The sequence below is a fragment of the Leptodactylus fuscus genome, chromosome 4 (assembly GCF_031893055.1).
Source record: "Leptodactylus fuscus isolate aLepFus1 chromosome 4, aLepFus1.hap2, whole genome shotgun sequence".
Taxonomy (NCBI): domain Eukaryota; kingdom Metazoa; phylum Chordata; class Amphibia; order Anura; family Leptodactylidae; genus Leptodactylus; species Leptodactylus fuscus.
The window spans coordinates 94883364-94955452 of NC_134268.1; the positions used below are offsets into that span (position 1 = coordinate 94883364).

The window sequence follows — 72089 nt, forward strand, 5'->3', positions numbered from 1 at the left end:
GTTGTCATATGCCTATTGGGGCCTGTGTTTGAAAGGTTACTGTGAAAATTGATGTTGGTTTGAAATTTTATACACCTTTTCACCAATTTTGGGTGTTTTTAAAAAGAAAAGTTAACTCTTGATTTAAAACAACATTTGTGTATACATCTACTATGTGTACCAGATCAATGCAACTGCTGTTCTTTAGTTATATGATCCTTCAGTTATATGTTACTGTTGAGGCATGTGTAGGCATATCAGCTTAATGTATTTCAGACATAGCAAATGATTTATATCCCTAGGAAAAAAAATGCAAATCTAGTCTCCTGGATGGAATTAGGAGAACAGAGTGCACTCTGTACACCACCCTATAGAGGGCAGCATCCTTAACATCATGAACGACTCAGTTATAAAGTCTTTTAATCATAATGTAGATTTAATTGCTAAATCAGTATTTCTGTCCCAAAAGGAACAGATTCCCAACTATGGACAGCGCTGTTTCGGCCTATTGGGCCATCCTCAGCATAGTGTAGGGATACTGATTTAGCATGGTGAGAGACTATAGACCAGGGTATGGGGGCACTAAGTCTCCGTACTGCCTATGTAGGCGAACACTCTCCCTAATGTGGACGAGTGCCTCCATACCCTGGTCTATAGTCTCTCACCATGCTAAATCAGTATCCCTACACTATGCTGAGGATGGCCCAATAGGCCGAAACAGCGCTGTCCATAGTTGGGAATCTGTTCCTTTTGGGACAGAAATACTGATTTAGCAATTAAATCCACATTATGATTAAAAGACTTTATAACTGAGTCGTTCATGATGTTAAGGATGCTGCCCTCTATAGGGTGGTGTACAGAGTGCACTCTGTTCTCCTAATTCCATCCAGGAGACTAGATTTGCATATTTTTTACCCATAATCCCTAGCGGAGCAGGAATGACTTGTAAGTCTCCGTACTGCCTATGTAGGCGAACACTCTCCCTAATGTGGACGAGTGCCCCCATACCCTAGGAAAAAAAAAATCAACTTCAGTGAACACAGGAATCAAAGCTTCCCTTATGTCCCACTAGCAGAACAATAATGGGGTATTTCTACCACTGTATGCCGGTAGGACAGAACAAAATTTTTAGCCTGTAAACAGTTAAATTGTTAGACCCTCTCCCTCCTTAGTATAAGGAATGAAGCACATCCTTCCCCATATTTTGTTATTCTTTTTTGTCCTTTTCTTACTTATCCTCTCCTTCCTCCTGTCTGTTCCTTGGTAGATGTCTTCCTGCATCCGCTCTTCCGTGTATTCTGCTGGTTGCGGGCTCATCTTGAATTCCAGTAGCAGTTGCAACAGCAAAGTTTACCTCTTTTCTTGAAAGAAATTCTGGAGCCAGCCTTTGTACAGAAATGCGTATTGGAGGAGGTTCCAGTTGGTCATCAAGGGTCTGGCGCCTATTCTCCAGTGTTTCTGGTACCAAAACCTTCAGGGGACTGGAGAATGATCATCGACCTAAGATATCTCTACCGATACATTGTCAATAAAATGTTTCGCATGGAGACAGTAAGATCTGTCATATCTATTGGGAGATTACATGGCCACACTTAACCCCATAGACGCCTGCCTACAAGTCCCAATTTTTACTCCACACTGGATATTATTATATAATATTTTGAGGATTGCAGTGGACACTTAAGGTATCTTTATTTTGCCTCTCTCTCATTCTGGAATATCATTAGCACCCTTCATCTTCACCAAGATGATATCCTCAGTTCCTGCAGCCCTAAGAGACCAGGGGATATCCATTGCCCCATATCTCGATGATTGGCTAATAAAAGCCTCCTCCAGTGCAGGCCTTCAACAGCATCTTCTGACCACCATAAATTTCCTACAACATTTAGGTTTTATTCATAAATTGGGAGAAATCTTAGATAATTCCAGCAACCCAGAAACAATTTCTCGGGTTCATCATAGATTCCAGCCTGATGAGAATTTTTTTTCCACCCTCCACCCAGGAGAGAATCATAGCAACCCCAAGATTCCTAACATGTCCCCATCCAGTTACCATCAGGATGGGCATGACGGTGTTGAGATTAATGTCAGAAGCCGCAGATGTTGTTCCATTGGCTCTTTGACATCTTCTTCCCCTCGAGAAGGAGGCATTACTGACTAGGAATCATGGTAATGCCTCCCTCTGGAAAGTCTTCCTTGTCTCTAGAAGCCCATCTATCCCTCAAGTGGTGGATATATCTGAAAGATGGGAAGTCCGCGATCCAACGCCGTTGGACCCTGTTGACCATGGACACATCACTCTTGGGTTGGGGAGCCCATCTGGATGAATTTCCTGTTCAGGGCTCCTGGAGTACTTACGGCAAGATGATGTTGTACAACTGGAGAGAACTCTGAGATGTACTGTTGGCAATGCTGCACTTATCCAACCAGCTCAAGGGGAAAGCAGACAGAATATACTATACATAAACAAACAGGGAAGAATTTGATCCTATCCCCTTCTCAGAGAAATGAGGATGATCTTGAGGTGGGCAGAGAAGAATGTAACTCATCTCTCTGCTGTACATATCAAAGTGTCACTGAATGTAATAGCAGACCAATTGAGTCGAGGTCTCTCTGTTCCAAGGGAATGGTCTCTGAATCCAAAAATCTTCAAGGTCATTACTCAGAAGTGGGATTATCCAGAAGTAGATCTCATGGCGACCAGACAATGATAAGGTGAAGAAGTTCTGCTCTCTTTACCAGGAGGACAATCCCTTGGCTGTGGATGTCCTGTTTCTCCCATGGAAATTCAGGCTGCCATTAATATTCCCTCCAGTTTCTATAGTACCAAAAGTATTGATGAAAATCCGACAGGACCCAGCCACGGTAGCTACTATCATACCATTCTGAATGAAAAAAGCTTGGTTTTTCAAACTCATACGAATGGTCACAGGATTTTCTGGAAGCTTCCCCTAATTCAGAACCTGGTGTCTCAGGGCTCCCAGATCTGAAAGCATTCAATCTGACAGTCTGGAAGTTGACCAGTCCCTACTACGATCTAAAGGACTTTCTGGAAATGTCCTGAACACACTCTCTCTTTCCATAGTCCACGAATTGGAACTATGCCAGGATACATTCCATTTTCATTGCCTGGGCTACAGAAAAAGGGTTTGATCACTCCAATCCTTCCATTTCATATATTTTGGATTTTGTTCAGGACGACCTGGACAAAGGCTGTAGATCTTAAACCCTGAAAATATAGACTGCGGCTTTGCCAGCTTGTTTAGGAAAACAATTTCTCAACAGCCTCTAGTAAAAAGGTTTCTTAGAGGATCTTCAAGGCTAAGACCTTCTTTCATCCTATTCGTCAATGGAATTTGTCTATGGTTTTAAAGGGGTTGTGTGACTCCACTCCCTTTTGAGCCTTTGAGGAGACTAATCTTAAATTTCTCACATTTGAGACGGTTTTTCTGTTAGTTGTAACTTCCACCAAAAAAATTAAGAGAACTACAAGCACTATCTTCTGTGGATTCTTATATATCTGTCCACCCAGAAAGAGTTCAAATAAGATTCATTTTCATACGTGTTCAGTTTGATTCCTTGCTTAGAGTTTTTTGTTGCCCTGTCTGAACTTTGCTCTATTACCTATCCTCTGTAATTGAATTTCCACCACACCCATCTCCTGCACCTTGTTTCCCTCTGTCCATCAAACTAATTTTAGCCTTGCCTGTGGGATTGATAGCCTGTCTACCAATACACTTATGCTCTGTTCACTACTGCTTTTGAATTCTGTCCAGGGAGAGTCCGCATGGAGACTCCCCGAATGGAATACAAACGCAATTGCAAGCACTGTGCTGTAAAAGCACACGGACCCCATAGACTATAATGGGGTTCGTGTGCTTGCTGCGCACTGCCAGCTCGAATCATGTCCGCATGATTCGTGCGGGCAGTGGACTATTCAGAGAAGGCACCATCACCAAATTATCATCTGTCGCCCAGCGCAGGTCTGGCAAGTAGGTAGGGACAGGGGCTGGGTCAAGTTTAGGACTCACTGTCTCTATCTACCTTCTATTTTTCCGGCAGCAGCAGTAAAGAATTGCACAGCTAGCAATTTCCTTACAGAATAGCCAGCCCAAATACCCTTCTGCCATTGCTTCCCTCCGGATCAGCATGGATCCTATTCAGAGCATTGCAACCAAGTTGAAGGGTTTGGCAAGTCTGGTAGTTGAGCTAGCTTAACAGGTTCAGACCCTTACTAAGGCTGCTACATCATCCCCGGCTGTTTCTTCAGAACAAGAAAAATTTGAGACTTTCCGGTGTGTACTTCTGGATTAATCCACATGCATCCCAGGCCTAAATGGTGGAAATAGTTATATCTCTCCTACAGGGGATTCACAAGCTTGGGCCCTTAAACTCCCTCCTGGGGCTGAGGAGTGGTCTGACTTTGAAAAATTTTTAAATTCTCTAGCCTTCATTTATGCTGACCCAGACCACATTGCACTTGCAGAATCTCAACTCCTCACCATGCAACAGGGAAAATGCTCTGGTGAGGAGTTTTGCTCAGAGTTCTGTAAGTGCAGTGTAACTGCAGATTGGTGTGAGTCAGCTCTAAAGGCTCACTTTAAACAAAGCCTTTGTGATGGCGTTAAGAAGATCTGAGTTGGGTACTCAGATCCCCCTACTCTTGAACAGGCCATGACTTTGGCTTTTCGTATTGAATCCGGGAAAATTTTAAAGAGAGAGTAGGGCCTGTTGCCTCCAAGTTTTCTATCTTTTCCTCTCTCTCCTGAAAAACTCAATCTTTCTTTCATCACTCCTGGTGAGGAACCCATGCAACTGGGAGCTGTAGACGCCAAGACTCAACAAGAGCATCATCTCAGGAATAACCTGTGCCTGTACTGTGGTACTTCAGGTCATATCATCCGAGACTGCTCGATCAGAAAAACTTCAGTACCTGAGTGGTAGTCGGAAAAAACACTCAGGCAAACAGGTATTTGGCAGAAATAACAATAAGATGTTATCTGTGTCTCTGTCTTCTGGGCACAGATCTGTTTTTGGACAGGCCCAGTTGATTCTGGGTCTTTGGAAAACTTTGTCAAATTTTCGTTTGTCTCAGCTTTAGACATTGAGCTTTTGCCACTTGATACTCCTCTGTCTGTTACAGGGGCGGATTATGCTCCACTAGCCAGGGGTAAGGTGCAATGCAAGACCCTCTTAATCACTTTGCAAGTGGGCTCTGCACATTCAAAGGTCATAAGCTTTTTTGTTATGGAGCATCTGTCTTCCGAGATTATTTTGGGGGTCCCCTGGTTGAACACCCATAACCCTATTTTTGATTGGGGTAAAAGGGAGTTGGTAAAATGGGGATATCAGTGCTCATCCCACTGTATTGCTTTGCACACCTTAGATTGTGTCAGGGAGGAGATGGTCTTAGCTACTAAAGGTTGTGAACTCCCCTCTAGTTTTAAAATTCAAAAATATCGTAAATGCCAGGTGAATAAAAAACTTTTGCTGGTCCTCAAGCACCTGTTGTTCAGGGAGATCTAGAATTCAAGGTAGAGAAAGTTCTGATTCCTTCTAAAACTGGTTTGTCTGGTGATGGTCTGGTCTTAAAAGGGGAGTACTGTAATGTCTCTGCCTGTTCGGTCTCTGCGCCACCCTCTGCTATTGCGCTATAGTGCAGGAGGCGTGTTCAGTTTGAGTCCTTGCTTAGAGTTTTTTCTGTTGCTCTGTCTGAACATTGCTCTATTACCTATCTTTTCCACCACACCTATCTCCTGCACCTTGTTTCACCCTGTCCATCAAATGGTTAATTTTAGCCTTGCCTGTGTGATTGACAGCCTGTCTGCCACTCAAGTCTGGGGCAGGTTCTGGGATTCCTATATACAGGTTTGTTGGCTATTATGACTCTGTCCTGTGACTTTGTCCCTGCTAAGCTCCTCTTTCTACTATTATTGTATTCTGACCTCTGCTTACCCTTGACTATTCTCTTGGATTTCGATTCTGTACTGCGCTGCTCGACTGTTATCAACCCTTTGGTTTGCTGACTCTGCTTTTGCATTGTATTGTTCTGTTCTTTGTTTCACTTATTCAGAGAAGTAACCGTCGCCAACTTGCCATCGTCGCCTAGGGCAGGTCTGGCAAGTAGGTAGGGACATGGGCTGGGTCAAGTTTAGGATTCATCATCTCTGTTTCCCTTCTTCCATTGTTCCAGCAGCAGCACTAGGGAATTGCGCAACTAGCAATTCCCTTACACATGCTTCATAGGGGATGCTTATTGAGCTCTGAACTTACAGCTTCACAAGTAGACATGTTAACAGGGAAAAATAGTAATTACAGAGAGCCTTGAATAACTTGATAAATGTATTTAGTGGGTCAGCAGAATTAAACTGATACCAAATTTGGTTTTAATTTTTTTTTTTTTTATACCAATTTTGCAAAATAAAATCCTTTTCTGTAATATTGTTTTTTTCCCCAAGATCCATAACTTAATTATTTTAAAGTCAACAGAAATGCATAAGAGCTTATTTTTTGGAGGAAGGCCTGATGTTTATATTGATGCCATTTTGGGTGACATAATTCGCTTTGGTCACTTTTTATAATTTTTTTTTGTACCAATGGTCCCAAATTCTGACAACTGACACTGATGCCTGACTCTGACTGCTGACATGTGACCTGGTTATCTATTACTGAAATTTGGTACTAACACCTGACACTTATACTTGACTCTGATATGTGAACTGAATAAATATAAACACTTCATAGACATGCAATGACAATGTGGATTTTATTCACCAACAGATAGCAAATAGGTAAAGCGAGTGATGCTTCGGTCACTTGCTGACCTTCATCAGACTCTGCAGATAGAGAAATGGAGGGTAGTAGCAGAACAGTAATCCGCTAGAACACTGGATGCTGTGGAAGAGGTGTCCGGTAATCCGGTGCTGTTGCCAAGTAAAAAGCTGATTCTGATGCCTAACACTGACTCATGCTTTATTCTTCATAGATTTTTTTTTTTTTTTTTAAATGTACAAAAATTTTTTTCCAAAAATACATGACATACACTCACCGGCCACTTTATTAGGTACACCATGCTAGTAACGGGTTGGACCCCCTTTTGCCTTCAGAACTGCCTCAATTCTTCATGGCATAGATTCAACAAGGTGCTGGAAGCATTCCTCAGAGATTTTGGTCCATATTGACATGATGGCATCACACAGTTGCTGCAGATTTGTCGGCTGCACATCCATGATGCGAATCTCCCGTTCCACTACATCCCAAAGATGCTCTATTGGATTGAGATCTGGTGACTGTGGAGGCCATTGGAGTACAGTGAACTCATTGTCATGTTCAAGAAACCAGTCTGAGATTATTCCAGCTTTATGACATGGCACATTATCCTGCTGAAAGTAGCCATCAGATGTTGGGTACATTGTGGTCATAAAGGGATGGACATGGTCAGCAACAACACTCAGGTAGGCTTTGGCGTTGCAACGATGCTCAATTGGTACCAAGGGGCCCAAAGAGTGCCAAGAAAATATTCCCCACACCATGACACCACCACCACCAGCCTGAACCGTTGATACAAGGCAGGATGGATCCATGCTTTCATGTTGTTGACGCCAAATTCTGACCCTACCATCCGAATGTCGCAGCAGAAATCGAGACTCATCAGACCAGGCAACGTTTTTCCAATCTTCAATTGTCCAATTTCGATGAGCTTGTGCAAATTGTATCTTCAGTTTACTGTTCTTAGCTGAAAGGAGTGGCACCCGGTGTGGTCTTCTGCTGCTGTAGCCCATCTGCCTGAAAGTTCGACGTACTGTGCGTTCAGAGATGCTCTTCTGGCTACCTTGGTTGTAACGGGTGGCTATTTGAGTCACTGTTGCCTTTCTATCAGCTTGAACCAGTCTGGCCATTCTCCTCTGACCTCTGGCATCAACAACGCATTTCCGCCCACAGAACTGCCGCTCACTGGATGTTTTTTCTTTTTCGGACCATTCTCTGTAAACCCTAGAGATGGTTGTGCGTGAAAATCCCAGTACATCAATAGTTTCTGAAATACTCAGACCAGCCCTTCTGGCACCAACAACCATGCCACGTTCAAAGGCACTCAAATCACCTTTCTTCCCCATACTGATGCTCAGTTTGAACTGCAGGAGATTGTCTTGACCATGTCTACATGCCTAAATGCACTGAGTTGCCGCCATGTGATTGGCTGATTAGAAATTAAGTGTTAACAAGCAGTTGGACAGGTGTACCTAATAAAGTGACCGGTGAGTGTATATAGCAATATTTGACTCACATGGATGTGGAGAAACGCCAGGGCTGACGCGTTTCGGTACCGTATGCACCTTAGTCGTATGCCATTTGAGATTGCTGGTTTTCCTTGGAAGAAATTCCTTTTAACCCTTGATCAAATTGCTCCTGGCCGTGGAGTTTAATCCGTGCAATCTATCCAAAGTGTGGGATATTATATATACATGGACATAGCATTTTTGTTTTTACTATGCATATATCTTTCTGTGCTAATCTTTGAAATAGTGGGCTGTGTTTCCCTTTCCCCCTACCCTACATGTGCATGTAACACTGACTCATGACATCTGACATTCACATGTGACTGACAGATGAATATGAAACCTGACTGATTGCTGACATGTGAGCCTGACATCTCATACTAATGTCTTACTCTGACACTAATACCTGACTCATATATGATGATGACATCTAACTATTATACTAGACCATGAAATGTAACTGTCAGGATACGGAGTCGCCGCGGTCTCCTTGCTGCGCGGCGCCTCCCCGGGAGACGTGTTAAGAGTTCTATTGGTTGTGCTTAGGTGATTAAGGGTTAAATCATTTCCTTGCTCTCAGTACTCCATGCCATTAGCCATCATTGATGTTGTGGGTGTTTTCTCTGCTGCTATTTAAACCCCACCCAGGCATGGATCCTTGCCAGCCATTCACTTAGTGTTTCCTGGTCTCCTGCTCTGTCAGATATCCTGTCTGTGTGTCTTTCAGTCTGTGTTTTGGTTATTGTATACCCGGCTTGTATTTGACTATTCTTTGTCTTCTGATTCGGTACTTTATTCTTATCTCCTGGCTTGACCTCTTGCTCGTCCGACCCCGCCTTCTCTTCTGTGTTTTTGCTGGGACTTGTGGTCCTCCCTTGTTCCATGCTGTTTTGTCTTTTGTTTTACATTGCATGTTACACTGTGCTTTCTGCTTAGGTGTGACCCTCGTGACTCCAGTCCCTAGCACTTTCAGGGCCTCCTCTTCCCTGACCCTAGCCGCCTGGACAGTAGCGTAGGAGTCGTGGCAGGCACACTTCAATTAGGAAGTGCATTGGTCTGCCTCATCTCAGATCTACAGCATAGTTCTAGCCTCAGGGCCTACGACCCCTTTTGTCATTAGTTGCAGAGTGTTGCTTTCCCAGCTGTGTCACTTTGCACTGCCTGACCCTTACTCCAATCCTTACAGTAACTTTGACATTTGATACCTGACACTGTAATATCTTACTCTGACTCTGATGCTAACATCTATTTTTGACAACTGACTCTGAAAGTAAGGTTGACATGTTGTGTTAATACATGATACTTGTATCAATTCATTGTACATAAGTAATTTAGCCAGGAACAAGGACTGACCTCCTTTATTAATTATTGCATGTTTGCTAATTAAAATGCCATTTTTCCTTATTTTGTTGTCTTTGTTTTTCCTAATTTTATTCTTGGATGTCAGTTTAGTATAGAAAACCCATATTCATCTCTATTTATCTCTCTTTTTCTCCCTTTTATCCGAGAGTAGTATATTTATTGACATAAAGAAACCCTATCTTAGATAGAAGTGTCTGATAGCTGTAAGAGGGCATAAAAGTACTGCTTTCTAAAAAGATTCAGAGACTAGTTTTGGGTAGTGTATCTCATAGTGAGAGATTATTGGCTGCTAGACATGTCTCTATGATGGCACATCATTGGACTCATTGCTTACCTTCTAGTCAATCCTGATCTAGTTATTAGTGTTGGGAGAAATGGATATGTGAATGTACCCTTAGCGAACTGGCTCCAGGTGGCCAAGACAGGCCATTAGCAGAGAGTACAATTTTCCGACAGGCTCAAGCAACTCTTACAGTTTCCTTGTCCCCTATCCAGACAGAGATGGCACCTTTATAATATGTGTCTGTCTAGTCTTAGACTATTTCCAAGCATGTAGCAGAAGGTAATTTGATGTCAAGGTGCCCATTACATGTCCTGCCATTGACAGACAGTCATCGTCACTTGTGGTCTGGAACTGTATTATCTTTAGCAATGAATACAGGTTATGCTTTGGATCTCATGACAGTAAGGTGTGAGCATTGTTCCTCATGGTGATCACTTCAATCTTGCCTTTGCTGTGGAGCGACACACTGCCCCAATTGTTGGTGTGATGATCTACGGCGCCATTGCATATGACAGTCAGTTATCCCTTGTATTGATATGAGGGACACTCATATTCATCCGGGCCCAATCAGCAGCAGGAAGCCGCTATAGAATGCCAATACCCTGCATCAGTATCCCATCGTGGCCAGACCATGGCAAAAATGCAGGTAGCAGAAAATGAGGAGGATTTTCTCATTTTCCGCCATGTGAACATACCCTAAATAGTTATCATATTTAATTTAATCATTTATTATTTTTTAACTTTTATGTTTAGTTCCCCAAGGTTTCTCTAATACTAATACACTCATACACAAAGTTTACACAGTAGAGAAGCCATATTCATGTTCACTTTGTCGGAAATGCTTTGTAAATGAAGCAAGTCTTAATACATCCCGAAGTTATCCCAAAGTTAAGGATCTGACTTGCTGACTTCCCTTACCTACATTGTTCCAACATGCCAGAGGCTGTTCACCTCGGAGACCTGCTGCATTGCAACATATTGTAAAATACATAGACTTCTAGTACAGGCTGCCTGGAAAATCTATGCGGAATCCACAATGTGTACAACAAGACTTATGTCCCCAAGAATGCTGTGTTTTATCTAGGCATGGTGACCCCAATATCATTGATAGTATAGATGAGAGTAGTGTTGTGCCCAGAACAGTTTCTGTGGTTCCTTTCTACTTTATGACACAATGCATTCACACGAAACTCCAGGCACTCGACACCTCTCCTCATCTGGATAACCGGAGATTTGAAAGAAGGTTAAGGATTGCAGTACTTGGGTCTCCAAAAAGACAATTATATCTCAATCCAAGGTTAATTATATCATATGGTGCTCTAATTAATAAAACCGAAAATAATTAATATAATAATGAACATAGTATTCTGACATGAAAATAACATGATCACAGTTAAGAGAAAATACTGTGTGTGATGCCCATTGGTTAGATCCTATTCCTAGGAGAATGGTACTTGGCTGATTTACTTAATCCTATTCATTTCTGAGTTAGAGCCTTAGCTTAAGATATTAATAAGCTGCCTGCTGGGAGACAGAACCAGATTAACCTCTTTGTGTTCATGATTCATTGATATATTTTGCTCACATTTTTAGATTCACATTTACGTAATAGGAGGAAATAAAAAATACAATTTCCTTGGAAATTTACATTTATAATTTAATATAGTTAACAATGAATTCCACCAAAAATATATTAAAAATGTTGTAGTTATCCAAGTAATACTGATACCAAATATTATAAAAAAAATTACCAAATATATGCTATAGCAATATTGACTTAAGAAAATAAATTCTCATAGATTTCACTGAAGACAGTCACTCACAAATGTGTCCACCTCTGTACTAACATTAATGAGCAATGTATACAGCGGAGTTGGGACCAACAATTGTTAAGAATTTTCTTTGTGTAATATTAGAAATATTCTATCTTCCATAATTTCCATGTGTTAAACAGGACCTTTCATGACCTCCCCCAATCTCATCTTAGTGTACCGTCACTCGGACAAGGCGTTCAGTGCCAGGAAAAGGCTTCTCATAGCCATAATACACATAAATAAATGAATTTATTCACGTCCTCACACCTATTACCCCATCTGACCTGGACACATTCCAAGCTTCCACCTTCTGACCTGGATACATTCCAAGCTTCCACCTTCCACAATACTCCACCGACAAACTGAAGAAGGTCTGTATATGACCGAAACGTCTTTTGTCGGATGTAAATAAAAACTCCCCCAATCTCAGTTCTTAGCATCTTTTAATAGTTGCTGCTCCAAGTGGAATTTCTCTCTAGCCCCCACCGGCCCTAACCAATCAGTGCAGTTGATTTTAGCGTCCAATACTTGGGGTCTCTACTGTCAGGTGGGCAGTGTCATGCAGGAGAAGGCAAGGGGGTATGATTCAGAGTTCTATTCAGAGGTGGACAGTGTCAGAGCTCAGAATCAAACCTCTTACCTGCTCCTACCTAACACTAACCATGTGACAGTAAAAAATATGCAAATCTATTCTCCAGGATGTAATTAAGAGTACAGAGCCTCTGTATGCAGCCCTTTTAACATCATGCATGGCTCAGTTAATAAGCCTACTGACATGATGAGGGGTTTATTGCCAAACTAGTATTTCTATTCCAAAAGGAACAGATTCCCAGTTATGGACAGCACTGTTTCGGTCTTTTGGACCTCCTCAGCATAGCGCAGGGATACTAGTTTGGCAGAGTGAAAGTCTATAGACGAGGGTCAGGGGATAATCATTGTGTGCCTACATAGGCATACGGAGACTTACAAGTCATTCCTGCTCTGCTAGGGATTGTGGATAAAAAATATGCAAATCTATTCTCCAGGATGTAATTAGGAGAACAGTGCCTCTGTATGCTGCCCTCTAGGGGCAGCCCCCTTAACATCATGCATGACTCAGTTAATAAGCCTACTGACATGATGCGGTGTGTATTGCCAAACTAGTATTTCTATTCCAAAAAGTCCTCCTGCAGACTCCTTCCAGACGGGAGGCAAGCGCTAATGTGAACCAGCCCTTACTCGTCTTGCAGAACCAGCATTGATTGGCTGAATGCTATACACTGTATAGCATTCGGCCAATCAACGCTGATTCTGCAGCAGGCTTGTCTTTGCTAGTCGGGAGAGCTGGCAGCTTGCGGTTAAGAGGGAGCTTACTTTTTCTCATAGGAATGCATTGACCAGCGTTGACTGGCCGAATGCTATACAGTGTACAGCATTCGGCCAATCAACGCTGGTTCTGCCGGAATCTCAAATATTTCACTACTCGCTCATCTCTATAAATTACTACATAAGGGTGGATTCACACTACGTAACGTGTATCACAGCCGTACAAGCCGGCGCTACAGCAGGGCTGCCGAACACTTCCCATTCATTTCTATGGGAGACGGCATGCGAGCGCTCCCCATAGAAATGAATGGGCTGCTTCTTTCACTGCGAGCAGTCCCATTGAAGTGAATGGGAAGTGCCGGCGTGTACGGCAAGCTCTGCTCATGCCGAGCCGTACATAGAAATGAATGGAGCTGCTTTATACGCCGCTTATTCTGAACGTGTTTTACGTTCAGAATAAGCTTCAGTATACGTAGTGTGAATGCACCCTAAGGCTGTCATTGGAAAAAACTTGGGATTTTCTTTGACAGTAAGTTTACCTTTAGTGACCAATGCCAAGGAGCTGCTGCCAAGGCAAATAAAATTATGGAATGCATCAAAAAAGATTTTTGATCTAGATTCTCATGACAAGGACATAGTTATGCCTCTATACAAATCACTGGTGCGGCCACATATAGACTGTTGTGCGCAATTTTGGGTCCCAGGGCACAAGTAGGACATAAAATGAACCAGAGAGAGTACAGAGAAGGGTGACTGAGATGCTTAGGGGAATGAGTGGATTGGAATAGAGAGACAGATTAATAAACTTGGGGTTATTCACTATGGAAAAAAGATGGCTATGGGGAGATCCAATAACAATGGACAAATACATGAAGGAACAGCACAAAGAACTTTCTAATGATCGTTTTATACCTAGGCCTGTAACAGTGACAAAGGAACTTTCTGGGTGCCTAGTGGAGAGAACATTTCAGCAGCAACATGGTGAAATATTCTTTACTGTAAGAGCAGTGAGGCTACTGTGCTACTAGATGTCTTTTTTGAAGAGAAATATATTATAGGTTACAGGTTTTAGGGTTTTGGTAAAGACAAGCTGATCCGGGAATTTATACCGATTGATGGATTTGGAGAAGTCGTCCCTGAGCTTCATGGGTTTATTTTTGCCTTCCTTTGGGTCAATACTGTAGGGTTATGTGTTGGACTTAATGGACTTGTGTCTTCATCCAACCTTATCAACTATGTTACTATTTATAATGTAAACTGCTCAAACACAAGGACCCAATGTTTATGTGAAGAATTGTTTGTACCCTATTATATTTTTCTAGATTTGACCCATAAAGTTCAGACACAGTCTGTAAGGGACTGGGGATTCAGTTCTCTCTTACTGCTATACAGGGTTATCAAAAATGTTTCGTTTTTTAGATGCATTTGAGTCTGCCATTTGGTGTACACGCTGAGGATGAAGGGTTGTTACGGATGTCATATTTTCTCATCCATCACACACAACGCCCCTTGTAAAAAGAAAAAAAATAGGGGTACTGTATACTTTTTTTAAAATTCTGAATCATAATGTCTAGATTGAGGACATAAGGACACTATTTTGGCCTCCATTTGGTGAATGTTGCTGTATCCATTGAGTATACAGTATACATTGTGCACTTCCGACACATTGTGCACTTACTTTTATCTCTTTTGTACTTACTGCTCAAGGAAAAACCTAGTCTGGCTCTTGTATGACATTTGTATGAACATGCTCAAACATACATCGGTGTACTTCATGCACACAAACATATAATAATCACAAAATAGACCATTAATGAATAAATAAATATTTTATACACATATTCACATTCAGCTTGAATTTCAGCAATTGGTGTTATTTATATTATTATTTTTTCTTTACAAATCACAAAATAGGTAAAAGCAGATAGAACATACTACAATTGTGACAACTGGCAGACTGTAAGACATCACATACAAAACTTTTATTACCACTGGACCTGTCACATACTGCATATAACAGTTTCAAGATTAGCTCCAAACACTTCACACAAGAACAGGTTAACTATCACACTAGTGTATACCAGTACATAGAGTAGACTCTGGAATCGAATGCGGTACTGACTAGAACTACATCAATGTCTAGAAAAGCTTAATAATGCTACTTTTAGGTGGAAGGAAGTGAAGGTGTTACCTATCTGGCACATATTTTATCAGCTACCCTATCCGCATAACTATATCCAGCATAGATTTTGCACTATATAAAATGTATTTGCTTTCATAGGGATTGCTCCATTTACTTGGTGGCATTCTATGTACATCACAGATGACTCTTCACTGAGGTTCTGTAAGATGTATGCGGAGATCTAGTAGAAACCTCTGCTATGTAGAACCACTTTAGGCTAGTGAGCTGCAAAAAACGCGGCGGAAGCACATTCCGGTTTTTCCCGCAGCGCTTTTCACAGTAGGTCTACACTTTACCTCTACAGACTTTCTGCTTCTATTATACCTATATGGAAAACGCCAGCGTTTCTGTAGGTATAATTGACATCCTGCAATTTCCAAACACGCAAGAGTTTTGAAATCACAACTTTTCCGCTGAGGATTTTTTTCTGCAACGTATGGAAGAGATTATCCAGAGTTCCATCCATTCTGCAGGTACTGTAAAACTACTGTACTGTTTTTCCTAAGTGGCACCCCAGCCTTACACCTACTAGAGAAGTAAATTGTGACTCATTCCTGAACGGTCATTTTATGCTTACCTTTTTACTGGGGAAATCGATTGCATTCATTTCTAAACCACCCACTTAGCACAGAGTTCCTATGTACATAAGGTCATCGTAAATACATCTTTGAGTTACGTGTTCTACTGAATGAGCTGAGAAGTGATTGTCCATGTGCTTAGGCAGACCTCTGCATCACTTACATATCACGTCCTATGTAGCAGTCTGATGTGTCTATTGCTTTTATGGTTATTTATTCAAATGTATTCTTCCTAGTTGAATTGGTTACTAGTTGTTGCCTACAGGTTTGCTCTAATAGGTGGGCTTCATCAGGACATTGCACCATTATATTATGTGTTTTAACCTCATGGGTTATTTAAAGTGAACTTTATGGTGGAACATGGACACATACTTACAATCCTTAAATACACCTTATTTTCTTTTGATTGGTAGTGACCCCAGTGAACACAACACCACCAGTATACAAAGGTAATCCTATCCGATATCTATCTGATTAAAGTCCTTGATGTAAGCTCCACAATGGGTGGCCCTTTTCCAAGAAATTGGTATAAACTTGCATATGTTGTCCCTTATCACATATGCTGCAAACATTAATGTGTTGGAATTGGCTTAACGTATTGAGGGCTTTTCATTCTTATTATACTTGGAATAAAAAGAAAGGCTAAACAAGTACAATGGGGAGATTGGTTGTGGCCTTGGCCAACTGCAGGATGAGGGATTTATTTTATTACCATTCTAGGGAATTCTTCTGTTCTCCTATCTTTTATGTACTCTACTCCTGACCTGACAGACTGTACCAGATATATTCACACAATTCTCATAACCAAATTATTAACAACTTTGCATAATTCATTAGTATTTGCAGTTATAGCAAACTTAATATATCTTACAAAAAAGGTTTTTTTTTCACATATTTGGTTCTTTACTGCCCCTTCCCCTCTATTGATCTGAAATTCACTCTAAAACTTCTGCTAAGCTCCATCCTGCAGGAGCAAGACAGACATGTGATCACAGAAGTGTCATATTACAGCAACAGAAGTCTATGGAGAGGAAAGAGGAGAGAATTGAGAAGGAGGTGAGATAAATGTCCTGCATAATCTCCTATATGACCCGGCTGATGCCTACACTTTGAGAAAGACTTAAATGAACAGATGGCTCATGGGTCCTGGTACAAAAGCTCAGCTTGGGTCTCCATGCACCGCTTCTCCTCATGAATGTCAGCTGCATCGCATCCATACATTTTGGCAGCATTTGTCTCATAATATGTCTGTGCACACAAGCGTCCAATCCCCTGTTAGTGTCCCCCTAAACAATTGTGCCCCTTTTTATGCCAGAGACTCCCTTTATTGTCTCTTTCTTTGACTTATTCTGACCAAGTGCTTTTTTTTTTGCCGTAGAAACGTTAATTTTCTTCTCTATAAGAATGAAAGGATTCCCATGTCTCAGTCCAGTACACCAGAGGGCAGGGGTAATAATTTTATCATGCATAAACTTCCAGTCATCAAAGGACTTTAGAAAGGAGATCAAAGAAGTTTAATCAGCCTTAGTATGGTGAGGATGACCTTATAGACCCAGCTGTGACCACGTGACCTCTCTACAGATGTAGCAGGGTTTAACTTGACTGCAGAGTGATAACTTTCTACAGCATGATATCTTATCACAGAACACAACTAAGGCCACTGAAAACATAGTGTTGGTTAAGTGTCAAGCTACATTTGCTATATCTGTTGTTACGCCAGTGGATTTTCCTCCACCAACTCTGAGACAACTGATATATAGAGATAGGGCATGCAGAGGGAAAACTGCTGAAAATGCAGAATATATTCCGTACAATGGTTTTAAATAGCGATTATGCTCTTGTACTTGCAATGTATTATTGATTCATGCAGGTTTGCGGAAAGGTTCGGTACGCCTTAAATTGCCTTTCTGTTGGTTTAGATTTCTCATAGTCATATACTTCTAATGTAAACCTAGTGGCCTGACTACACATACATACAACTTCACATAAAGCATTTCCTGAATGCTGTAGGATTTTTTTCCACCCACCTCAAATCCACTATAACTTCGGGCCCACTGTACTGCTTTATAAAGAAAATGATGGAGCATACAGACAACATGTACAAGTCTTGATGTTTTAATTATGTGAATTAATTACTAAAAAATCCATCTCAACCAATATACATTCTCTGTCCTTTCCAAGGTCGTTTTACCTCTACAGGCGGAGGCTGCAGCTCACTGAACATTATTAATATTTTAAATGGATTGGGATATTTGCTAGTGATTTAACGTCCATATACCTCTGAACATATTACATCTAATCTGCAACATTAATTTTACATACATATATAGGACAAAAACATTACGTATTCATGGAATTTCCCATTATTTTGTTTCAGTAGGTGCGAGTTACAATGAATACAGGTCTATAGCAGAGCGAGATTTCCAATACATTTATGGAATTAAAGATTGTCCCCTCCAGCTGCAGAACATATTGAACTGCAATGGCATATTACACTGTAATTACAGTCCAGTAAACAGAAAATGACAGCCACAGTCTTTAATGAAAACATCACTCATTTGCATTCAGAACAGTAAAAAGAAGAGTGACAAACACCAGCACAGTGCAGGGGTCTGCAGCCAGCTTGTTCAGTGATCATAGTGGTGGTTCTCAAGCAAATAATGTGTCTTTCCATTTGTGGCACATACTGATTGCCATTGAATAGAAACGGGGACTGTATTTCCCAAAACAACGCTACCCATGTACTCCTGACTCAAGTGATTGGACCAGAGCTGTAATACTTTATACAGCCTATGGACAAGAGAGGTGCTGTTTTGAAGGGAAAATGCCATTTCTATTCCTAGACAGTCTATTTTTTTTTGTATATTGTGAGCCCCATATAGGGATCACAATGTACATTTTTCCCTATCAGTATGTCTTTGTAGAATGGGAGGAAATCCACACAAACACGGGGAGAACATACAAACTCCTTGCAGATGTTGTACCTGGCGGGATTCGAACCCAGGACTCCAGCACTGCAAGGCTACAGTGCTAACAAGTGAGCCACCGTGTTGCCCCCTAAAAAGTCTATTTAAGAATTTTTTGTAGCCAGTGGTGATGGCCATATGTTGGTCAGAATTCATAAAATTCTACCTCTATTATTACATCATTTAGTGAAAAGTATTCTTTATCTACCATACTATGATTTGGATAGTAGATAGATAGTTATTTTCTTTAGACAGTGGACTGTAGATCCCGGTGTAGAATTTTTTTAAGATTACAATCTTTACACCACTGCATTCTATGCAAAAGTACAATCATCACTGTTTGTAACATATTTTGACTTGGTGTCTAAGGCCTAGATCCACTCAGCTCTACTAAATTAGAGCAAATAATATCACATTTCCTGGATTAGGAATAGACATTATTTCCCTGAGTTATCAAATAGAAATAATATGTGTCTAGAGTATTGCTGTGTTCTCAACAGATACACGATGTGACTGCAACCTCAATAAGACAATAAAAAGGAAAAAAAGCTATAATTTTTTTTTTTTGCTTGAAATGACAGCAATCGATAGGGACATGTCACCTTAAAGTAAACATTAGCAAAAAATGCTCATTTCTGGGAATTGATAAAAATTCAACTCATTTACAATAGAAATACAAAATGCAATTCAAGTCTTAAGTAGCAAAGAACAATTATGCTATAATATAAGAGGCTTGTTCAACTAACCACATTTTAGTAGAAGACAAACAGCATTTAGACAGTAAGTGCCCTCTCCCTTACCCAGAATTTTCCTTCAGTAGTTAAGGAACATAACTGTTGATGTTCTTGGTAGTTGCTGTGCTTGCTGAAGGGGAAAAGGTAAAGTAATAAGAATTGATTCCTCATAATGCACATAATGGAACTATGTTGCAATAAATTGGAATATTATTTAATTTGGGTGTCTCTCTGCTGTTGAAGTACTCATGAGGTGGACATACAATCCAAAAATTCATGGCAAACACACTGACAAAAGCCATATACCATTAGTATTACAAGGCTGGAAGGGACAAGGCTGACAAAGACTACTCCAAGAGTTACCTTTTTCGAGACCAGCAGATAGATCCCTAAAGGCAAGGAACTAAAGTAGAGTAGACCTAGCAACCAAACAAACACACGCACAGAGGTTTGGCAGATTAAGGATGTACAATTCCACACTGTCCAGTTATGAGGCATTGAAACTGGGTCATATGTAGAAGGTCGGTAGAACTCTACCACAGGAGTAGCATTGAGAGTTGGAGAACTTTCTCGCTGGACTTCCATGATCGTGATCACCAGGCAGTTGGTAGAACTATGGGATGGTGTAACCAGAGTTGAAAGACGTTTTGGGGTTAGAAGCAACTCTGTCGGATTGTCACCAGAGCACTTTCCTCTCCCACCGCACGCCAGGTTAAGCAAAATATTGTTGTCATCTGGCAAGCTACTGACTTCATCCTCAGGCAAACGTGTCTCAAACCTACAAAATGGGCATACTATGACACATTGCGGAGACTCCACACAGTCCACAAGTTTATAAAGGCATTTGGCACATACTCTGTGACAGCAGCCCAAAACTTTTGGTTTCCTTTGCCTTAAATTGTAACGGTTATAGCATATCTTACACTCCAACTCATCTGAATTTAGGTTTGGAGACTCTGTAGTATCTTCATTTAGTTGTCCAGTCATTATGCCTTAATGCAAGCCCTTCAACAAGTTGAAAAACATTAACAAAATCCATGCAATGATTTTCCAAGTTTAGATCCTACAACCATCCATAGACTGCAGACATGGAAGAAGATACATCGCCAAACATAAGACACTGGAAAGATGAAGTCTTCATCACTAGGTAGTAGTTTTCTTGTTAGCATTGTCTTCACTTTGTTCCATCTTCAGCTGCTGTCACATTGCTGAACTCTGCAACACAGGATTTTATATTGTTATATTCAAATCTAAAGCCAGGAAATTGAACTGCATGGGAATTCTGGACCTTTCTAGGTAGTACAATGACAGTATCACAATTGTGTTTTCTATTCAAAAAGGACTGAATGACATTTGTACATCTGCCAGACAATTCTGTAATATATGAAAAGCAAACAGAATGAGCCATTTTACAGTTCAATTGACTCAGGAATTTGCATTTATTGTATTAAACATTATTCGTTTTAACTGTAAACTAGGTCAACAGCAAGTATTCATCAAGCTAGACATTAGACACTATATCTATATCTTGTGTACAGATTGTTGCAGTGGTTATTTCAGTAAGCAATGGTTATATACCCACATAATACAAAGGCACTATATAATATAATCTGTGCTTTGGTAAAACTACTATAAAACAGATTGTGTCTGCAGCTGCAACATGTAAGGATTTAATGGAGATTCTAGATCCTTACTCTCCAAGATCAGTTCCTTTGTTTAAATAACATATTTTCGTGTACAGAAAATTTCAAGATAAATAAGAATTCTAAAAGGCAGACCATGACATTAAAATGAATTGACCTCCATCCCTACATAGCAAACTTGGTGGATATACCTATTAAAGGGATCCTATCATTAAAACTAAATTTTTTCTCACTAACACGTCGGAATAGCCTTAAGAAAGGCTATTCTTCTCCTACCTTTAGATGTCTTCTCCAAGCCGCTGTTCGGTATAAATCCCGGTTTTCGTCGGTATGCAAATTAGTTCTCTCACAGCACTGGGGGCGGTCCCCAGCGCTCAAACAGCACTGGGGGCATCCCCAATGCTGCCAGAGAACTCTCCAGCGCCCCCTCCATCCCTAGGCCCGAGGCCTAGAAGTTTGAAGTCTGCGCCGGAAGAAGACTGCCCCCAGTGCTGCAAGAGAACTCATTTGCATACCGACGAAAACCGGGATTTATACCGAACGGCGAACCGAAGACATCTAAAAGGAGGAGAAGAATAGCCTTTCTTAAGGCTATTCCGACGTGTTAGTGCTGCTTTAAGCAGTAGAAAACCGGCTCTAATGCCCCCTCCAGCGCCACGGTCAAAGCATGCTCCAGGGCCGACGTCACGTTGGCATGACAGCCGGGAGCCTTTACAAGGCTCCCAGGCTTGTCTGCAAGCTCTTTCTTTTGCAGGCTGGTCTATGCAGCCTGCAAAAGAAAGGATGATTTTTTGCAATGCATTAGCATTATAATGCATTGCATTAGTGATCAGACCCCCTGGTGTTCAACACCCCTAGGGGGTCTAATAAAGGCAAAAAAAATTAAACAAAAGTAAAAAAAATAAAAAAATATAAAAAGTATTAAAAATTGAAATCACCCCCCCCTTTCCCTAGAACACATATAAAAGTAGTTAAATACTGTGAAACACATACATGTTAGGTATCCCCGTGTCCGAAATCTCCCGCTCTACAAATCTAGAAAAATATTTTTCCTGTTCGGTAAACGCCGTAGCGGGAAAAATAGTCAAGAGTGCCAAACCCCCGTTTTTTCACTGTTTTGATTCTGATAAAAATGTGAATAAAAAGTGATCTAAGCAATAACATTTCCTGAAAAGTACAAACGGCAACGCAAAAAAAGACGCCCTATGCATCCCCGTACACTGCCGTATAAAAAAGTTACGGCTGTGAGAATATGGCAACTTTTAGAAAAAAAATTTTTTAACACAGTTTTGGATTTTTTTTAAAGGGGTCAAAATGTAAATAAAACCATATAAATTTGGTATCCCTGGAACTGTACCGAAACACAGAATACAGGGGACATTTTGGCTGCACAGTGAACGCCGTAAAACCAAAGCCCGTAAGAAAGTCGCAGAAATGAATTTTTTCTTCAAATCCACCCCATTCTGAATTTTTTTCCTGCTTCCCAGTACATTATATAGAATAATTAATGATTTGTCCCGCAAAATTAAGACCTCATATGGCTCTGGGAGCGGAGAAATAAAAAAGTTATGGGGTTTAGAAGGAGGGGAGTCAAAAACGAGAAACGAAAATAAAAAAAATGCCATCGGCGGGAAAGGGTTAACAACTAGGTTTCCACCAGTGAAAGTATCAGGACACTGATCATATTAAGCTCTTTACATCAATATCTGTGTAGAAATAATGAATCACTCAGAATGTTTAATACGTAAGCTATCTAGAAAAAATAGTTTACTACAACTTTCCGATAACAATACAAATGATATAGACAGGAGAATGCCATATGGTGAATGTAATCTAAAGAATAAACTAAATTACTGTAACAAAGAAGGGTCTTATTTTGCAGTTCCATCCATCTGCATTTACATATAGTCTAGTCACTGTCATCACTGACTGTCAGCAGGTGACAGCGGCATCAGGAAAACAGAAAATATTAAATATTTTATTGTCAAACTAATTACACAGAACCTGAGAACTGTTGAGGCGTCAAAATATAGACAGCGAGCTGTCAAGTGTGAGCTGCGGTCCGTCTACATTCATTGCTTTCCTACATGCACATTTAACAGGCTTTCCTCGCTTTACAGATAAAGTCTTATGTTTCTCAGGAAATCTTTATGCAATTTTCTCATAGCATGTAATGTTTGTAAAATGCATTCAGGTAGAAGGCTAGCATTCAGTGTTTTGGACACAATTTGTACTGTTTGTATAGATTTCATGTCATTTTTCAAAAAACCTTCAATGGGAAATTCGTTTCTGTAGGAAACGGCAGTGGTCACATGTTAGGACATTATCCCTGGAGCAGGAGATATAGAGATGTTACTGAGCTGTACAGGACGAGTTATTAACATGTGGCCTTCTTCTCTGATATCACTTGTTCTGCAGCCACTAGCAGAGCATTTACCTCACAGACATCCTGCTCTAATGTCTCCTGCATGCACTTTGCACACTCAGTTCTCAGTGTAAGGCCTCCTGTCTTTGACAGTGTGAATTTGCCAGGTCCATGTTTGAACGGCACATGGATGATGTCCGTGTGCGGCCCATGCCTCCATGGACCCATTCATTTACTTCAGTGAGCCAGTACTCAAAACGGACAGGAATAGCGCCATGTCATGTCAGTGACTGCACCGCTAGTAATTTGCCCAGGTGTGAGTGAAAGTTGCAGACCAACCAGATTAATGAGTGCAGATTGCCGTTTACTGGACAATTATTCCATTATAGATGATGATGGCCATTAACATGGAAGAAAAGGAGAAGCAGATGGAGATGATAATGACTATGACCATTGCTAAGTATGGATGTGGTCACTTGGTGCGACTGCTAATTGCATTTTGCCAAATGAACTGGTGACGCTAGTTCCTACACGTGTGCCTGCATGCCCATTTCTAATTATTATCTTGCAGATCTTGCATCTTGCCATCAATTAGTTATTATCTTATGTACAAAAACATGCCCATATAGGAGGTGACCTGTTGCCGACAAAACTATCAACAGTGGAAATGTGTCTGCCAGTGCCACCATCAATCGACTTTGTCAAGCTCTACTTGGGGCTCTTTGGATGCTAGGGTTGCACATCAGGTGGAATTCCAGGTGCCACCACCCTCTTCCTCTGATGTCACCCTGACCCAGTTGCCAGGTCTTATCTGTAATAGATTCATCATTGGATTCAGTAATGTCATCATCTTGCCCATTTTTCGTGATTCCTCACTATTGTTACTACTACATTCACCAACACTCATGTCTTCTACCTATACCTCCTCTACATCTAAAAAAAACCTACTGGCAGTTCTCATCCAACACATCAAGGAGAGGAGGTCTTAGGCTATAAGGAATATCTCTATTAGCAGATGCTACATGACTATAGTGAAGTTAAAGAAAGAGACATTTTTGACAGCATGGTAAATTACACGTTACAACAGAGGAGGAGGAACACACAGAAACCTGACTCAACATTTATGCTTCACTGCTTTCAAAAACATTCATTCTACTGGTGGAGCTTTGAAGACCGAAAGCAGTGTTGCCATCCACTTTCTTATTGTTAGTACCCTGTTTCCCCGAAAATAAGACACCCCCCCCCCTTCACCTTCTGGATCACATACAACTGGCAGTCATGCCGGCGCTCCGCTAAGGAAGCATCAGCATGACTGACGATTGTTCTCCCGCGCCGCGTTACTCCGTGTGAATGCCCCCTAACTGTAAAAAGTTTTTTTTTCTGCCGAGTTTACGCTGCAATCAAACTGTGAAGTTTACACCACATGAGGTCCCCGGCCTTAAACACAGTCAGCACTCTATCTTTCTTATTTTCAGATGATGTGCAGTCTATGGTTGATTCATTTTTCACATTCATGAAAACAGATCAACCTTTTTTAACATTCCTCATACTTTTCAATGTCTCTGAGTCTAAAAAATGGATGCCATCAGGAGTATATCCACATCAGTGAAAAAATATGAACATGCTTCCGTATTTTTTCATGGACCCATAGTTCATGAAAAACAGATGTCTGAATAAATACAGTAAAATTAATAGATAAGCATGTCATCCTTAAAAAAATGCGGACAACTAGTATCACTCACCATGTGGCCTTGGGGGAAACGCTGTGTTTTACAGTATCTGTAAAGTGGATGGGATTCTGGCCAATCCCTTCCACACTTTGCAAAAAATAGCAACGTAAAAGCTGCGTTTTCAAAAACGCTTGCATATTTGAAAATCGCAGCATGTCAACTATAACTACGGAAACGCTGGCATTTTCCATATGAGTATAATAGGGGCATAAAGTTAGCAGAGGAATACAATGCGAGATTTCAAAGAAAAGCGTTGCAGAAACAAACGTGATGCATTTCTGTCACGTTTTTTTTTTCCCACAGCATTTTTTTTTTACTGCACTTTGCAATGTGCACACATGTAAACACATGGCAGAATGAGCGCTGCAAAACAGAATCCCATTGACTTCAATGGGTTCCGTCTTACGCACGCTACACATTGAAATCAATGTGAGGCTTTTTAACCCATTGATTTCAATGTGTTACGCACATTAAACGGAACCCATTGAAGTCAATGGATTCTGTTTATGTGTCAGATTGAGCGGCGTGTTACTTCGTGGGAACGGGGCCTAAATTCGCGAAAGGTTTCTTTGTGAAGTGGACTTGCCTAAAAAATCCAAGGTTTACAAATGTATTTAAATGGTTATGCTTTCATTGGAATGCACAGCACATAGAGAATATGCTTTTTAACATTATGGAAATAATTTCACCAAAAATTGCTAGTAGTCAGTCTCATGCTGTGCACATGATTCAACATCAAGTCGTATAATCCACAAGGGGTAATACAGCAGTCATGAATAATTACATTAACCTTCACCATGACCTTTTGTTTAACTGTTTCAAACTAGGAGCGTTCAGCCAAGGTGGAAAATCACAGGTGAAACCTGAAGCAATAAATTCTCCATGTAAAAAAATCATTCATTAAAAACTTGTTTAAAAATATCACTTCTGCGTTCGACATTCCGTTTGGCGAGTCCGCTTGGGGACCCCCTGAACGGAATACCAAAACGCATTGACAAGCGGTGAGCTTATGAAAGCACACAGACCCTATAGACTTTAAAGGGATTCTACCACTAAAAACATTTTTTGGGGGGATAAGACGTCGGAATAGCCTTTAGAAGGGGGCATTCACACGGAGTAACGCCGGGCGTGTATCACAGCCGTACACGCCGGCGTTACGGCAGACTGCCGAACACTTCCCATTCACTTCAATGGGAGCGCTCGTAAACGCCGCTGTTACGAGCGCTCCCATTGAAGTGAATGGGAAGTGTTCGGCAGTCTGCCGTAACGCCGGCGTGTATGGCTGTGATACACGCCCGGCGTTACTCCGTGTGAATGCCCCCTTAGAAAGGCTATTCGTCTCTTACCTTTAGACGTGGTCTCCGCTGCGCCGTTCCTTAGAAATACCGGTTTTTACCGATATGCAAATGAGTTATCTCGCAGCGATGGGAGCGGGCCCCAGTGCTCAAATAGCAATGGGGGCGTCCCCACCGCTGCCAGAGAAGTGTCTCCAACAACACCTCCTTCTTTGTCAGCAGTGTCATCTTCAGCGTCTTCTTCCGCCACAGGCTCGTAACTTCTAGGCCTCAGGCAGAGCAGACTGCGCAGGCGCACAGGCCATGGGAAAATGGCCACTTGCACAGAGAGAAATGAGTGGACTCATTTGCATACCGGTAAAAAACGGTATTTCTAAGGAACGGCACAGCGGAGACTACGTCTAAAGGTAAGAGACGAATTGCCTTTCTAAAGGCTATTCCTACGTCTTATCCACAAAAAACAGGTTTTAATGGTAGAATCCCTTTAATGGGGTCCGTGTGTATTCCGTGCGCTGTCCGCATAAGTCATGCGGAGAGGATAGTACTTCATGAGCTACTTTCCTCTCCACATAACTCGTTCGGACAACACACGGACTCCATTATAGTCTATGGGGTTCATGTGCTTTCATTGCTTATCACTTGTCAATGCATTCGGTATTCCGTTCGAGGGGTCCCAAATGGACTCCCCAAACGGAATACCAAACGCAGATGTGAACCAGGCCGAAGGCTGAGGCCACATGTTAGGCCGACTTTTTTTGTTGTTGTTGCAGATTTTGCTGCATTCTTTTTACAAAGCTGGACTGGACTTAGCAGAAGAGAGAATTATAAGGGTAAGTTCACACGGAGTATATTAGTCAGGATTTTGAGGTCTTTTTTCCGGGAGCGAGATGCTCATTCTTCAGGCCGTTTCGCCTCACTATTCGGCCTGAAGACAATCCCTCCTTCTGACTAGGCTGCCTGAGGTTCCGGTTCCCTAAGGCTAAGGCCCCACGTTGCGGAAATGCAGCTTTTTTTGTTGCAGATGTTGTTGCAGTTTTTTGAGCCAAAACCAAGAATGGCTATATAAGGAATGAGAAATATATAGGAAGCAATTATATTTCTCCCTTCTGCTCAATCCACTCCTGGCTTTGGCTCGAAAAACGCAACAAAATCTGCAACAAAAAAAGCTGCATTTCTGCAATGTGGGGCCCCAGCCTAAGAGCTTGCTGTATATTTCCCATTCCTTTTAAAGTCACTCTCAGCTATGGCTCAAAAAACTGCAGCAAAATCTGCTATCAAAAAAGCAGCTTCTGTGCAACATGTGACTTCTACCTAAGTGTTGTTGAAAAGCAACTTTATATGTTGCAGATTTTGTTGTGGTTTTTAGAGCTAAAGCCAGGAGTGGATTGAACAGAAAGTAGAAGTGTAAGAGCTTTCTATATATTTCCTGTTACTTTTCTAGCCATTCTTGGCTTTGGCTTAAAAAACCGCAACAAAATCTTGAACTTAAAAAGCTGCATTTTCACATCATGGGGACTTAGCCTAAGACTGGTACATGAAACACCATTCTTAATAAATTTCCCCTACATGTCTCTTGTCATTTCACTTCTGTCAGCAACTAATAACAGATGGCGGTTTGCATTCTGAACTCTCGTGAGACTGCACATCAGGGACACCTGGTGGTGGTTGGAAGACAAAGCAGATCAGACGGCAGCATTAAATTCAATGTTAGTGAATGGGGGCTATTCACCCGACTGTTATTTTGATAATCCATTGTCATGGACCGTCAAAATATAGGTTATGTCATATATGTTCACGGATCCCTCTATACACTGAAATGTATTGGAGATCTGTGAAAATGGGTGTCTTCTGGATGCAAATTGTTTGTGGTTTTTCCCGCAGGGCTTTATGGCTGTGGCCTGCTAACTGGGGCCTAGGGCTGGCTTTATGTCTGTGGCCTGCTAACTGGGGCCTAGGGCTGGGTTCATACGGGGTTTTTTGGTCCAGAAACTGAGGCAGAGGCTGCCTCAGTAACTGCCAAATGCTGAATTTTCGCAACATGAGGCCTAACTCACATCAGAAAACAGCCAGTAGTTATAATGAATCTATTGTCCAGCCCATCCTGATCTCCACTCCTTCCATTTTGGCATAATGTGGCAAGTGGGACGCAGATATGGGCTTGTGGCAACTGTTTGGCACAAGAAAGGACATAGAGAAATTGATAAAATTCCCTCTAGCGTTTCCCTCCAAATAATTAACATATGCTGAATTTTCTGCTACAGATTTTTTTTAGCAATATATGGACGAAAATAAAACACTTTAGCAAGTGTTTCTGCATTGGCAAAGCATCATTTCCAGTTTTCATTCGAGTCATTCCCTTCCCTTCTCCGCATGAAAAATGTGGAGAGAAAAGCCTCGCAAGCAGCACTTTTTTCTCTCTGCAATTTTCATGTGGAATCCGAGCGGAAATCACACAACCCTATTATAGTCTATGGGGTCCGCAGGTTTTCTAAGGTACCGTATATACTTGAGCATAAACCGACCTGAATATAAGCCGAGGCCCCTAATTTTACCACAAAAACCTGAGGGCGGCGGGGGGGGGGGGGTTGGGTAGGGAATGCAGCAGCTACTGGAAAATTTAAAAAATTTAAATGGTCGCAGTTTTTGGGTGCAGTAGGTGTTGAGTGCTGGGGAAGGGGAGGGGGTGTTTTGGTTGTCTGTCTGCCCCTTCCCTGAGCTTGATGACTGGGTTTTTTTCCCCCACGTGGAATTCAGCCTGGCTGAATATAGGGTATCTGAAGTGCTCCTATTAACCCCTTCCTGACGGAACAGGAGCATGCAGATACCCTATATTCAGTAGACCGGGCACTTTCAGACACAGGGATACCTAATGTGTATGTGTTTCACAGTAACTTTCTACTTTTATATGTATTCTAGGGAAAGGAGTCATTTAGAACTTTTATTTATTTTATTTTTTTATTATATTTTTTTAAAGCTTCTTTTTTTTTACTATTTTATGTGAGATTCTATACATTACTTTTTTTTTTTTTGCTTGACTCGAGTATAAACTGTGCTGAAAAACTCGGATTATACTTGAGCATATACGGTAACTGCTTTTTTATGCGGATTAGGTTCCCCAAGTGAACTTCCAGAATGGAAACTCATGCGCAGATGTGAACTGGGCCTAAGCCATCATTCTCCTTACATTGGCCCATATTTACTAATAGTTAGACAGTGTAAACATAGGCAGCCTGAAAATTCACCAGATTTATCACTGAGGTTGGATGATAAATCTGGTGTATCTTTAGGATGTCTCGTCTAAGCTTATATTGCCTTTTTGTGTTTACTTTGAAGCAGAATTTTACAACACAATTTTGGTGGATCCTGACTCATTTCATCAGATTGGGCACAGGCAGTTATATACTGCTGGAAAGCTGACAGTGCGCTGAATTCAGCGCACTGTTGGCTTTCCCGATCTGTGACCCGGGTAAAGCGCTATCGGTCCCGGTACCGTAGCGCTTTACAGTCAGAAGGGCGTTTCTGACAGCTAGCCAGGGATGCCCTTCTGCCCAGCAGCGCCTATCACGCTGTATTGTGGAGCGGGGAGGAATGCCCCCTCCCTCTGCTCACAGTGCTCGTCCATAGACAAGTATTATCAGGAGCGGAGGGGGCGTTTCTCCCCACTCCACAGTACAGCGCGATAGGCGCTGCTGGGCGGAAGGGCATCCCTGGCTAACTGTCAGAAACGCCCTTCTGACTGTAAAGCACTACGGTACCGGGACCGATAGCTCTTTACCCGGGGCACAGATTGGGAAAGCCGACAGTGCGCTGAATTCAGCGCACTGTCAGCTTTCCAGCAGTATATAGAACTGCCTGTGCCCAATCTGATGGAAGGTCCTCTTTAAGCCATGCCCCATTTTTCTGATAAGCCACAGCAGCATGTCTAGCAGGTCAAAAATGTTTTAGCTCTAACCAGAAGTGCAAAGATGTTCCTAAAATGTGCAGAGTCACCTGAGATATGCCACATTTACTCCAGTCTAGATACAGTAGCTATTAGCCACAATTGTAAATCTAGGCCATTGTGTCAATCTGACACTTTAACCTATTTACAAACAAGTTTTCCTAACCGCTTTTGCTGCTGTGAAATGTGTTCTAGATATTGGCAATTGTTAATGAAGCTTAACACCAAGGACACATTAGAGAATTCACTGATAGCAATGTGGAGTTATCCTTAGGACGTACATCATGCCTGGTCTTCTATATTTAGTACCCATGAGCTAAATATAAAGGGAATCCTGGAATACCTATAAAACATGTAAGACACTTTGGTAATATTTCAGTTTATACAATGACTGTTGTGTAGGAATTATGCACATTTATGCTAATAAGACCACGAGCTTCATCTCAACGTGCAGTTTGGTCGTGTCTGGCAAATGCATCCTGTGCCCCGATGCGGCTATTTTTGTCCCAGTTGTTATTATAAATGTCCTCTGATCCAAGATGACCTTTAGCTCTAAAAATAGAACGTGGCTGGTTATGTGACTAAAAACTGCACATGCTACACTGCGACGCTGTAATGACGTGATAGAGACAGTTTACACCTGAATCACTTGATGTGCTATAAGTGTTCACATCTTCTTCCATTGGATTCTATTTGAGCCTCCAGATAAAAAGTGAAAGTCCTTGCAATATGGAAGTAACAAAACAAAATACTCTAATAATGACAACTACAGTTTTTATTTAGCCACTATATGAATTTATCTTGATGGTTGTATTTACCTTTGAACACATATTATACAGCATATACATAGGTATTTTCTGTATAAATATTTGCTAATACATTACCTTACATCTTGTACCGATCCAGAGTTACAGGCTGTATTCTTATTCATTCTCATTGACATCTGTATACTCAAGGCTTCAGAGCCCAAATCCCCCTTGATTCTTAAGGATTTGTTCTTTTGATGTACATTCTAAGACAGGGTCAGGGGATAATTGTACACATCAGGGAGAGTGTGTGCCTACATAGGGAGTACGGAGACTTACAAGTCATTCCTGCTCTGCTAGGGATTCTGGGTAAAAAATATGCAAATCTATTCTCCAGGCTGTAATTAGGAGAACAGTGCACTGTTATCCTAATTACATCCTGGAGAATAGATTTGCATATTTTTTACCCATTCTAATGGTGAACCTTTTAGAGACCGAGTACCCAAACTACAAACCCACAAATGCAGACAATTACGGACCCGCAAAATACGGTTGTGTGAATGGGCTTTACAGAGCTTTCAGTGATACAAACAACTTTGTACATCATTTGGTATAATTTTGAACAATTAATGTTCACTATTTACATTGTACAGATCTGTTTTATAGTGACTGTGCAATGGTATTATGACCTGTAATAATATTGAATGTCTGCTATAAAACAGATACTGTGTGATATTAATAGTGAAGGGGCCCTAAGCAGTTCAATCTGCTCCATAATGGCCCCCACATAGTTCAATCTGCTCCACAGTGGCCCACACACAGTATAATCTGCTGCAAAGTGGCCCCCACACAGTATAATCTGCTGCAAAGTGGCCCCAACACAGTACAATTTGCTCCACAGTGGCCCCACATAGTATAATCTGCTGCAAAGTGGCCCCCACACAGTATAATTTGCTGCAAAGTGGCCCCACACAGTACAATTTGCTCCACAGTGGCCCCACATAGTGTAATCTGTTCCACAGATGGGTGCCCACAGAGAGGGCTCTGAGTACCACCTCTGGCACCCGTGCCATAAGTTCGCCATCACAGTTCTAAGATATGTAGTCAATGTCTATAAATGTAAAGTTCTGCGCCTGAGTAAAAATAATCTGCATGTAACATATGTTTTAGGAGGAGTAAAGTTGGTAGAGTCACTGGTGTAGAAGGACCTGAGTTAAATTAGGTTAAATTACAGCATGAAATGTCAATCAGTGGTTTATAAAACCAGCAGGATATTGTCATGCATGAAAAGGGGTTTGGACTCACGGGACAGGGATGTAATATTACCACTATATAAATGATCTGCGAATATGCAGTTCAGTTCTGAGCACCAGTTCATAGAAAGGATGTCCTAGTGTTGGATAGAAGTTTCAGTGGTAAGCCACACAATTGATAAGGGGCTTGGAGATCCTCAATTATGAAGAGAGATTAAAATAGTTAAATTGTTTAGTCTTGAGAAGAGATGTTGTAGGGGAGATATGATAAACCTGTATAAATGACTCATACAAGAAATATGGGGAAACAGGCTACAAGGCTACTTCACTGTGAGCACTGTGAATCTGTGGAATAGCCTACCCAGGAGCCGCTCACAGCAACAACAGCTGACAGCTCAAAAAAAGCCTTTTTACAGCAAAATAACATTGATACTTATTGAAATGTATAGAATATTCTTTCCCATTCCCTGGAAGAACTTAATGGACATATGTCTTTTGTCAACCGTCCTATGTTACTGTGTCTTTACAGGGTGGACACATACAACTGAGCGTCCCTGTGCAATATCAGTTATGGGCAGGAGCTGTGTGCTGCAATATGTCAGCATGACATCAACCCCTTATGTCTCTCTAAAATCCACCAGAATCCATTAGCCATAAAGTTCATTAGTTTCGGCATTTACCGGCTATCTAATAGACAGATGAATGCTACCGGTAAGGCCTCTGTGCAGCTGCATAGCTTGTAACAATTGTATGCCCACCCTTATTTACCAAAGTTGTAATGTGAGGTACGGGGCCCTGATGAGAACTATGCTAGGGGGGCCCTACCTACTATATGTCATCTATCATACTAGGTCAAAGCTAGCCTGCAACTCATACTTCTGTAACCCATATATAAAGCTCTATATAAATTAATAGTACAAACTAGCATAAGAAGCTTCGTAATATATATCATGCCTCATTTTTCTACCAATTTGTTTTTTTCTCCCCCACGCTAAACTGACAATCACTCTGAAACCTTTGCTGAATTGTCTCATGCTAAAGCAAAGATGAGTGAGCAGGAGCTGAGCGAGAGAGAAGAGAGACAGAAATCTAACATGAATATAGGTCAATACTTCTTTACAATATCCTATAATGAGTATGTGAGAGAGCATTATGTATTAGTCTTTCTCTCTACATTCTTTGTGCCATCTATGGCAGATATCATAGCGGCTAGTCTTCACCTTCTAGCTACAACACAATTGAAAATAAGAGATGGAGGCTGCAAAGGGGTAAACTGCTAAAATGCAGAATGCAAGTCATACTATTGTCAGTATTAGTCCTCATGTACATACACTATACTAATGATTTATGTAAAATTTGTTAGAAAGTTGGGTTTGCTTTGAAGAGTCAAAAAATATTTTCCTGGGGAACAAGAAATTCTGCAGTGAGCAATGAGTTACATATAGTTACATAGTTACACAGTTGATGAGGTTGGATAAAGACATTAGTCCATCAAGTCCAACCTATAACCCTACAATCCCTACAGTGCTGATCCAGGGGAAGGCAAAAAACCCCATGAGGCTCATGCCAATTGCCTTATTTCAATGGAAAAAATTCCTTCCCGACTCTAAATCTGGCAGTAAGTATAAAAACCCTGGATCAACGTGTCCTTAAAATCTAGAGTCCATAACCTGTTACTTCCACCAGAGGGTTAACTCGAAGACTTTGTGATCCTGATCCTGATGCAAAATCTGCTACTCAAGAATCCCCAGCCATCATGTGGTGTATTCTTATGTGGCAAAGGGGCCTTAGGGTCTTCTTGGGCATAGTGTCCCAGGTCTGACCACATCCTTTATACTTAATTCTTGTATGTTTCTGCCTTTTATGCCAGGGAGTAGGCACTGGGAAAAGTATAGCAGTCTTTTAAGACACTGACAAATCACATTTCAAAGCTTCCTGGACCCAAACTCCAGAATTGAAAAGCAGTGAGAGAATTTTGGTAAAGACAGTCATAAATATTCTTGCCTTGGATGAGGCACCAATGAACTTTATGATGTCTTTTATGGTTACATCTTAGTCATCGGTGTGGCCAACAATGTGTACATAAATAAACCTCTGTAGTGAAGTGAGAAGCTTATGGAAATCTCACTATCTCAAATATTTTAAAATATTAAAATGAATGCAGTGCTATGCATTTCTAATGAATGTACCGCATTAAAGGATTAGGCAGATTATCCTGCTCACAATCTTGTTCCCCGGCATCTACTAGTAAACATTCCAAGTTGTCACTCGAGCCACAAATTGATAATAGCAGCGCTGGGAAGCATTTCCATTTACAGATACATTATATACACATTGGTATTTGATATGACCTATCTAGAGATACACTTGAAGGGTCTTGACCCCAGTGCAAAGTCAGTAATGGAGCCCCTACCTGCCTTCTGCTTTTTTAGAATAGAGGTATATTTTATCTATCAGAGGGACCTCTGGGGCCCCCTCAGGGTCCAGGGCCTAGTAACGACTGCTACACTGCTATAGTTTTGCCCTTGAACCTTTCCCATTTTAGCCTAAATACCCAAATACTTGTTTATGTTACTTTATACTTAACCCCTTAATCCACAACACAGTAGTATATGGCACTAGTAACTGAGTTTAAAATGGGTTGTGCAATCAAATACAGATCCCTTATGCACAGAAAAGGGTATAAAGGTTGAGGGTATGAAGTTTTGGACCCTCAGTTCTCAGGGGAATGCGGGACTGAAAGTTCCCCTGGAAGTTCCATTTGAATGACGTGCTAGTACACTTCTATGACCAGAACTCCATTCCCCTGTATGTGGCTGCTGGAGATCACTGTCTTGGCAACTTGTAAATGGAGTGCTGGTCGTGCAAGTGCACTAACCCCATTCATATGCAGCATATGGTGATCCCTACAACAAACAGCTAAGCATCAGAACTGGATAATGGAGTAGTATGGTAGAAGAAAATGGCTCGGTCTGATGAATCATGTTTCCTTTTTATAACTTTAGATGACTTGGTGCATATAACTTGCTTATGTAGAAAAGAGAGGGCACCAGGGCGCACTGTGGGAAGAGGGCAAACTGCAGTGCGATGCTCTCCTAGAAAATTTTGGGTCCTGCATTTATGTGAATATTACTTTGACATAAAGCACCTACCTAAACATTACATCCTTCCTACATGGGAACAGTATTTTCTAATGGTAGTATCACGTCCAGCAGCAGAATGCCTCGCTGTAAATATTGTTCAGTAATAGTTTAAAGGGGATCTATCTTCTCATAGTGCCAGAGCTGACCTAAAAAGAAGTAACAAACTAGGGGATTGCAATTTTTAATTGCCATTTTTGGCCAGAATAGCAACAACTGGACCTCCCCTCCCCTGCCCATCTATGCGTTTGTGTGGATTGAGAAGAGAACTGTTTAAGTTGTATGTCTGAACCACCTTACATACATACTGTGCTGTGTTTCTGAATTTCCCATTTCGCTCTATAAGAGACTTAATCACTTTTTCTTTAAAGGGATTCTACCACTAAAACAAAATTTTTTTCTATTTACCACGTTGGAATAGCCTTAAGAAAGGTTATTTGTCTTCTACTTTGCTCAGTCGCCTCTGGCCCGCCGTTCTGTAGAAATACCGGTTTTTACTGGCATGCAAATGAGTTCTCTCACAGCAATGGGGGCGTACCCTAGCGCTCAAACGGCAATGGGGGCGTCCTCACTGCTGCCAGAGAACTCTATCCAGCGATGCCTCCATCTTCAGCTGCATCCTACCCTTCTCTCGTCGTCTTCCGTCTGGGTCAACTCCGACGCCTGCGCAGTTGGCTCTACTTGTGTCTCACTGGCAGAGCCCTTTAAGACTATTTCTACACAGTCATTTTGACTATGACTCCCATCATGCAACCAAAGGTTGCCATGTGACCCAGCAACTCCTTCACTAATGTAAAAGAACAGAGTCACATTGCAACCCCCTTCACATATAGGGGTATATCCTAGTATATCTTCTCTTCTCAGCTTATGTGTGTCTACGTCTGTAATATATTACTGTGTATTATCCTGTATCTGTATTACTATTGCTGCTGTAACATGCTGAAATTTCCCCAATGTGGGACTATTAAAGGATTATCTTATCTTATCTCTTATTGGTCAACATAACTTATAAGTAAGCATACAAACTAGATGGTATTATCTTTATTTATTCCCATTTTCTGATTCTCATTTGGTTATTGGATTTAAAGGGACACAATCACAAAAATAAGTTGCTTTTTTAAAAAGAACTTTACTAGCGCTATTCAATGCTGATGCAAAGTTAATATAATTTTTATAGATTTTGTTCTGCTCACATTTTGGAGGGAGCTCATACTGTTACAGTCCCTTTAGCTTCTATTCACAGTAAGAAGGAGATTGATTATAATCAATTCAATAGAGTCTAGAACCTTGGCTGGGGAGTGACATTACCTACAAGCCCCCCCACTGCTCTGTGCCTGTTGGATATATTGTTTTGCTATTATCTCAACAGCTCTACATTTCGTTTCACTATAGACTACAAAAATATTATTTTTTTGCATTGTAGTTTGTTTGGCCACAAAATGTCATCACGTGTAAAAATTGCAATGTTTCATTTTAAATACAAATTTAAAAAGATATACATTACTACTCATGATCTAAATACTTTATTCCTATTTTTAAAATGATATTTTATTGGTTCAGATTTGAGCAAATCTGGATGCATGCTTTTATCCACATGTATCAGATTCCAAATTCACACTATGTTTGCGGAGGTTTTTGGAGTAGTTGGCAGGGGTGTTTATAGTTATCATGGCGGTTTATGCTCTTAGTTCTGGTTGCTTAATTTTTCCTTGCTCTAGTTATTCTACATCTCCTCCGTGCTGCATCCTTATATACCGCCAGTTCAGCTTCACATATTATATTAGTCTAGCCGTCTTTTACCCATAGTGCCTCCCCTTAGTAATGTTTCCATATATTAGTTTTTGTGCATCATTTATCAGTCTTTCCTGTACAGATACAAATAATACCTGAAGAGACATTACCATAAAATAATTCTAGCATTTTAGTATTCATATTGTAAAGATATTATAAATTCTTCATGATGCTTCTTGATTAAATATTCATTTCTAATGTGGATGTTGATGTGAGGGGTATACAAGATGAGCAGATTCATTGGTATATATTGCTATCTTCTGAACTTTTGCAATACATCTTACTGTCAAGAATCTTTTTCAAAAGCCTCACAATTATATACAATGTACAAATCATTGCCATCAGCAACATCAAATATGGCATGAGAGACTTTGGAATGAAAACGGCCCACAAAAATCTGTTTTTCATGCTCAGAAAGATCCAAATTCTTTCCTGAAGCTATATAGTGAGCAATAAGACTTAAACCTCTCTGCAGGTTACAGGGAAGGTGTGATTTATGTCATATTAATTACTGATATTAATAATTACATATTAATTATATACAGATGAAGCAAAGGTTACCCTTACTCATTACAGATTTACAACACTGTGGTACACAGTGTTAACTCGACTCTTTCAATAGTTTTTTAATAGTTTCTTGTCTTCTGAGATAGGATATCAGGCTGCAGAAAGTCAAGTTAAACAGTGCTTCATCTGTACGTATAGATCAAGTTGTATAAAGCTCTCTGCAACTGCAACATACGGTATGTATGCTGAGACCCGTGCCAAACTAAAATGGATAGGACATAGGATAGGAAATCTATTTGAAAAAGTTAGTTAATTAATTAATTAATATAAAAATGTAGAAGATAAATTCCATGCTACTTTGTTTCTAAAAAGTTTTAAAAACTGTGGAGTATTGTCGACAGGTTTTTTTCTGTATTGTCTATATAAAGGGTATCTTATAGTGTGCGCTTGATGGCAGCTGAGTTGTACAGCCCCTTCCCCAGAGCCCAGGAGCACTGGAGATTAATACAGCACCATACCTGTGTTTATAGTGTATAGTGTTGCTTTCCAATATTATCTAGGTCTTCAGCTGCACATCTGTAAGTAACCTGCTGATATTTTTATCATAATGGGATGACGGCTTACTCTGTCAGTCTATACTGCAAAGCAACAGCTGCGAAAAACACAAAATATCAGCTTATTGTATGTGCTTTAGTTGTCAGTGCAAAACTATAATCTTACATGATTTCTTATATATACTGTAGCTAGTAACATATAAATAGAAAAAACACAGTTTTGCTAATATATTACATTTATAATCTCTCATATGTCCATGCTAGTAGATGACTATAGGGCAATGCTCCTGGATTTAATTATATTAGCCCACACTAGGTTGTAATGTGGTTTGTGGTACGCAGTGCTGAATATTGCTACTTAGTAATGATTATGCATAGTGCATTGTGTTAATAAATAGTTATATATGTTTGTAGGGAAAGCAGGCAAGGCTTGGTAGATCTATGGTCATCTGGGCACAAGGTTGGCATCTAGTGGCATTCAGTTAAGCCGATATAATTCAGGACGATTACATCATGTACATTTGTGTAACCTTGTCTCATTCCCCAGAGACTTACAAGCTCATTATGAACAGTTCACTAATAGGTGTTTGTGTCCCAGTAGATATAGTGAGTGAAGCAAAAAGAAAGGATGATGCAGAGAATGAGGCAGATGGGGAAATTAGACCACGATTGCATGCAATCCACATTTCTTACAGGGAGTTTCATGCTCCCATCTGCTTTCCATCCCTTATATTTGTTGTGTGATTACTTTGTGCATACTTATTGAGATGAAATATTTGGTGTGTTGACATAACAAACCATGTGGAAATCCATCTAGTATAAAAACATCAGAGCCAAGCTAGGGAAAACACCCAGAAATCTTGCATTCCATCTCAAGGGCTTGGAAACCCTCTAGAGATGGCAGACTGTTATATTATTGGTGATGACCATCATCATCATGGTTCTTTTCAATGCTAATGCTTATTTTTTTACCATGTTTCTTTACCCTCATAAATAATTAGCTGACGCGGCACATTCGTCATTTTTCGACTTGCATGGAATTAGTGAGATACAATTAATATGATAATTGTAGGGACACAGGTCTACGCATTCATCATATTATTACTGTCATATGTCTGACTAATATAATGTGCCATGATAATGATTTTGCGTTATTGTACAACATAACATAAATCACATATTTAGTCCCTGTCCAAAAACAACATCCATATGCTGCATTGTGATTGCTGAGGTTCACTGATACAGAATACCAGACTGGCTCCATGTTCACTTACTGTACTGTAGAATCTAAAAGTCTATGGGAAACGTTGGCCATGCCGTGACCTTTAGTGGTAGCACTTATCCCAAAACTACAGATTTTTGAACATGTAAGCAAAACGACGAATCAAACAATACCAAATAGTCATAGGTTCAGGGATGTTAATATTAAAATCAGTAATGCACAAAAATCAATGTACGCTCTTTACATATAGATATATAGGTTGTATTTCCTCTACAGGTTCCCAGGCTTATGACAACTGTTGCTCAAGACCTTAATATGTAGTCACAGTGAAGGAGCTTTGCATGTGAAGACATGGAGGGTCACAGTAAGCCCATATTCACATCTGCGTTCGGATTTCCGATTGGGAAGTCCGCTTGGGGACCCCTGAACCTATACGCATTAAAAAGCAGTTACCTGAGAAACCCACGGACCCCATAGACTATAATGGGGACCATGTGGTTTCCACTTGGTTTCCGCACGAAATATGCAGAGAGAAAAGTCCTATAAGCAGCACTTTTCTCTCCTCATGTTTTGTGTAGAAACCGAGCAGAAACTACATGGATCCATTATAGTCTATGGGGTCTGCAGATTTCCTGAAGGTAACCGCTTTTTAATGCGTATAGGTTTCCATTTGGGGGGTCCCAAAGCAGACTCCCCAAACAGAAACCCATGCGCAGATGTGAACCAGGACTTAGGAGTGATATAGACCAAAAAGCATAGAGCAGGCACCACACCAAGAAAAACTGGTGCTCATCTCATGTATGTTATCTGAAGGATAAGATGGAATTGCATACATATAAATGAGACGCTCAACCCAATATTATAAAAAATTTAACAATTTTTTTTTATTGACACAAAGCATGTGGATTAAAATAATTGAAAACCAAAAAAGCTCTCTTGCAACCTAATATGTTCAATATCACATACAGTATTAAGATGATATATATATTTTTTTTAATATCCCAACATCTGGGGTAAAATGACTAGAAAATGTAAAGTAGTGAGTTGAAAAAGATTTTAGTATATATAATGCTGTACCCTATCACTATCTGTAATCTGTTGTATACACTAGTGGCGTGAATCTGAAAGAATGCAAAAATGAAACCCACAACATAAGTTACACAGTTAAGATGACCATGTCAGCGCACCTCCACCACATATGGAGGGTTATATTAACACCAAGACTAGGGATCCTCAGGAGAGTTGGTGAGCTGGTGCCCTATGTGTATCGCCCTAAACCCAGGGCTTCATAAGGGATGTTCTAAGTGCCCTACAAAGTTCAGATGCTTTCTTTCTTACATATTTAGGGGACTAATAGCAGAATGGTTATGGGAAACTTTGCCGCCACACTATCAACACTGTCTCCTTTAAGACATCTAAGTAAAGGCATGGAAACCTACGTTTTCTCCAAGTCTTTTCTCTAATTTTATTGGTTTGTTAGCATATGTTTCTCTATACCTGGCTTTACTACGTTCACACCATGTGTTACATATGTCAGAGGTATAAGTTGGGAGCATTCTCTGATGTAACCCATAAACTGGTGTATGTCGATCATTGACCACGATGCAGAAAAAAAATTAAATTACTATATAGCTTACATTTTTTTGTCTGTTTTTCCACATACAAGCCTAAAGATAGGTACAGAGAGGGGAGGGAGAAATACAGATAGTATGTAGTGATAGGTAGCGATTAGAGATAAGCGAACACTGTTCGTAACAGCCATTCCGAACAGCACGCTCACAGCACGATCCCATAGAAATGAATGGAAGCGGCCAGCACGCGGGGGGTTAATCGGTTGGCCGCCGGCAAAGTCTGCATGCCAGGTGCTTCCATTCATTTCTATGGGAGCGTGCTGTTCGGATCAGCTGATCCGAACAGTGTTCGCTCATCTCTAGTAGCGATCCCAGGGGCAAAGCTTCCTGGGAAAATATAAGCAAACTAGCTTTCCTCCATGAAAACTATACTGGGGGATATTTATTAAGACTGATGGTGTATCATAAAAGCGGCATGTAAGGCATGATACACCCCACCTCCCACATCATCTTTTAGCCCCCTGTAAGGGTATATTGGATCCTAAGAATAGGATTAGGGTTATCAGCCAAACCCGATACACTGATCTAAGAACATTATTTATGAGGGGTAGCTCCTTTGTCAATACACAGTAGGCCCTGAATGGCTGGGTCTTATGCTATGGGCAGTAACTCATGAAAATACTGATTTTTTTTCCAGAGTTCCAGTTAGTAAGTGGGTTACATAATGTAATGTAAAATCTGTCAGGTGAATCATCATACAGTAGTTCAGAGTTTTGTTCCTTGCATATAACCATATTAATGGCCTGTGTGCTCTCCATTATTACGGATCCATTAGAATAGATATCCATCTGAACCCATGCACACAAGTGTATATTTTATGGATTCAGACTGACTTGCCAAATATGAAGCGGGTCCTATTCCTGTCCATTTTGCAGCTCAGGCCTTGTTCACATCTGCGTTGGTTATCCGTTCGGGGGAGTCCGCATGGGACCCTCCCAAACGGACTACAGAACGCATTTGCAAGCGGTGTGCAGTGAAAGCACAAGAATCCCCATAGACTATAATGGGTTCCATGTGCTTGCCGCGATATCTCTGGGAGTCCGCGTGCTTTCACTGAACACCGCTTGCAAATGTTTCAGTTTTCCGTTCGGGGGGACCCCATGCGGACTCCCCAAACGGATTACCAAACACAGATGTGAACCAAGGGTCAGTTTTCCTATTCAAAACATAGGGTTTGTGGAAAACATCTGTGTGCCATCATTTCTATTTCCTGATGATCTGCTGCGGTTGTATATGGAGCCTTATATTGAAAACGATGATATACGGTCCTATGAAAAAGTTTGGGCACCCCTATTAATCTTAATCATTTTTAGTTCTAAATATTTTGGTGTTTATAACAGCCATTTCAGTTTGATATATCTAATAACTGATGGACACAGTAATATTTCAGGATTGAAATGAGGTTTATTGTACTAACAGAAAATGTGCAATATGCATTAAACCAAAATTTGACCGGTGCAAAAGTATGGGCACCTCAACAGAAAAGTGACATTAATATTTAGTAGATCCTCCTTTTGCAAAGATAACAGCCTCTAGTCGCTTCCTGTAGCTTTTAATCAGTTCCTGGATCCTGGATAAAGGTATTTTGGACAAACAATTCAAGTTCAGTTAAGTTAGATGGTCGCCGAGCATGGACAGCCCGCTTCAAATCATCCCACAGATGTTCAATGATATTCAGGTCTGGGGACTGGGATGGCCATTCCAGAACATTGTAATTGTTCCTCTGCATGAATGCCTGAGGATTTGGAGCGGTGTTTTGGATCATTGTCTTGCTGAAATATCCATCCCCGGCGTAACTTCAACTTCGTCACTGATTCTTGAACATTATTCTCAAGAATCTGCTGATACTGAGTGGAATCCATGCGACTCTCAACTTTAACAAGATTCCCGATGCCGGCATTGGCCACACAGCCCCAAAGCATGATGGAACCTCCACCAAATTTTACAGTGGGTAGCATGTGTTTTTCTTGGAATGCTGTTTCTTTTTGGACGCCATGCATAACGCCTTTTTTTATAACCAAACAACTCAATTTTTGTTTCCAAAATGAAGCTGCCTTGTCCAAATGTGCTTTTTCATACCTCAGGCAACTCTATTTGTGGCGTACGTGCAGAAACGGCTTCTTTCTCATCTGTTTTTTTTTTTGGACGTCATGCATAATGCCTTTTTGTATGACCAAACAACTCAATCTTTGTTTCATCAGTCCACAGGACCTTCTTCCAAAATTAAGCTGGCTTGTCCAAATGTGCTTTTGCATACCTCAGGCGACTCTGTTTGTGGCGTGCTTGCAGAAACGGCTTCTTTCTCATCACTCTCCCATACAGCTTCTCCTTGTGCAAAGTGCGCTGTATTGTTGACCGATGCACAGTGACACCATCTGCAGCAAGATGATGCTGCAGCTCTTTGGAGGTGGTCTGTGGATTGTCCTTGACTGTTCTCACCATTCTTCTTCTCTGCCTTTCTGATATTTTTCTTGGCCTGCCACTTCTGGGCTTAACAAGAACGCCCAAACAGCAGCACAAGATGGGGTATTCCTGCCCCTGTGTACTGTTAGGACAGGTGGAACTTTTATTAAACTAACAAGTTGCCCTCCCATAAAGGCCCAGGAGACCTCCCCCTCCCTGTGTTTTTTTCTGTCCTGTTACCAGGACAGGTGGAGGGAGAGGTCTCCTCTCCCATCTGAATTGGGTGGGCCTCCGCTCCCCCTTGGGACTTACCTGGGGGTAGTGGGGGTCACCTTCTTAGGAAGTGCAGCTTCTGGTCCCGCGTCGTCGGCACCATTCTGCGCTCCGGCGCCGCTCCCAGCCGCCTAGGAACATAGTTTCCTTTGGGCGGAGGGGGGAACCTGCCGGCGCCTCTGTTGTTCCGGCCGCGGACACTGTGTGTGCGCCGCGGCCTTCCGGCTCTACCACGCAGGCGCGGGAGCCGCTTTGCGCATGCGCGCGGATCCCGTTTCGTGGCCCGTACCGCGCATGCGCAGCCCTCCGTCCGGCGCATGCGTACCAGTGAGCCGAGGCGCCGGACGGAGATTTTTTTAATTACGGGTGGGGCTTGTGAGGGGAAAGGTTTTCCCCACCTAGGGAAGCCAGAAAGGCTTCCTTTTTTGGCTAGGATTGCCCAGTGTGCCCCCTGAGTTATTTAATTAGGCTGAGGTGGTTGGGGGCGTGGTCAAGGTTAGCCCCGCCCCCCTCCGCCCTATTTAAAGCTGCTGGCCCAATTTAGTTTGCCTGTCAGCTCTTGCTAACAGGTTGCTACTGCTTGGGCAACCAGAAGGCAGCTAAGCAAACCTTTGTGAACGGATTTCTGAAAAGATTAAGGTGATGTATTCCCCCTAGTGGGGCCTCAGGGTAAAGCTCAAGTTAAGGTAAGAGATTAATTGATTATATATCTCTCCTTAGATGTCGTCTTCCTCCTCTGTACCTGAAAACCCTAAGAGGAAGGCTACCGCCAAGCGACGCCACCTAGCCTGCATTAAGTGCGAGGTGCCCCTTCCGGACGGCTATGCATACCAGTGCTGCCGTGGGTGCCGTGGGCCCCCGTCAGAGGACACGTCCGTCCGAGATGTTGTTGGCTGGGTGAGGGAGTTTGTGGAGGAGTCAATGAGGGAGATGAAAGTTTCTATCTCCCAATTATCAAAGAAACCTCGTTTGGAGTCATCCCCTCCTTCTCTCCCCCCTATGGAAACTCTACAGATCCTAGATGAGATCTCCTCTGAAGAGGACATCTTGGAACCAGTTAAACCGGTCTTTGCTGTAGAGAGGATGCCCAAATTGCTAAAAATTGTACGGGCCAAGGAAGTGGGAGAGCCTACTGAGGAGACTCCATCTACCTCCCTTAAGTCTTTCCAGGCCAACTCGGAAATGGTTAAGAGGATGGAAGCGGAATGGAGGTTTCCGGAACGTCCATTTAACGCTTCCAGGCGTTTCAGGGCACTGTTTCCCCTAGCAGAAGCCCAGTCCAGCTCTTGGGGCCCTCCGCCTAAGGTAGATATAGCGGTCTCTAAACTATCTAAGCGCACCGTGGTACCAGCGGAGGATGGTTCGAACCTCCAGGATGTGATGGACCGCAGGGCGGAGGGGTCCCTTAGGCGCATCTATGCCTCCTCTGCAGCGCAGGCCTCAGTAGGCATTGCGGCCAGTGAGGTAGTCACCAGGCTACGGGCTGAAGTCTCAAACCTCGAGAGAGACATCAACTCAGGGGTCCACAGAGACGATCTGCTGACAGCCATGACAAGTATTACTCTAATGTCTGACTACCTCTTTGAGGCGGCTTTCTACCAGGTCAAGCTGGCAGCTAGGGCTATGGCGTTGTCAACTGCCGCGAGGCGTCCCCTCTGGCTCAAGCCCTGGAGGGCAGACAATGCCTCAAAGTTTAATTTGTGCGCCTTACCATTTGAGCCGGGCAGATTATTCGGTAGTGAGCTCGACCGCATAATGGAAGGGCTGGCCGACTCGAAGGGAAAAAGCCTCCCCCAGTCCGCAGGGGCTAGGCAACGGTCCTTTCGGGGCTATGCGGCCTCCAGAGGCACGTCAAGAGGCCAATTTCGGAGGCGCCCAGGCGGCCAATCAAGAGGCGGTCGAGGTTCCGCCCGTGGTGGTGAAAAGAGATCCACCTTCTGACTATCACCATCCCCTCGCCTGCAGAGCCGCAGTGGGGGGTCGCCTCTCTTTACATCTAGCCGCCTGGCATCAATACATCCAAGACCCATGGGTTCTCCAGCTTATACAGGATGGCTACAGAATAAGCTTTCTTTCCCCCCCTCCAGACAAATACAGGAGGACCCGCCCTCTTCAGGGCACCAAGCAGCTTCATCTTCAGAGATCCGTGTGGGAGTATGTGGACAAGGCTGCATTGGAACCAGTCCCTCTAGACGAGCAGGGTCAAGGCGTCTACTCGCCCGTGTTTTTGGTGCCAAAGTCGACCGGAGGGTGGCGCATGATTATCGACCTAAGGTATGTAAATCAATTCATCCGCAAGGTCCGGTTCCGGATGGAGACCATAAGGTCGGTTCTCCCGTTTTTGCAGCCAGGAGACCTATTCGTCACCTTGGATCTGAGGGACGCATACCTCCACATTCCCATCTATGCTCCACACAGGAAGTATTTAAGAATTGCCATACATCTAGACGGAAGATTACATCACTTCCAGTTTACGGCTCTCCCGTTCGGTATATCTTCGGCCCCCCACACCTTCACAAAGGTAGTGGCTCCGGTCGTAGCCGCCCTGCGCCTCCAGGGGATATTTATTGTCCCGTATTTAGACGACTGGCTATTAAAAGCCCAGTCAAGGGAGGCTCTCGCCACACAGTTGAGTACCACAGTGGCATTCATAAGCAAGCTGGGCTGGCTAGTAAACTGGCAGAAGTCAGTAGTGGTTCCATCAACCCGGATTCAGTTCCTGGGCTTCAATTTGGATTCTCTCAGTATGACGATCTCCCTGCCCTCTCCTCGAAAGGAGAAGATTGGTCGTGCGGTCCACCACCTATCCCGAACCAGGAAGGTTACAATCAGGACAGCTATGAAGGTCCTAGGACTTATGTCCGCGGCCATCGAGGCAGTTCCCTGGGCACTGTGGCATATGCGCCCTTTACAGCTCGAGATCCTGAGAGAATGGAACCACAGTCCTTCTGGACTTCAGAAGCCTATCCAGTTATCCATCAGTACCCGTCGATCACTGGAATGGTGGTCCCAACTCAGAGACGGGAGGTCCACGGTCCAGACTTCCTGGACCCTGTTGACCACAGATGCCTCCCTCACAGGTTGGGGAGCGCATCTGGGGGAGACCCTGATAAGAGGAACCTGGAGCCAAGAGGAGAGGACTCGCTCCTCCAACTGGCGAGAGCTTACCGCAATATATCTGGCACTTCGGAAGCTGACTCCCCATGTGCAGGGGAAGGCGGTCAGAGTGAGAACAGACAATATAACGGCCGTGCAGTATGTCAACAAACAGGGAGGCACCAGGTCTCCCTCCCTGAAGCGGGTGACCAACCAGATCTTTTCCTGGGCAGAAAGGAAATTATCCAGGTTGTCAGCGGTGCACATCAAGGGCCATCTCAATGTCCTGGCGGATCAGCTAAGCAGGGGCCTAGTAACAACGGCCGAGTGGTCTCTGAGCCAGGAAGTCTTCCAACAACTCACCAGGATGTGGGGTCTCCCCGAGGTGGATCTGATGGCCACCCAACACAACGCCAAGGTGGGAGTCTTTTGCTCCCTGTATCGGGACGGCAATCCCTTGGCGATCGATGCCCTGTCAATACCCTGGAGCTTCAAACTAGTATACGTTTTTCCTCCGATTCCGATGATTCCCAGGGTATTGGCAAAACTCAGGCAGGACCAGACGTCGGCCATTGTCATCATGCCGTTCTGGCCGAAAAGGGCATGGTTTACCCACCTCATGTTAATGAGTCGAGGGACATACTGGAGGCTTCCGCGTGTCCAAAACCTGGTAACTCTAAACAGTCAGCTCTGCCAGGATCTGGACAGGTTCAACCTCACTGCCTGGAGGTTGACTGCACCGTACGTGGAGACAGAGGATTGTCCCAGGCCGTCTTAAGGACATTGGCCCACTCTAGAGCGGATTCAACCAATCGCAGTTACCAGAGGATTGCTCAGGTATTTATGGACTGGGGGGCCAGAAGGCAATGCGATACATCATCCATTGAGGCAGTTCTGGAATTCTTACAGGAAGGATTGGACAAGGGTTTGTCCCCAGCCACTCTAAGGGTGCATGTCTCGGCACTATCCGCTCTATTAGGGACCAGATTGTCGCAGAATCCTCTCATAAGGCAATTCCAAAGAGGGGCCTCTAGGCTCCGACCCCCGGTACGGCCCCCGGCTCCCCAGTGGGACCTAGCTGCGGTCCTACAAGGACTATGTGCCCCGCCATTTGAACCCCTGACAGAGGTAGAGTTCAAATACCTCTCATGGAAGGTAACCTTTCTGCTGGCAATCACATCGGCCAAGCGAGTAGGGGAGCTTCAGGCCCTGGCGGCCTCGGAACCATATACAACCTTCTTTCCGGACAGAGTCCAGCTCAGATTTATCCAAGGATTTCTGCCAAAGGTTCCCACGATGGAAAATATTAACCAAACAATAACCTTACCAACATTTTTCCCCTCTCCCTCCTCCGAATGGGAGGAGAGAATGCACAACCTGGACCTTGTGCGAACACTGCGGATTTATCTAGATCGGACACGCCTATTCCGCAGAGCAGATAACTTGCTCATTAATTTTTTGGGTCACAATAGGGGAAGTAAGGCATCTAAGGCCACACTATCGAGGTGGATTAAAGAAGCTATTTCAGGGGCCCTGCAGGCACAAGGTCTGCCGGTCCCGGAATTTTTGCGAGCCCATGCTACTAGGGCAGTAGCCGCGTCTTGGGCAGAGAGACAATCTCTCTCGGTGGACCAAATCTGTGCGGCTGCATCTTGGTCCTCACATTTAACCTTTGCAAGGCACTACAGACTGGACTTGCACACCACCAAAGCAAAATCCTTTGGTTACTCTATCCTGTCTTCAGCTTGCCAGGATCGCCCTCCCTAGAAGGGGTATTACTCGTTAAATCCCCATTTTGTGCTGCTGTTTGGGCGTAGGGGGAATGGAAGATTATGTAGATAATCTGTTTTCCCTTAGCCCAAACAGCAGCACAAAGCTCCCTCTCTTTGACTTATGTTGGTTATACACGGCTATATTCTGTATGATGCTTGGAGACTAACACAGGGAGGGGGAGGTCTCCTGGGCCTTTATGGGAGGGCAACTTGTTAGTTTAATAAAAGTTCCACCTGTCCTAACAGTACACAGGGGCAGGAATACCCCATCTTGTGCTGCTGTTTGGGCTAAGGGAAAACAGATTATCTACATAATCTTCCATTGTGCTTCAGTAAGTCAGTAAAAAGTAGTTAGGGGAATTCAAATCAATAAAATGATAAGGGTGCCCATACTTTTGCACCGGTCAAATTTTGGTTTAATGCATATTGCACATTTTCTGTTAGTACAATAAACCTCATTTCAATCCTGAAATATTACTGTGTCCATCAGTTATTAGATATATCAAACTGAAATGGCTGTTGCAAACACCAAAATATTTAGAACAAAAAATGATTAAGATTAATAGGGGTGCCCAAACTTTTTCATAGGACTGTACTTAAAGTCACTGACGTCTAGCACTTACATAATACATAATACAATGTAATAGAATACGGCCTCTTAAAAAGCACCATCAGTAATTAGTAAGGAGTTAATTATATTTTTTTATTACAGTATTTTTCACAAGGTGATACTGTAGTAGTGAAATTTACACATTTTTTCAAGCTGTAAATGTTAAAAATAGAGGAATGGTTTGCACAGCAGGGTTAACATCTCACACTTCAGAGTGTTACGGTGCTGTGTGCTGCATCTGTAACCAAGCAAAATTTACAATTGATCTATAGAGACTTTACTGACATAGCAGGGGTTATGGGATCTGCTGTATACAGGGACTAGCGCAGATGTCATTGTTTTGTACTTGCCAATTCCCACTGCTCTACACCTGACTAACTGTAAGACATGGAAGAAAATATTGCTGAAATGATAGATTTAAAAAAGAAATAGACAATGAAGCTGTTTTTGCTAAATCTCTGCAGTCAACAGGGTGACATTTATTCAGGAATAGACCACAGCAAATCTTGATAAAATAAACACTGACTTTACTTTAACGGAATTCACTTCACATTGCAGCTTTTTTGTTGCAGATTTTGCGGTGTTTTTTTTTAATTTTTTTTAGCTAAAGCCAAGAGTGGCCATAAAAGGAATGGGAAATATATAGGAAGTTCTTATACTTCTTCTATACCTTCTGCTCAATCTGCTCTATACTTTCTGCTCAGTCCACTCCTGGCTTTGGCTCAAAAAAATGCAACAAAATCTGCAACAAAAAAAGCTGCACTTCTGCAACATGGGGCTTTAGCCTAAGGCTAATGCCCCACAGGCCGGAACCGCTGCGCTAAAATGCTCCGGGAACGTATTGAGGTTCTTGCCGCCGCGTTTTGAACAGAAAGTTTCCGGAGTTTTCCTCCGTGGACTTTTTTGTTACAATTATATCTATGGGAAAGCCACCGGCATTTCCGTAGATATAATTGACATGCTATGATTTTCAAAACCACACTGCAAATTTTTTCCGCAAAGTGGGCATGGGATTCGCATGAATCCCATCTACTTTCCAAGTACTGTACAATGCCGCGATTTTTCATGCAGCGTTTCCAGCCTAAGGCTGAAGGTCCATGTTGCGGAAAAGCAGCTTTTTTGTTGCAGATTTTGTTGTGTTTTTTTGAGCCAAAACCAGGAATGGATTGAGCAAAAGATAGAAGTATGAGTTCTTTTTATAAAGTTCTCATTCCTTTTGTAGATATTCTTGGCTTTGGCTCAAAACAACTCCGCAAAATCTGCAACAAAAAAAGCTGCATTTCTGCAAAGTGGAGCCTTAGCCTAAAAGGGTTTTCTGGTCCCAATTGAAGTTTTCATAATAATGACCTTTCGGCTAAGGCCCCATCTTGTAGAAATGCAGCTTTTTTTGTTGCAGATTTTGTTGTGTTTTTTTGAGCCAAAACCAGGAATGGATTGAGAACAAGGTAGAAGTATGAGTTCTTTTTATAGAGCTATCATTCCTTTTGTAGACATTCTTGGCTTTGGCTTACCATTGGTATATAATACCATCAGCGTGCGTGAAGGTAATCATACAATGCATGTCAAGCACAGTGTCGCTCATTTGTACAGTGTCTGTGCTGGGTATCAGATGTCAGCCCATGCACTTGAATGAGACTGAGCTGCGATGAGGCCATGTGACCTGCTGTCATCACATGGCCTGTGAAGCAGACAGGAAACGCTACTGCCACTTAAACTAGCTTATCATTTGGGGTCCTGGGAGTTTCATCCCCATTGATCTTCAAGGACCAAAGGATGGTTCATCAATTTAAAAGGCAGCTAAGGACCCATGTGTGGAAAAGCTGCATTTTTTTGTAGATTTTGCTGTGTTTTTTTTAGCCAAAGTCAAATTTTTATTTATTTATTACTTATATAGTGCCATCATACTCTGCCACGCTTTGCAGATATTGACAGTCCCTGTCCCATATAGTACGTCCTTGGAGTGCAAACACAGGGAGAACATACAAACACCACTGAGCCACCATGCTTCCCTGCCGAACAAGGATTGAGCAGAAGGGAGAAATATAAGTGTTTCCTTTATAGTTCCCATTACTTTTGTAGTCACTCCTGGGTTTGGTTAAAAAATGCAGTAAAATCTTCACCTAAACAAACAGATTTTAGCCTAAACTTGTATTCAATTCTGCAGTCATCTGCCATAGTTTTCTGTTTTTTTCGGGCTGCATTTGATGAAGTGCTGTTCTGTCCCTTGTGTTACGCTTTGACTTTTGACCACAGATGATTCTGTTTGCAGATGTTTTGATGATGTTTGTATGATGATGTTTGTTTGATGATGATCAAAGAACAAGAAAACACAACCATCACCTCAGCATCTTGGGTCACAGACGCCACTACCAGACATACACCAACAATCAGTCCCCTTTGGAACGCTGATATATCACAACAAATAAACAGATTTGTAAACAACACGTAATAAAGTTTATCAACAGAGGTATAAACTTTGTGACTGAGAAAAAAAGGGGATTATACAGGTGTGTTACAAATAGTTAAACTTGACTATGTAAAAATGTTGTGTTCAGGTTTTTCGTCCAACCCCAGTATACATGCATCTAAGGCTCGGTTCACATCTACGTTCGGGCCAGTCAGTTCCCCTCTCCGCATGAAAAATGCGGAGAGAAAAGTCCTGCAAGCAGCACTTTTCTCTCTAAATTTCTTGTGCAAAACTGAGCGGAAAACACACGCACTCCATTATAGTCTATGGGGTCCGTGGGTTTCCTTAGGTAACCGCTTTTTTATGTGGAATAGGTTTCCATTCGGGTGGTCCCCAAGTGAACGGAAATGCATGCGCAGGTGTGAACCGGGCCTAAGACACTGGTAAACAACATTCAGAATAGGGACAAACCCTATATATAAACTAATGAAGAGAAAAAGTGGAGCAGTTGCTCCTAGGAACCAAAGTCCAGTTTCTATTGCTCCAGGGCAGATTACACTATATTGGTTGCTATGGACAACTACTCCATTTTTTGTATGCACATCAATCTCAATACAAAGCAATCAATCAAGTTGTTTCATATTCCAATCTTCCCTGGAACAATGAAAACTGGACTTGGGTTCCTAGGAGCAATTGCTCCAATTTCTCTCTTATACATATCATAGTGCTACATGAGCAACAGGTAATATAATAAAGAGCAGAATAATGCAAAACTTGTAATAAAAACATGGATGATACAAATCGTGTCATATGCTTGTGAAAACTTTACATCAATTGCCTTTATATTGACTAATTCCCAATAATTGCAGAAATCTAGAGATGATCTCCTTGTCACACCAGCCACTTAATGACTACATGACAATGAACCCAAGCACATGCTAATGTGAATGTATGCTAAGCCTTTGCATAGACATTGTAAAACATCATAAATCAGATAAAGCTCCTTTGTGTGGAGTAAAATGCTCAGGGATCTTCCAGGGAATGTGGCAGTGCAGAGCACACACGGCTCCTTTGTTCAAGGTAAGTCTTCTATATGGATCTTGTCTAATACATATCTAAGTCAAGGTGTAGGACAAGTAATGACAGGCAGTGCATACTGAGACCACTACTCATTCCAGCAGTATACTCCATGGTCAATGGTGACTTTATACAACTACTGACAGTATTCTGGAATAGACAAGGACAATAGAAGACATTCTGGAGACACACTACTATCATTATATTGTTGAATATAATGATGATGAAGATAATCATAATACATTTTTCCCTTCTCATCCATGCACTAACCTTCCTGCCTCTATGTTTAGCTCTCTCGCTGCAGTATTAGCTGCCTGGATGGACAAACCCTGGATACATAGGGAGCCACTTTGTACACAGTAGGCAGAGGTAATGAAGCACCAGCATACAGCGCCTCACAATACAGCCTCAGGTATTAAAATAATGGAAGGTTTACCTGGGGCTACGGCTGGATAAATGTACACAGCTGCCTCTGCTCCTCCTCCTCTCCCTGTGTTGTCCCCATCAGCATCTGAGAAGTGAAGCTTTGTTACTACTACACAGTAGACTGGGCAGCTCCTGGAAGAAGTCACTATAGCAACAGACCGCCTAAAGACTCAGGCACTGTGCAGCAGCTTTACCCCCTCCTGAGTTCATTCAAGAATTCCCATTGAGTAAGGAATGGAGGCTGCAGGAGGAGCCATCATCCAGAGCACAACAGTGATTGGGTTTAAGCTACAGAGCTGCTGTGTGATGATGCTAGAAATAGGACTCAGGGGCACAGTATTGCGGCCAATAACTGGTAATTGGCATGTACAGGCTGGGCGAAATGTCTCATCACGTGATACTGCAGTGTCATTCCAAACTTTAAATCAATCCGGCATGTTACAGCCATATAAGAATGGATATTTCCGTCCAAAATAACATGTAAACCAAGCTAATAAATGAATATATTCCTGAAATCCTAGCTGTCTGCAAGAATTATTATTATCTCCTGGTAAAAATATAGAGAGATTTGTAGCATGTGCCTACTGAAGCAGAGCCCAGACGGCATATACAATGAAACTCCGGTTAAATGGGCCACACTCCATAGTATTTACGTATGATACATGTAAACTAACAATGTCCTATGTGTTCCTTGCACCCTGCTCAGTGCAATGACATGAGAGTTAGTCAGGAGACGTTGTAAAGCGGCTCAGTAATGCTCTCAGTTGTTATGTGGCTTTCCATTAGTTTTGATGCTGTTGAAAATTCTGAAACATTAATGGAACCCCAATGAACCCTAGGGTGAGTGGGGTCTGTCAAATTCTCAGTATGAATCTGAAAATGGATCTGTCATAAATGTTATAACTCTACACTGTCTACCAATAGTATTTGGACACCCAGTAAAGTTCTGCAGAGGTCGCGTTATGATCTGGGGGTGTTTCTCCTGGTATGGACTGGGACCCTTGGTCCCAGTGAATGATAAATTCAACGCCGCCACCTATTGCACTATTTTAGATAACAGTGTGCTTCCTACATTATGGGTCGGACCAATGTTACTTCCAGGATGACAGTGCCAGCTGTCATGTAGAGAGGTCTACCATGGCTTGGTACAGTGACAATCAGGTTAACTGACTGGACTGGGCTGCCCAGAGCCCAGACTTGAACCCTATCGAGCACCTCTGGGATGAGTTGGATCGTTGAAGGGGTTCAACAGCCGACCAAATTTGGTGAAAGAACTTACCTGTCTTCTCCAAGCCAAATGGAATAAAATACCTCTAGCCGTCATACAAGGACTTGTGAAAAGCATGCCCCGGAGGGTTGAGACTGTTATTGCCGCTCGGACCACAGGTGTCCAAATACTTATTGGTAGACAGTGTATTAATAACAGTGCTGCCTCAATGTCAATGTACACAGAGTTTAGAACAGGAAGAAATCAACAAAGATTTAGGCCAAGACTACAGGGAGATGTATTATAACACAATATTCACAATTTTAAGTATCAACAGCAGTCTTCAGGATGCACATAACAGAGTTGCATGTAATTGAAAGTATACCTCTGTCTGAAGCATTAGCCCAAATTTTTTGCATATGTGATGGATCTTAGATATATGAGTATTCAAAGTCGTATTACTGCAAAACTTGGCATGAAGTTTATATCTCAGGCAGATATGTAAATTATTACACTGGGTCTTGTCTCAATAGGATGTAGAAGTGTTTCCTTCACAGGCCTATAAAACGGTCCTTAGTGGCTACTGTTCGACAGTTTACCTCTTGCTAGACATACCTCTATGAAGCACTCAAAGAGATTTTGCCCATTTGACAGACTTTGAGAGGGGGCTCTTCATTGGACTAGAGTAGCAAGATGGTCCTTTCAACAAATTGCTCCCAATCAAGTCCATTCTGACCTGGCTGTTAGGAGGTGTTGGGACCAATGGTTATATGATGCCATGCACACATGGAAAATATGACCCAGACTGATCACCATTAGAGAGAATTGTTTAATATGTTGATAACCACGAGCAGCTCCCATAGTTTCCTTGTCCACCATCTAGACACAGGTGGCACCTTCATTGCATACCACTATTTCTGTCCAGACTATTTCTAGGTCCTTAGTGGAAGAAAATTTGGTGTCAGAGCATCATACATATTCTACCATTGACAGCCAACCAGTCGGCTTTGATTGCTCTGTTGTCTTGAACAAAAACCCTGGATTGCTCTGAACTGGAACTATATTGTGTCTAAAGATGAATCAGGGACTATTTGGGATCCAACAATGTTCGGGTTCGATTATGGGAGTCTCCTGGTGAATGCTTCAATTTCTATGGAGTGACACATCTCCCTAACTGCTGCAATGATAATCTGGGGGAGTCATTGCATAAAACAGTTGGTCATCCCTTGTATTGATTCGCGGAACACTAACAGCTCAGCAATATGTTGTCTTCCAACTGCCATTTTTCAACAGGATAATGCTCACCCACACACAGCAAAGGTTTCCCCGGAATGTCTCTTTCATATTATAACACATTATTATTACTATTATTGTTTGTTTATATAGCACCATTAATTCCTTGGTGCTTTACATTTAAGGGTTTCCATACAGTACACAAAATATACAAACAAATACAATACTAACAGTGAACAACAGGAACAGTGGGGTAGAGGACCCTGCCCACAAGGGCTTACAATCCATGAGGGAAGAGGTATAGACACAGAAGGTGAGGGTAGAGACTGTTCAGGTGGTGATGTGGTGACAGTAGTGTTATTGGAGGATGTAGGTCTTCCTGAATAGGTGAGTCTTCAGGGCCTTCTTAAAGCTTGTGATTGTGGAAGTCAGTCTTATGTGTCTTGGTAATGAGTTCCAGAGTATGAGGGATGAACGGGAGAAGTCTTGGAGACATTGTGTGAAGAGCGGATAACAGAAAAGCGGAGTAGGAGGCCTTTGTAGGATCAGAGGTTACGTGTGGGCAGGTAGCGGGAGATTAGGTCAGAGATATATGGACGGGACAGGTTGTGGATGGCTTTGTATGTCAGCGTTAGTAACTTAAACTCTATTTGCTGGGCAACTTCCTCGGCCTAACTGGTTTCCATATTTATTGCCAATTAAAAGTGTTATCCAGTTTCTAACATTGATGGCTATGGTTGGGAAAACTATGGGGCAGCACTGCAATGTCTACACTCCCCACTACAGTTTGTAAGGCGTTATCTGGGTGCCTTTGATCTGCAAGGTTCCCTACTGTTGGAACCTCACAGGTCTAATATTGATGGCCTATTCTAAGAATAGGCCATCAATGTTAGAAACCAGATAACAGCTTTAAGTATTTATGGGACCTGCTGAGATGCCAACTTTGCTATCCCATGAGTGTGTAGGATCTATAAGCCCATCTGCAACATGAGTGGGCAAATGTGTACAGCAGTATACCACACAGAACCTGTTTCACACCATACGGCACCATTTCTCATCTTGTATCCAGAATAGAGGTGACCCAACACGGTGGTAGAGCTTCTTTTTCAATCGTACAGTTTTCCCCAATAAACTTCTACTTTCTCTCAAATATTGTAATCCCTTACATACATCATCATTGCATTCACACATAGAGAAATTTCATTCAAATCCAACATCTCCTTCTTTGTGCGTTATTTTTTTTGGTTACTGAGTGTATTAAGCCATTGGTAACCACCGTCCTAAGCAGGCACAGTAGCTTTCCAGTGAGAGAGACTAGGGGTCATAAATCTCAACATCCAAGATTAATGAGAATTTTCAAGTTTGGCTGGATTTGCTCATTTACAAATACCACTTACACTTGTATAAATATACCCCATTAAGAGTTGTATGTAGAAAGAAACAAATCAATTGTGACTGGAGGTCTCCATTAACTATGCCTGGTCCATATATAGTAACAATTAATTAAATGGGAAGATCAATGTAATGCAAACATTATAGAGAAGAAAACAGATGCATTGTTCTAGTGATAAACAGCTTTAGCATTACCCGAGTGACTGTACACAAAGCTGTGGTCATGTTTTCTAGTTGAACTTTCTAGATAAAATGAATGCCAGTCTATAAAAATATTCTTGATAACCTAATTAAAACAAATAAGAAATAATTGCATCACCAACAAAATGGCTGGGAAGATTGATACAAGATCTATACTTTGCATATTACTATATTACAGTCAGACTTTTCTAAGATTTTTAGAACACATGATAGGTTTAGATACATATCTTCAGCAGTAACCAGTCCCTGGATAATGGTAAGTTGGAACTTGTATTGATAAAAGAAATATCCCTTAACCCCTTCTCGCGGCGGGCATTTTTCGATGTACGTTTTTCGTTTTAGACTCTCTCCCCTTCCATACCCCATAACTCTTTTATTTTTCCACTCAAAGAGCCATAAGAGGCATTAATGTTTGCGGGACAAATTTTTCTTTATGATGCTACCATTAATTATTCTGCATAATTTACTGGGAAACTGGAAAAAATCAGAATGGGGTAGATTTGAAGAAAAAGTGCATGTGTGTGACTTTATTACAGGCTTCATTTTTACGGCGTTCACTCTGCAGCCAAAATGACATGTCACCTGTATTCTATGTTTTAGTATGATTCTGGGATTCCAAATTTATGTGGTTTTATTTACATTTTAAACCCTTAACAAAAATCCAAAACTGTGCCAAAATGTTTTTTCTTTTTCTAAAAGTCGCCATATTCTGACACCCGTAACTTTTTTTATACTTCTGTGTACGGGGATGCATAGTGCGTCTTTTTTTTCTGCGGGGTCGGGTGTACTTTTTAGTTATACCATTTTGGGGAATGGCTTTTGCTTTGATCACTTTTTATTAAAATTTTTATTAGCGGCAAAACAATAAAAAAACCTATGTTTGGCACTTTTGATTTTTTTTCCCTGCTACGGTATTTACTGTACTGGAAAAATATTTTTATATATTTGTAGAGCGGGTGTTTTCAGACACAGGGATACGTAATGTGTATGTGTTTCACAGTATTTAAGTACTTTTATATGTGTTCTAGGGAAAGGGGGGGGGGGGATTTGAGCTTTAATTATTATTATTGTTATTATTATTTTTTTCTTTTTTAATTTTAATGCATTTTTTTTAACCCCCTAGGGGTCTTGAACTCCAGGGGTATGATGACAAATGCAATGCATTACAATGTTAATGCACTGCAATGCTTTAAAAAAAAAAAAACAGCAATTCTATTGCAGGCTACATAAAGTAGCTTGCTCCAGGTGCTGGCGATCGCCGGCAAAATGGCGGCGCCCACGTGCCACCTAGAAATTGAACCCTCGGTCAGTTTTGATTGAGGCCCCACAAGGGGTTAATGCCCACGATCAGTGCGGGCACCCATCGCTGGCATTAGTGTAGCGCCCCACAGAGTGGGTCACTACAAATGTCATCTTATGTGATCTACACTGTGTACTGTGAAGGTATAGTGAGATCCAGACAACCTGTTAGCATACACACAGTTCCACAGCCACTGCCTCTTTAGGAAGAGGGGTGGAGCTACAGACTGGAAGAGGTTCTCTCTTTGAGTTCCATGTCAGAGTGCAGGAGAGCAGGAGGTGTGTGGAGGTGCAGTGTGTGCGGCAGGCGCATGGTGTGTGATAGCACAGCACAGGAGGGTTAGACATACCTCCCAACTTTTGAAGAACCGAAAGAGGGACAAAATGTGCAAATTTAGCCCCACCCACTTTTGTGTTGACTCCACCCACTCGATAATTTTTCATGTGCCCGCACACAGTATAATCCTCCTACAGTCACCTGTAAATTATATGTCCCCCCTCCATCTCTTCCCCAGTTTCATATACACCATTCATCTGCCCCCAGTTTCATGTCCCCCTTCCATCTCTGCCCCCAGTTTCATGTCCCCTCCATCTCTGCCCCCAGATTCATGTCCCTCCATCTCTGTCCCCAGAGTCATGTCCCCCCATCTCTGCCCCAGATTCATGTCCCCCCATCTCTGCCCCCAGATTCATGTCCCCCCATCTCTGCCCTCAGATTCATGTCCCCCCATCTCTGCCCCCAGATTCATGTCCCCTCCATTTCTGCCCCCAGATTCATGTCCCTCCATCTCTGCCCCCAGAGTCATGTCCCCCATCTCTGCCCCCAGATTCATGTCTCCACATCTCTGCCCCCAGATTCATGTCCTCTCCATCTCTGCCCCCAGATTCATGTCCTCTCCATCTCTGCCCCCAGATTCATGTCCCCACATCTCTGCCCCCAGTGTCAGGCCGTCCTCTCCATCTCTGCCCCTAGTGTCATGCCATCCTCTCCATCTCTGCCCCCAGTGTCATGCCATCCTCTCCATCTCTGCCCCCAGTGTCATGCCGTCCCCTCCTTCATCTGCCCCCAGTGTCATGCCGTCCTCTCCATCTCTGCCCCCAGTGTCATGCCGTCCCCTCCTTCATCTGCCCCCAGTGTCATGCCGTCCTCTCCATCTCTGACCCCAGTGTCATGCCGTCCTCTCCATCTCTGCCCCCAGTGTCATGCCATCCTCTCCATCTCTGCCCCCAGTGTCATGCCGTCCTCTCCTTCATCTGCCCCCAGTTTCATGTTTCGCCTCCACATTACACTTACCTTCTCCACCGCTCTCTCGCCGCTCTCTGCGCGCCTCTCTCGCTGACACATATTCGGCTGAAGCAAGGAGCTGACACAGGTCAGCTCCTCGCTTCGCGCCTCTCTCGCTAACACATATGCGTCACATCGCTAACACATCGCGTCTACAAGCCAGTAGACGGCAGCGGCGGAGCGACACAGGTCAGCTCCTCGCTTCAGCCGCATATGTGTCAGCGAGAGAGGCGCGCAGCAGCGAAGCGAGGAGCTGACCTGTGTCAGCTCCTTGCTTCAGCCGCATATGTGTTCAACTCAGATCTGCGTCCTCTGGACGCAGATCTGAGTTGAAATCGGGACATACCTCCCTCCAACCGGGACCGCAGGACATGTCACTCAAATCGTGAATGTCCCGCGGAAATCGGGACGGTTGGGAGGTATGGGGTTAGACCTCAAATGAATGGGTTTGAAAGAGTCCTGCAGGTTTCCGTCTCCTTCTCAGTTTTGTGCAGGAAACGGAAACCTGCATGAACGGAGACTGGGCGCAGATGTGAACGAGCCCTTAGTAATAGGAGTAATAAAGCTTGTGAGGAGAGTAACCATATATCCCCTTTCATGTAAAAAGACTCCTTATTTCACTTGTTTAGTTTAATAGACTGATGTTAGGGAAATCAAATAATCTCTATATCATTATGAGATTTTGCAGTAGTTGCTTTGGCATATGAAGATATGTTGCAAATAGAAAAATACTGCCACCTAATGGAATGTTTACAAAAACCATAGCAAGAACAATAAGGTTCTGTGCAGACATTTGTCTCCATTGGAAGAGTTTTCCTCTATGTATATGCCACATTAGCTCAGACACAGTCTGCACAGGGATAAGCCATCTATAGTCTACTTTATCAACAAGTAATAATGTGAAATGTGGAATAATCTGAAAAATACTTTAAAGTTTAACTGAAGGTTTTATTAAAACAAAAGAAGCAAGAGGTCTACGGATGACTAACCAAGGCTGGGTTCACACCTGCCCCTGCATTCTTTTCAGGGTTTCCGTCCCCGAACCCGCTCAAAAAATGTGGAGAGAGAAGTCCTGCAAGCGGATCCGAAGAAACCCAGGCGCAGATGTGAACCTAGTGTAAAAAGAAATCTATGGAAACATGCAGAAGCTAATACAAGGATCTCCAAAAATTTGATACATAATCAACACCTGGGTCTGACATTATGGGATAGATTTACTAAGGTAAAACCCCAGAAGTAACTAACATATGTGTTGGTGAGGATAGTCCTAGTTCTCCATCAGTGCACACCCTGGGTTGAAGTCTCCTCCCTGATGGTGGTTGGAGTCCGATTAATGGTATGGTGCAAGATTAAAGAAATCAGAGACAATGGTAACTTTGCAATTAATCCAATTTACTGTAGTGAGCAAGGTATATAAACCTTCCATTAAACTAACAACACCTGAATCACAAATGAAAATACCCACAAAATACTTTAATTAAATGGCAAACACATATTCTCAAGGGTTATTGTATTGTTTAAAATTTCAGGGGATTAATTTTCACCCGTAAACTTGATAAAACAATTAATTGAATGATATTGATATTAAAAGCAGATCAATATTCAACCAGTTGGCAAACAGTCATCCAGTAATGGAGGTTCAGTTTCTGGAGGGCACTGAGCTGGAGCAGTAGGTAAAGAGATGAACTTCCAAGGGTCAGCAGATATTCGTCTCGGTCTTTTACTTTCTCACCTAAAGTATACTTTTATTCCAAAGAAACTAACAACAATGCTGAGACTGGTCTCCAGTTTGCCAGAAAGCAATTTGGTGATAGATAAATCTAAGAATGTCAACCTATTCTCCTGTAAATCCCACGTGAAGAACAATCCCAGATTAAACACATTCAGGACTTGAACAAATCCCACAAGATCCTCCCTGGATCCATTCCACAGAATCAGAATGTCATAAATGAATCCGATATAGAGTAGGACTTTCTGGGTCCACAAATTCATTTTGTCCGTAAACACAACCTCTTTCATCCACCAGCCCAGGTAGAGGTTGGCATAAGCTTTGAGGCACAAGGGCTCCCAATAGCCACCCCTTTGAGCTGGTGGAAGATTTTGTTGTCAAATATGAAGAAGTTGCGTTCAAAAACAAATGTTTACAATTGCAACACAAAGGACTTGTGCTCTTTAAAGTGATTGCCTCTGAAATTGAGGAACTCCCCCACAGCCCCACATCCCTTGTCATAGGGTATGGAGATGTACAGGGGATCTAAACTCACAAGAAACACTTCTGGTGAATCTTGGATGTCCTCCAATGTACAGATGAAGAGGCGGCCTTCTGGAAATGACGTCCCGGGATCCGGATATATACACAGGAGGAACAAGTAAGTAAATGGGGATGGGAGGGTGGGATGGCGGTCTTTTTTCCAGTAATGGCCCTGGGTGCAGCTATACTGCATATATTACATTAAAAATAAGGGAAATGTATAATAAATGTTATTTAGAAATTATGGGGTTTATTGTTAAAATATTAATTTATCCCAGACAGCCCCTTTAAACTAGGACCTTTTTATCTCTGTGAGCCAGGTATATGAATTGACACCAAGGTAGGCCTCAAGCAGCAGCAGAATACTGTAAGATGATTGGTATTCGGGGCCCCTGCATTGTGAATGAAAAGATGGAGCTCAGGGAGGAAGGATAGTGGTTGGGCTAAACCCTGCACCAAGATGACATCTCAGCTGCTCAGTGTGTCTTCAATATAGAAAAATGAACTGGGTAGATTCTTAAATAATCTACGAAGTACTGTATGTTATACTAATAGACATCCTGGTTGAGATGGTTTATGTTGAGTATCCGTATAATGTACAATGAGTGTACTTTGACATGACAGGATGAACTGGGGGCCCAGCTGACTCAGGGGCCTAGCAAGGGACTCACCTGTGCACCAGACTGAGCCCTACAAATATATAATATTCATTTTACAGTTTTGTTTGCACAGCTTTTGTTAGCAGACACAATTGTTGGCTGAACTGAATGCAGATGGACTTTTCTCTATAGATGATGTGGTCATTTGTTCCTATGTTGAAGTAAAACACAAAGGAGAACATTTATGATGAATATTTTAATCTAAAGCTGTCTCAGTAGACCATAGCAACCAATGACAGATTGATTTCAAAATCAACAATAATTTTTTTTTACAATTTTAATGTGACTGTTAGAAGGTTAAACCCTGTCATTTTGCTTGAAGCAGGGGCTTAATTAGCAAAGTCTGGACCCCATAGCAAACTTTTGACCCCCCCCACCTGCACACGGCATAGCACCCCCTTTCCTGGCACCCATATGGTATAACACCCCCTTTACTTGCAACAAACACACTAAAATGCCCTATTTACTGGCTCCCACACTATATAATGTCCCATTTTCTGACTCCACATGGTATAATGCTCCCCTTACTCCCCACGCTGTATATTAGTATATTGCCTACCTATTGTCCCCCATACAGCTTTTTGTCTCCTTTACTGGCCCCTCATACTGTATTCTGCCCCTTTAATGGCCCCCCTTGCAGTAAGTGCTAATAACTTTATGGAGTAACCTGCTTCAGTCACCACCTGAGTTTGTTCAGTTCCTGAACAAACCCTTTTACAATATAATAATGTCCCATAGTGTACAAAGTATAATGTCCCACAATCTTCAAACTATATAATATCCCATAGTGGCCTTCCTATAGTATAATGTCCCATAGCAGCTCTACACATAGCATAATGTCCCATATTGGCCCCTCCACACAGTATAATGTTTCACAGTAGTTCCTTCACACCATATAGTTTCCCATAATGGTTCCTTCACACAATATAATTCCCCTAGTGTTGTGTTTGTTAAACAATTTTGCAAATATTTCAGGTTCAGCAGAACCCCAAATTTTGTTGATCACCACCCACAAACTATTATTGTACTCTGGAGTCTCTTCAATTACAGGCCTCAATGGTCTCTGACGTCATTCAGACCCAAAGATGTGAGCTGTAGCCCAGGACAGGTGAGTAACACGGCTAGCTATGTTTAATCACCTCCTTTGAGTCTTCGCTCTGAAGAGATCCCAGAGTACAATAATGGCAGTTCAGATGTTTTCTGTCCGAGCAAAAGCACTAGGCAAACCTTACGATGTTAATACTCAGTGCTGCAACCCTGCTTACCGATTCCCACTCCTGCCTATAGCTACCTTCGCTTCCCCTTCAGCCTACTGGAGATCCTGTGCACTGCACTGAATAGTGTCAGTAATGTCCTGATGCTGTTTAACCCCTTAAGGACCAGGCCATTTTTTGGTTTCGCATTTTCGTTTTTCCCTCCTCACATTTCAAGAGCCATAACTTTTTCATTTTTCAGTTCACAGAGTCACATGATGGCTTATTGTTTGCGGGACAAATTGTACTTTGTAATGGCACCATTCAATATGCTGTGCAATGTACTGGGAAGCTGGAAAGAAATTCAGAATGAGGTGCAATTGGAGAAAAAATGCATTTGCGCCATTTTCTTATGGGTTTAATTTTTACAGCGTTCACTGTTTGGTACAAATGACATGTTACCTGTGTTCTACGTGTCAGTACGAACGCGGTGATACCAAATTTATATAGTATTTGAAATTTTTTGATACTTTTAAAAAAATGATAAACTTTGCAAAATAGAAAAAAAAAATTTGTGTCATCATGTTCTAACACCTGTAACTTTTTCATATTTCCATGTATGGAGCTGGTTGTGGTGTCTTTTTATGCGGGACAAGATGACGTTTCTATTGATACCATTTGGGGAAAGATCCGATGGTTTGATCACTTTTTATTCAATTTTTTATAGGAGGCAAAGTGTTGAAAAAAACGCTTTTTGGCTGTTTTTATTTTTTTTGCCGCTACGCCGTTCGCAGTACGGGATAAATGTTTTAATATTCTAATAGTTCAGGCATTTTGGAGCGCAGGGATACCTAATATGTTTATGTTTAATGTTCTTTAATTACTTTTATAGCTGATCTAGGGAAAGGGGGGTGATTTGAACTTTTATATTTTTTTTATTTTTTTAATACTTTTAAAAACTTTTTTTTTTCTTCTGTTACATTTATGATCAGACCCCTTAGGTACCTTGAAACCTAGGGAGTCTGATCGCTCATACTATTCACTGCAATACTACAGTACTGCAGTGAATAGCAGAATCGCAGCACTTCTATTAGACGATGCCTCTGGCATCGTCTAATAGATCTAGTGCAGAGACAAGCCTGGAAGCCTTCAATAGGCTTCCGGCTGTCATAGCAACCGATCACCGCCCTCATGTGACGTTCAGGAGGGCGGCGATCGGCGAAACATGGCGACGCCCATGCCGCCTGCGCTGTTTACACGCTGCGGTCGCGTTTGACCGCAGTGTGTAAAGGGTTAACAGCAGCGATCGGCTCGGGCACCGACCGCTGCTGTTAGTGGCAGGTCCTGGCTGTATTATACAGCCGGCATCTGCCGTGTATGGAGCGAGCTCAGCGTGTGAGCTCGCTCCATACATCCCCATGCGACCCATGACGTACAGTTACGTCAAGGGTCGCTAAGGGGTTAAAATCAATGACGTGATGTGGGTCGTATGGGACCCTCTGGAAGCCTGAAGGGGGAGTATAGGCAGCCATGAGCAGGAGCAGGGATCGGTTAGTAATTTACAGCCATTACCTGTTGAAGAAACACATCAGATGCTATAATCAATAGCGACCATGACAACTGGGTGTATAGGGGGTAAGAGGGCCACTCCTTCCAGTCCCTAGGATTCTTTTTGGGCCAGTTTTGGCCAATGTCATACATACAGGTTTGCAAAATGAATACTGTATCCTAAAGGCAATGCACCTGCTCTAACTTAACCATCTCCTTTGTATATAAACCACTCCCACTTTCATCATGACCCACTGCTATGTATTACCCTATGAAGGGCTCTCCCAGGTTGACTTTATGGGATCCTTTCCTTTAAAATTATGTAGGAAAACAGCCTGTATGAAATTCCCCTAAAATATTATGTGTACATCAGAAGACAGGCACATGCTCACACAGTTCTCCTTTCTCTCTCGTTTTGTGAATCATGAAGGGATTTCCCCTCCTACACATCTCATGACGACATAGGAAATCCCAGTCTTTAGGTTGCAAGAAGGTTTGACAGGGCTCATCTATTATACACACATGCTGCAACCGCCAAGATGATCACACAGTGGCACCTGCCGTGTCTATTGTTTGGGAACTGTGAGTATATATTAAGATGCATTCTAGATATATATTTATTCTGTGGTCATGCCGAGAGTGTAAGGATTCACTAATGCTTTCATTTTCAGTCTGCTACTTTCTCTATGCCATGGAAATCCAAGGTAACCAGTCTGGATTGAAACTCGTGTGCTCTGGCAATACTCTGCTCCTTTGCTCATGTAATGCTTCTCGAGACTGCATAGACACTTCACTCTGCAAGACAGAAGAAGAGAGACAGGTAAACCTATTATCCTACCTGACCTGCAACTTTCTACAAAGTGCAATGTACAGCACTTTAATCCTCTTATATAATTCTAACAAATTTTACAATACAATTCTTAACAATGTTTCAATTTCTGGTTGCTGTCAGTGAATGGTTACATTCTTATTTTTATTCAGAGACTGAAACTCAGACCTCATACTTTGCATAGCTGAGATTTTCTATAATTATTTAGAGCCTAAGCAATGATCTCTGATGTGAAATACATCTGCAACACAAGCATTGTATTGCAGATTTATTTTACGTTATAGATAGAATGGTTCTGCAAAATAGCATCTGGGGCAGATTGTAATAAGGGAGAAATGTGTGGTTGCTCAGGGCCCGAGGCTTAAGGGAGCCTAGCGGCAAGTAACTGCACATTTGCCCCCATTATAATCTTCTGATACATTTGATTACTGTGATGGGGCAAAGCAATCTACTGGAGGTGAGTATATTTTGGGTGGAGACCCTAGAGTATAATAGTAGTTCATGGATGGTAAACCTCAAAAATGTAATGTCTGGCCAAACCCAAAATTGTTGGAAAATACTTAATTGGAATCTATTTGGTCAACCCTACAGTATGTATGTGTCATTATTACACATTACACAATGTGAAAGGGCCACTATGGGGCATTATACTGCATAGGGTCATTATGGGACATTATACTGCATGGTGGGCTGCTAAGGGATATTATACTGTGTGGAGAGAGCACTGTGGGACATTATACTGTATGAGGGTCGCGATAGGGCATTACACTTCATGTAGGGATGCTGTGGGACATTATTTTGTCACATGGATCTTTGGCATGAATGAAGGGGGTCCCCATGCTTTCTGAACAACTCAAGGCCCATAATACCCTAAATCCAACCCTGTCAGCATCCAACAGAGCAATTGACAGCTTTTTGTCATATTCATATGACAATGTTTGTAAAGAGCTGCAGAATATTTTGACAGTATACAAATAAGAGTAATAAATTGATATCTCATCCCTCCTACTTATATTCTCTTTTTTGTATGGACTTCCCCATAAAACAGGACATATGCTGTATATAAATGTCATGTGCTTGTCTCGAACTTTTAGAAATGACATTTCCAGATTCATTCTATTATACTTCCCCTCTAGGATACTTCCTACTATCAGTTTTACTCATATCATAGGAATGAAATGTTCTCTTGTGATGTAGTATTACATTATTTTAATAGTAATAACCTGTCCTTAGGATACATCATCAATAACAGATTGGTGGTGATCTAACTCCTGGAAACCCCACCAATCAACAAACTGAAAGGGGCCTTGGTGCTATAGCTGTCTGTACTTGGTAACTGCAGTTCTAGTCAAGTGAATAAACATAAGCTTAGTTATACTATTTAGGTCACACAATGTACTATATGTCGTCCCTTCCTCCAGAGTGCAGTAGCCTCTTTAATTAGTTGATCGTGGGGGTGATGGAGGTCAGATCCTCACTCACCTGAATGCAGAGTTGGCTGTACATGTGCACTTCTGTTTAAATCACTATATTATGCATATTATGCATCAGCACATTCTTGTTCACAATTTAATAAAACCTTGTATCTATGCTGACCAAGATCAATTGATCAAACCCAGCACAACACTTGGACGTACTTCAAACCTATCTGGAGTGTACCTGTCCCTCATATATTGTATATTCTTACGTGTTTGTTTATATGAGGAAATATACAGGATAATTTTGATGCATGCATTTCTCCAGAAGTAAGACATGGCCTTATATTATTTTTTGATCCGAAAGATATGTTAGGGCTTATTTTCAGGGGATGTCTTATTTTTTACTATGAACAACACTGCACTGCACTACCAAAATTCTGTGGCATGTAAGAAGGGGAGTAAAATAATTGTTCATTAATTGTAATCGAGGTAAAATGTTCAATTAAGAAGAATTTTGATATACGTCCAGCCCTAGTATATACTACTATTTGCATTGTGATACTTTATATTTGACAGCATTGTTTGCCCATATTTCTGCAATTTTTAGTATTTTTTTATTTGTAATATTAATAAATTATTTTAATTTTATATTTTCATTCTTGATGTGAGATAGTCAGTTTATTTGTGGGTTCTGTCTTCTTTGGATACTTCACTCCTGTTCTAGTCCTTAATAATGTACATTTTTCTGATCATTGTTATTAATCTATTATAAATTAATTGTTGTTTTTGGGATGTTGTCTTCTGTTTGATCTTTTCATGGTGCTATAGTGGGTAATAGAATAAAGACAAATACACTGACCTTTGAAATATATCGCTCTAGTGTCCTCCACAAATTCATCCGTCCAGGTTCTGTTTTCAGCATTATATAAATCCAAAATCCAAAGGTAAATAATTGAGGTGTGTCATCATTCAACCAAAAGAATGACCTCATAACCTGCCACTATTTTACAGCATTACTCTTGTGTGCTGTATGTGGAAGAGAGTTTTGTGACAGTAGGTTATAGGACTTCTGACTGCGATACTACCACATATTGTTTTTAGATTATTAGTTCTAGATGCGGGTGACTCTTAGATATTTTGCATGTGCATTTCTCTCTATTCACTTCTATGTGAGCTCCTATTCTCTAACCATCCAAAGAAGCGTTTAGAGACATATACTCAAGTCCAACAACCTCTCCTGTTACAGTGACTGTGAGATAGGGCCGGTGACCCCTGTTTTGGAAATAGGTGCAGGTTCTAGAGGTAGGATGTACTCCTATCAGATATTTACAGTATTACTGTGGATATGGTGTAAATGTCCCTTTACACCATATCATGGCATTCCTTTCATGGCATTCAATTGCCATGTTTGTTTGAAGGCTGTTATAATGATGTGGCCCCAGGTATTTTCCGTTTGTGGATTCTAATTCTTTTTATTCTGCTTCTCAGATCTAACAAATACCTCTTAGGATTTCTGATTTGTAAATTTGGAAATTTTATGTCCAAACCACATCCGTATATTATATGGAGAACCCCTTATGGCTTACACAATGCTTGATTCTTTTTTCTGTAAACTAGCACTTTTTAATATGCTAATACTATTACCATCTCACATTGGCCAATATCTTACCTTGTGAGGTCCCCTTTAACCCCTTCCCCAAGCCATTTTCATTCAATTTTTACTTGCCATATTCCAAAAGTCATAACCGTTTTATTTTTCCATTCACAAGCCCATGTGAGGGCTTAGTTTTTGCAGGACTAATTGTATTTAATAAGGCTCAATTTAGTAGTCTGTGGAATGTACTGGAAAGCTGGAAAAAAAAATCAGAATAGGACGGAATTGAAAAAAATAAAAAAAAATATTTTCTAAGGGGAAGTTCACACGGAGTAACGTGCCGCGTGATGTGGCACATATATGCCGTGTGAGACTTTGCGGGCCGTATATGGGAGCGTGGATCGTAAACGCCGCATTATTTTGCGCCCGTGATTTTGCGGCCGCAAAATAACACAGCATTTACAATCCACGCTCCCATTGAAATCAATGGGAGCGTATACGGCCTGCAAAGTCTCATACAGCGTATACGTGCCACATCACACGGCACGTTACTCCGTGTGAACTTCCCCTTACTGGTTTTATTTTTTCATTCACCATATGGTAAAATAGAATATTACTTATATTCTGCAGGTCAGAAAGATCTGGGCAATTCAATTTTTTTTCTTTTTATTAAATACAAGGTTTTTTTTTCATGTTTTAAAGAAATGATAAACTTTGAAATAAATGAAAATTTCCATGTTTGGAACTGAATGGGGGAAATGATGGCAGTCAAAATCCTGTGGAAATTTTTGTGGCAGGCTGTGAATGCTACCCACCACAAAAATTTGTGCAGCATGCTTTGAGCCCTGCTAGCCTCCTCAGTCCCCCACATAACCTGTCAAAAAATTTAATCCCACCCATCTAATCTAACAGCAAACCTTTAATTCCCTTGCAGTCCCATAACAGGATCCGCTGTTCTTTTCCTCTACTCTGGCTAAATGATGAAGATCTTGAAAATGGGAAACCACTTCTAGGCAGAGTTTACTGACAGGGTATTATCAGACAATCTGTTTACCACACCCCCTACAGTTGAATCCTTTAATAGACACTGTTCCATTGATTTTGGTGATGTTGAAATTTTTCCTGTAGTCCCACCATTGCCGTGTTATTAGTGTTGCTGCACCATATGCTAATTAGGCTCTATACTGTCAAGTGGATGGTCTCAGGCAAGGAGGCATGATTCAGATCTCCCTGACACTGTTCAATCAGAGGTAGTGGATTGTATCAGAGAGTTATATTCCATGCCAGCTCCTGCCACCCACTTGACAGTAGAAAGTCCAATTCTAATATATCAGGCCTAGAAACTAATTGCATTGATTCCTGAGGAATTGTGGTTACTAGAGAAAAAATTCCAACTGAGCCGAATTTAGTGGCGTCTATTAAAGGATGCAAAGAACTGGAGCTGGTGGAGTATTTGAAAGGTCCTCTTTAAAGCGGATGTCTGGGATTTTTTGTGATACATGATTGGTAGGGGGCTGACACCTGGCCCCCTGACCTAGCATCTACACGAAGCCGCTTCCAGCATCCATCTAGTACATAGCTACCCGGTGCCTTCATTGCAGGTCAGCTCCCATTGACAGTAAAGAGTCCCAACCACTATACAGCAGACAGAGCTTTCTGCTTCTGGTCCCATATTGTTTACAAGCTGGTCGCTGGAAGCAGCTCCATACAGAGCTGGGGACTGGGTGATGGCCCCACTACCAATCATATATTTATTTCTATATTTAGTATAATATTATTATATTTTTTATTTATTATATATATGTACATACATAATTTAGCCCGGACAACCCGTTTAAGCTGGCTATATAATACTATTCTTAAAATACTATCACATAAAACTATAGACTTTACTGCTTTGCTGTACAAGACATTTCTGCTGTGCCATTATATGTCTATTTACTAGTAGCAGCTGTCATGACACAGGAGCAATAAACTAAAGATTTAGTCAAGGACATAGAGTCCTTACCAAGAAGTGTTACACTGGATTCAGAATACAAATGTAAATCCAGAAAGCTAAATCCAAGCTGAAAGCAAGAAAACGGACTGAAGTCAGAGACAAAACCAAGCAATGATACATAGCCATGGATTGTCATAAAAAAAAACTAAAGGCAGGCCATAGAACCAAAGGTAGAACTAAATTCAGAAGGTATTAAGATTTCAGCCTGATAGGTAGAATGATATTTAGACCATGATCAAATCATGATCCTTTGAATTCAGATCAGACTGTATATTCCAATCTTGGAAGGTTATTGTATGCGGTATAGTATCACTAGGATATGCCATATTATTCTAACCAGTGAAGATAAAACCATTATTGATCCATAAAAACTAAGGGCAGACAAAGGTCTTTATGGCATCTCTCCTGCACAGAAACAATTGACGTCACTCACTATGAATTACCGTAAGCCATAGTGCAGTGTTTTTCACAGTGGGTGATCAGCACCTCTTTTTTAAACAGGGTAAGATTTGGCCAAAGCTCATGCCATTGTGTGGGGCCCCTCAGAGATGAGTTGCATGGCCTGGGTTATGGCTTGCTTTAAAAAAAAATAAAAAATCAGCTGTTGCCTGTTGAATTAGT

General features: G+C 41.8%; 1 protein-coding gene across 1 annotated transcript; it reads right to left on the reverse strand.

Moving 5' to 3' along the window:
• Positions 1-19387: 19387 nt before the first annotated feature.
• RNF182 (ring finger protein 182) lies at positions 19388-53513 on the reverse strand. Its single transcript, XM_075270859.1, has 2 exons — positions 53371-53513; positions 19388-20694 (listed from the first exon to the last, which is right to left on the reverse strand). Exon 2 carries the CDS (start codon positions 20464-20466, stop codon positions 19726-19728), a length of 741 nt encoding a protein of 246 aa, XP_075126960.1. The 5' UTR covers positions 20467-20694; positions 53371-53513; the 3' UTR covers positions 19388-19725.
• Positions 53514-72089: the final 18576 nt, after the last annotated feature.

Bases quoted from the DNA above. Each gene is read 5' to 3' on its own strand.
- RNF182 (XM_075270859.1), bottom strand. From the start codon at position 20,466: ATGACTGGACAACTAAATGAAGATACTACAGAGTCTCCAAACCTAAAT.